Consider the following 72,089-nt stretch of genomic DNA (forward strand, 5'->3'; position numbering starts at 1 on the left):
AAGCAATTATTTTTGCATTGAGAAGCGAAATTCGTTGATTGAAATTTCGTGAAGAAATCTCACCCAAACGAAGAAAGCCACCCCAACTGAGTTACCATAGCAGCAAGCTGCCCTTCTTTGAACTTTTACGATGTTCTTTTTCAGTGCTGGTTGGTTGGTTTGGGGAAGGAGACCAGACAGCGTGGTCATCGGTCTCATCGGATTAGGGAAGGATGGGGAAGGAAGTCGGCCGTGCCCTTTAAGAGGAAACATCCCGGCCTGGAGTGATTTAGGGAAATCACGGAAAACCTAAATCAGGATGGCCGGACGCGGGACTGAACCGTCGTCCTCCCGAATGCGAGTCCAGTGTCTAACCACTGCACCACCCCGCTCGGTTTTTTTCAGTGCTATCTGATAAGGATCCCATATCGCACAGCCACACTCTAGTAGAGGACGAACAAACGCAGAGTAGGTTGTTGCGTGTCTTGCGTACTCGGCCATTAAACCAAAGTTTTTGGTTCGCATTTCCCATAACATCATCTATGTGATAGTTCCAATTTATGTTTTTCGTAATTGTGATCTCTAGGTTTTTCGATGAATTGATAGCCTTTAGATTTGTGTAACTTACCGCTGATTTAGGTGAGTTATTGTCTAACTGAAATTTAACGGATTGGTTTTTCTGCTCATGTGAATGAACTTACACGTCTATTATATACTAACTTGCCATTTTTCGGACCATACAAGTATCATGTGTAACTCATTTTGCAATTGGTTTTGATTTACCGGTAACTTGATCAGACTTTAAACAAAAGCATTATCCGCAAAGAAGGAGGGTGTTCAAATCGTCTCGTCAGTCGTTTATGCAGATTGGCAACAACAGAGGGCTCGTAACACCTCCATGGGGAGCCCCAGGTATAACTATTGTTTTATTCAACGACTTCCATACAATTAATACGAACTGTGTCCTTTCTGACGGGAACTTCCCCTTCTAGTTGCACGATTTGATTATAACCCGCTTATGAGAAAGGGAGGGGGGCAAAACCCTTCTGGAAACAAGGAGAGTGAAATCCCCTGTGGACTGCACTCTTTACTACGTCCTGTGAATTGAGATCTAATTTTGTTCCGTGATGACTATGTGTTAATAGAGCGTTTACTTCGAGGTAATTCATAATGTTCGAACACAGTATACGTTCCAAAATCCTATCGCAAAATGACACCAGTGATGTCGATCAGTAATTTAGTGGTACACCTATTTACTTTGTTTAGTATTGGTGTGATCTGTGCAACTTTCCAGTCTTCAGGTGCGGTATGTATCTTTCGTCGAGCTAGACGCAAAAGAGATTACAGACTCATTTAGAAAAAAAATGTGAATATGAAGAATTTTAAAATTTGGAGATCTTACTTTCCTTTTTATAGGTACTTAATTCATTTATTGCTATAGCTCGACAAGAGGAGGTATATACAGCTCTCGATACCCATAAAATAAAGGGATCGAAAAATTATCTACAAGTTGTACAGAAACCAGACTGCAAGTATGTATCGAAGGACCAAAAGTTAAGTAGTAGCTGAGACCGGTAGTTTGGATATTGTTGCAATCTCCCAGATAACATTTAATCTGCACACTGAGCAAGCTGTGGAAAAAAGCGTGGAGAAATTGGAAGAGGAATTAAAGTTCAGGGAGAAGAAAAAGTTTAATTCGGTCAGAGACAACATAGAGCTTGAAAGAACAGTTGAACGAAATGGACAAGATGTTCAAAAGGGGTTACACGGACATCAACAAAAGTAAAAAAGCGTAAATGTATTAGAATTAAACGAGGCATTTCTGAGGGAATTAGAATAGGAAATGAGACGCTGAAAGTAATAGATGAGTTCTGAGGCTCGAGCAGCAAAGTAAGTGAAGGTGACCAGAGTGGAGAGCATGTAAAAAGTAGACTGTCAATAGCAAGAAAAGCATCTCTCAAAAAGAGTAATTTTGTAACATCGAAAACTAAGGACATTTGCTGTGAAACGTGGACGATGAACAATTCAGAGAAGGAGGGAATAGAAGCTTTTGGTATACGGTGCACTAGGAGAATGCTGAGAATGACATGGAAAGATCTAATAACTTAATTAAATTACAATGAAATCCAGACCATTATCTGCTTACAGGCGTTGATAGATATCAACGGGGACAGCTGAAAATATGTGCCCCGCCCGGGAATCGAACCCGGGATCTCCCGCTTACATGGCAGACGCACTAGCCGATTTTTTTTTTTTTTTAGTGACAAACACCTAGTACATGAAAAAAAGTTGCAGGTAGTGAGAAAACAAAAAAAAACCTCTACTGTATGAAAATAAAAGACTACGTTCTTCATAAAATAACAGGATATTCCTTGAAAACGTAAAACATAAATAAGTATATTTTCGCACTATCCGTCTTTTTTATTTTTTATTTTATTTTATTTATTTATTTATTTTTATTTTTTGTAAACGTAAATAAGTATACTGTCTGACCGTCAGCAGCAACCCAACTTCTTTTTTTTAATTTTACTTTTATGAGGGAGCACAGGAGAAAGAAAACAAATCGGCTGCAGGTAGAGCTATGCGTAAAAAGGATAAACTAGGGAAAAAAGACTTAGAAGAGGAGGAGAAGTGAAAGAAATTTTCCGACCTCCATCTAAAATTAGAGCACTTTTGAGTTCCGTTAAGGATGATCTTGGACTGCGTAAGGCGGGTGTATATCGTGTCCCTTGTAGCTGCGGCATGGCGTATATTGGTCAAACTATCAGGACCGTGGAGGACAGATGTACTGAGCATAAACGGCACACACGATTACAGCAGCCAAATAGATCTGCTATTGCCGAACATTGCTTGGATACTGGTCACTCCATGTTATATAATAACACCGAGATATTGGCATGCACGTCCAGCTATTGGGACAGTGTGATTCGGGAGGCAGTTGAGATTAAATTAGCGAGCAACCTTGTTAACAGGGATGGAGGTTTCTGTTTAAACTCTGTTTGGAATCCGGCTCTCTCCCTTGTCAAGAAACAGAGGGACAGACTCAATGCTACCTCACCTGCGAATTCATAGTCTCACTATCGATAGCTCTGACTTTGGCCATCTTTGGTGGCACTAGTGTTCAGTGTGTGTGTGTTATCTTTCCTGCTTGGGTCCGAGAACCGAGGTATTAAATTTGCATGTACGACGCCTGTCCGTTGCAGTTTGCCTTGAAAATGGCGGGGTGTTCTCCCGCCGAAATATCGGCGGTCGCTGAAAGTGTTACCTGGCTGAATTCCCGGAAGTTATTTGAAAATTAGGAAAACTTTCCGCGATATGCTCCACTTTGGCGCGCCATCAGAACAACGTCCATTCTATCATTGACCATTAGGAGGGGAACGTGGGATCGTCCAGTCTTGGCCGGCACTTTTCGTTGAGAGTCCAGCTCCGAGGCGGGTTGGCAAAAGTATCCCGATAGTGTCGATGCCGACGAAGGGTGTGGTGATGTACTTGGAGGCGTGTTCAAAAGTCAGCCGGATCGACGAAGTCGTTCGGGAAGAAATAGTTGATAGCCAGGCCACTGATCCATGTGATGGCGTGCCACTTAGACGTTGGAAAGCAAGTGTTGTCGGGATATATTATCATATTAGGAGAAATGTGATGTGATAGTACTCGGAGGCAGAAAGCCACAATCTTCTGTACGAGGGTCCAGACAGATCCTGCTGATCCACACTCCCAACGATGCAAATCTGTATCTTCGACATCGCACTTGAGGCACAGGGGTGATTCCACCAGCGCGATCTAATGCAGTTTCTGTCTTGTAGTACACTAGTGGCCACTAAAATTGCTACACCACGAACATGACGTGCTACAGACGCGAAATTTAACCAACGGGAAGAAGATGCTGTGATATGCAAATGATTCCACGATTTGAAGTGGAATGATCATATAAAATTAAATGTTGGTAAGGCGGGTGCCAGGTTGAGATTCATTGGGAGAGTACTTAGAAAATGTAGTTCATCAACAAAGGAGGTGGCTTACAAAACACTCGTTCGGCCTATACTTGAGTATTGCTCATCAGTGTGGGATCCGTACCAGCTCGGTTTGAGAGAGGAGATAGAGAAGATCCAAAGAAGGGCGGCGCGTTTCGTCACAGGGTTATTTGATAAGCTTGATAGCGTTACGGAGATGTTTAGCAAATTCAAGTGGCAGACTCTTCAAGAGAGGCGCTCTGCATGACGGTGTAGCTTGCTGTCCAGGTTTCTAGAGGGTGCGTTTCTGGATGAGGTATCGAATATATTGCTTCCCCCTACTTATACCTCCCGAGGAGCTCACGAATCTAAAATTAGAGAGATTAGAGCGCGCACGGAGGCTTTCCGGCAGTCGTTCTTCCCGCGCACCATACGCGAGTGGAACAGGAAAGGGAGGTAATGACAGTGGCACGTAAAGTGCCCCTCGCCACACACCGTTGGGTGCCTTGCGGAGTATAAATGTAGATGTAGATTATCTTTTCAGAGCATTCAGACAAGCTTGACACCTACAACGTGCTGACATGAAGAAAGTTCCCAACCGATTTCTCATACACAAACAGCAGTTGACCGGCTTTGGCTGGTGAAACGTTGTTGTGATGCCTCGTGTAAGGAGGAGAAATGTGTACCATCATGTTTCCGACTTTGATAAAGGTCGGATTGCAGTTTATCGTATCGAGACATTGCTGCTCGCTTTGGTCGATATCCAATGACTGTTAGCAGAATATGGAATCGGTGGGTTCAGGAGGGTAATACGGAACGCCGTGCTGGATCCCAACGGCCTCGTGTCACTAGCAGTCGAAATGACAGGCATCTTATCCGCATGGCTGTAACGGATCGTGCAACCACGTCTCGATCCTTGAATCAACAGAAGACACGTTTGCAAGACAACAACCATCTGCATGAACAGTTCGACGACGTTTGCAGCAGCGTGGACTATCAGCTCGGAGACCATGGCTGCGGTTATCCTTGACGCTGCAACACAGACAGCAGCGCCTGTGATGGTGTACTCAACGACGAACCTGGGTGCACGAATGGCAAAACGTCATTTTTTTTGGATAAATCTAGGTTCTGTTTACAGGATCATGATGGTCGCATCCGTGTTTGGCGACATCGCGGTGAACGCACATTGGAAGCGTGTATTCGTAATCGCCATACTGGCGTATACCCTGCGTGATGGTATGGGGTGCCATTGGTTACACGTCTCGATCACCTCTTATTCGTTGACGGCACTTTGAACAGTGGACGTTACATTTCAGATGTGTTACGAACTGTGGCTCTACCCTTCATTCGATCCCTGCTAAACCCTAAATTTTGTGCAGAATAATGCACGACCACATATTGCATGTTCTGCACGGGCCTTTCTGGATAAAGAAAATGTTCGACTGCTGCCCTGGCCAGCACAATCTCCAGATCTCTCACAAATTGAAAATGCCTAGCCAATGGTGGCCGAGCAACTGGCTCGTCACAATACGCCAGTCACTACTCTTGATGAATTGTGGTATCGTGTTGAAGCTGCTTGGGCAGCTGTACCTGTACACGCCATCCAAGCTCTGTTTGACTCAATGCCCAGGCGTATCAAGGCCGTTATTACGGCCAGTGGTGGTTGTTCTGGCTACTGATTTCTCAGGATCTATGCACCGAAATTGCGTAAAAATGTAATCCCATGTCAGTTCTAGTATATTATATTTGTCCATTGAATACTTGTTTATCATCTGAATTTCTTCTTGGTGTAGCAATTTTTATGGACAGTATATTCATTTGCCGTTGACGAGAAGATACCACGTCGCGGTGGTGTCAGTGGTGTGGCATGGTTGGTGGACCGTTTTCCATACTGTAGGCCATGATACCTGGGGGAGGAGGGGGGGGGGGTGACGTGCTCCGACGGGGTTTCGGGGTGGGGACTTCCGGAGAAACCGGTAGATGTCGCGGGTGGTCGTCTTCCTGGTCTTGGGGAGCACGATGCATACGTAGCTGTATTCCAAAAAGAAACTCCCGATGTGTGACATTGGAGGTGGGATGTGTGCCAAAGGCGGCAGTAGGCGTCTCAAAACAGGTGCGAACTCGGTGGTCAACATTCCAGTAAAACTAGGTTTTTATCTTTTCCATAACCGGAGCATAGTATTGGTGTAAAGTGCCGTAGTCCTGGCTCTCGCATTAACCACATCGAGGCCGCCATCCTTCTTCGGTAAGGTGAGAGCTTCACACTGGACTTTGAAGATGTGTCCAGAACATATAAAATACTCGAAGCCGCCTGTAGTCTGACCACCATTGTCGCAGTGATGGACAGAATCTGCGCGATATGGGGTATCCGGACTGCTAGATGGGTAATGACGAAAGTGACACTCTGTCTCATATTCAGCAGGCATAGTAGGTGATTTTGTATGCTGGCCAGGATGCGTTGCAGTAGCGCCCGAAAATTGATCGCCGAGGTGAGGCGAATGTATTGCGTGTACACCAACCCGAGACAGCGAAGGATGTCCACCAGTTGAAGGGGACTACGCTGTCTGCGGGAAGGCCGCGGCCGATCTTCATGCCGCATGATTCTGCGACGTTCATAACGCTCCCTGCCCCTGCACTGTAACGGGTAATCCACTGCATCGCAGCTTGCACTTCGGCCGCTGAACGTAGGATGAGGGCCAAGTCTTCCGCATAGGCTCGGCAGTGAAACATGTGATCCCGAAGTGGAATACCTGTCAAACGTCGTCGTACTCCGCAAATGAGTGGTTCCATCACAACGGCATTAAGCACCGTCGACAGTGGGCAACCCTGCCGTGCTGAGAGTTCAATCCGTATAAGTTCTGTATGTCTGCCGTTGACGAGAAGCCTGGACGTTGCCCCACGAAGGAGCCGCATTATCACTTGCGTGAACATCGGGGGAATCGCCATCCGGTCCATCACTGCGTTGAGGAATGCACGATTGACGTGGTAAAACGCTTGTTTGCAGTCGATGGAGATTAAAGCGCCTGGCAATCGTTAGTGTGTTGCCACGGCGATCACATCTCGATATTCACTGAGTGCTGTCTGTATATTACGACAGCCGCCTAAGGATGTTTCTTGGTGGGAAACAATGTCTCGTAAGACATGTTTGAGTTGTACTGCTAGAAGGCGTGTGAAAATGTTTTAGTCGGAATCGAGTAAAGTGGTCGGTCAACAAGTGTCGAGTCGTGGTCCTCCTGCTGTTTGGGGACTCGTAAGACATGTTTGAGTTGTACTGCTAGAAGGCGTGTGAAAATGTTTTAGTCGGAATCGAGTAAAGTGGTCGGTCAACAAGTGTCGAGTCGTGGTCCTCCTGCTGTTTGGGGACTGGTAAGAGTAAGCCTTCCGTGAACATTGCTGGCGGGATTGCCGCGCAGGGCAAAAGTTCCCAGTACATGTCTCTCCATCGTGCCAACATCACATCTTGCAAGGTTCTGTAAAATTCGAGAGGTAAACCATCCGGGCCGGGAGACCGATTCAGTGGTCCTTTGGTCACAGCGCCATGGACATCGTCGGTGGTCACTTCCGCAGTCAGGAGGGTGGCAGCCGCGGCGTTTAGTGTACAGTGTATCTCCAGGGCAACCCCAGCAATGGCCTTTGCACCGGTATGTACTTCTTGATAGAAAATTCTGTAGTGCGTTGTGAGGGCATCCGCAATGGTAACTTGCGAAGTCAGCCGTCGTCAATCAGGCAGGTCTAAAGTTGTCATTAAAGCCTGTCGGCGTCGGCGAACATTTTGAACAATATGATGCATGGAAGGTTCTTCACCGTTAATCTTATCTTGGCTGCGTGCTCGTACAATTGCTCCCTCTAGGCGGCACCTGATCAATGTTAAAATCTTCGCCTTGATGCGTTGAGCTCCTTTTACATGATCCTGGGACAGAGGACGATCCATGAGCTCGCGTAGAGCGCTATAGTAGATATCTGTTGTGTGGTGATTCCACCTGGCTTTCGTTCTGCCATAGTGTGTCCAGGTTCGTCGGGTGGCCGGTTTGGTGAACAGTAACCGCCATTGCAGTGTGGTCTCGTAAAGCATGATGCGTTGAACCAAGTGAGCCACTTGTCGGTGACCCGCTGTCGACATTCAGGGTACCGCAGTAGCGTGACGTTGAGTATCAAAGGTCCTGCACTGCGCCATATAGATTGCCTAAGGAGGTTCATGGCACTGATGTAGATGTCATGATCCGAAAAGGCAGACGGCCAACCTTCCGTGTCGAGGAGAACGCATTTCAGAGCGTGAGCCTGGCGGAATGGCTCGTGATGGGTGTATGCACCGGGCGGTCGCTGTGTATCACTCTCCAAGTGTCTAGGAGACGAATGCGGTGGACGAGGAAGCGAAGTTCCGGACATGTGCTGAAATGATGGTATTGGTCTGTACACTCAGTTGAAATCTCCACCTACGATGAGATGATCATATCTGCCGAGGAATAAGGACGTAATATCTTCTGCGTAGAACAGGGAGCGATCCCTCCATTTCTCAGTGCCTGATAGGGGCGTAGAGATTTATGATTTTGATTCCTTCAACTGTTATGGCCACCCCTTGCGCCGTTGGGAGATATGCGACATCGGAAACTGCAATCCCTTCTAGGAGGAGGATGGTTGCGCCTGTGTGTTCCATAGCTGCCGGGACGGCGTCGGTCTCATAGCCATAACACCGGGACATCTACATCTACATCTACATGGTTACTCTGCAATTCACACTTAAGTACCGGGCAGAGGGTTAATCGTACCATTTTCATACTACTTCTCTACCATTCCACTCTCAAATGGTGCGCGTGAAAAAGGAACACCTAAATCTTTTCGTTCGAGCTCTGATTTCTCTTATTATGATGATCATTTCTCCCTACGTAGGTGGGTGTCAACAAAATATTTTCGCATTCGGAGGAGAAAGTTGGTGATTTAAATTTCGTATATAGATCTCGCCGCAGAGAAAACCGCCTTTGTTTCAGTGACCCCCACCCCAACTCGCGTATCATATCAGTGACACTCTCACCCTATTGCGCGATAACACGAAACGAGCTGCCCTTCTTTGCACTTTTTCGATGTCCTGCGTCAATCCTACCTGGTAAGGATCCCACACTGCGCAGCAATATTCCAGCACAGGACGGACAAGTGTAATATAGGGTGTCTCTTTAGTGGGTTTGTCGCATCTTCTGAGTGTTCTGCCAACAAAGCGCAGTCTTTGTTTCGCCTTCCCCACCAATATTATCTATGTGGTCTTTCCAATTTAAGTTTCTCGTAATTGTAATTCTTAGGTATTTAGTCGAATTGACAGACCTTAGATTTGTTCGATCTATCATATACGCAAAATTTATCGGATTTCTTTTAGTGCCCATGTGGATGACCTCACACTTTTTTTTGTTTAGTGCCAATTGCCACTTTTCGCACCATACAGAAATTCTCTCTAGATTATTTTACAATTAGAATTGATCGTCTGATGATTTTACTAGATGGTAAATTACAGCGTCATCTGCAAAGAATCTAAGGGGGCTGCTCAGATTATCACCTAGATCATTTACGTAAATCAGAAACAACAGAGGCCCTATGACACTACCTTGCGGAACGCCAGGTATCACTTCTGTTCTACTCTATGAATTGCTGTCTATCACTACGAACTGTGACCTCTCTGTAAGGAAATCACGAATCCAGTCACACAACTGAGACGATACTCCATATGCACGCAATTTGATTAAGTCGCTTATGAGGAACGGTATCAAAAGCCTTCTGGAAATCTAAGAATATGGAATTGATTTGAGATCCCTCGTAGACAGCACTCATTACTTCATGGGAGTAAAGAATTAGCTGCGTTGCGCAAGAACGATATTTTGTTAATCTGTGTTGGTTACGTATCGATAAGTCATTTTCTTCAAGCTGATTCATAATGTTAGAGTACAGCATATGCTCCAAAACCCTACTGCAAATTGAGGTCAGTGATACGGGTCTGTAATTCAATGGATTCCTCCTATTTCTTTCTTGAATATTGGTGTGACCTGTGCTACTTTCCAGTCTTTAGGAATAAACCTTTCGTCAAGTGAGCGGTTGTATATGATTGCTAAGAAAGGTGCTATTGTGTCTGCATACTCTGAATGGAACCTGATTGCTATACCATCTGGACCGTATGACTTGCCCTTCTCAAGTGATTTGAGTTGTTTCGCAAGACCTAAGATATCCACTTTTATGTCACTCATGCTAACAGCTGTTCTAGTTTAGAATTCTGGAATATTAAATTCGTCTTCTTTCGTGAAGGAATTACGGAAAACTGTATTTAGTAACTCCGCTTTAGTGGCACCATCATCGGTAACATTTCCATCGCTATCGCGCAGTGGCGGGATTAACCACTTTTTGCCGCTGGTGTACTTTACATACGACCAGAATCTCTTTGGGTTGGTGTCCTCAGTTCTTGTAACTTGGCGATGTCAATGTCCGCTGCTCTTAGCGTGTCACGGAGCAGCTGAAGTTTAACGAGGGAGCTGATATTATTAGTACTGATAGTAGCTATTCGGTATGCCTGATGGGGGATCCGTGCTGTCGATAGATTCGTAGCGGGTGACGATTGTCGTGGTGGATTCTGGAAGTCCGAAGAAGTCGCAGGAGTCGTCGTAGAAACATCACCCATTATAGTGTTGGTCTAACGGAGGAACGGATCTCATTTTCACATCAGGTGTAGGTGGGAAATCCGTGTCATCCGCCAATGAAAAGTGTCCGTCAATTTTAACATCGTTGAGAGGTGGCAGCGCTGGCCGACTCGGCTCAATTGCGTCGGCGACGCAATTCCATGGCTTCTGGACGCGGGGCTTGCTCACGATCTCTATTGGACGGCTCATCGTCTTGTGGATGACGCGTCTCCGTAGCAGAGGAGAAAGAGTTACCGTGTACTCCGTCAGAGTTATGTGCCTTCTCTTCGTCCTGCGAACGGGGCTCAGTGGTAGATCCTGGTGGCTTGCTGCGTTTTTCTCGTCTTTTGGGTGACTTTTGTTTCCATCAATGTGTTTCGGTGTCTGAGGATGGGAGAGATTCACGTCGTTCCGGTACAAAAGCCGCGGGTGCTATGATGCGGTCTTAAGTCGCCATAACACCCTCACTGGTATCCTTGTGATCTTCTAGCCTCCGGGTGTATCGGTCCAGAGAGACGCTCACGAACTGCGTCTTGTGAGGGCTGGACGTGCCGTGTCACCGCATAGATGATTTGAAGGGTGGTTGTGGTTCGGTCGGCGTCCGTATCGTCGTGCCGTAGTTGTGTGATGCGGCGTTGCAGGCTTTCATTACGGACGTGGTTTTCTTTACCACAACCGGAAAATGTTCGAAGTTGTCCGTCGTAAATGACCACTGCACGGCAGCCGCCGATAGAAATCTACGATGGGACGTGCCATTTGAGATATATTCGGACTTGTCTCACACCATTAAGCACCGGATACGTCGTAAACAGTGCCCAAATCTCGGCTACGTGACTCTGGACTTTTCCGTAAGGGGCTTAGCGCCACGATGACTTCATCTTCATTCACCTCTAAAGGCAGTTCGTATACACTGATCGGCCGAAGGCCAACTCCTGCATGGTCGACATCCACAGGCCCGACGGTGCCGTCGAAGTGCCGAAATTTGATCCCATGTCGCATCCGTTGAATAATCTCGTTGCAGGCAGCGTCGGAAGTCAACATAAAAGACGCTGCTAATGATCGATAGGTGTATGCCGATGAGATGGTCACGGGGGATCTTCACATCTTCGAGTAGGAATCGTTCGACGGCCAGTGCTTTGAGTCGCGCTTATTCATTTGAGAAGCTGAATTTAAGTGATCTTCCTGTAAGAGTTGGCCATTATAGCTTGTTCGACTGAGAAGTGCGGTGACGGGGATGAAAACAAACACTCCGCGCGCACAGCGGCGTGGACGCCCGAGCGCGGTGCGCACTGCTGCCCTGCAGAAGGCAGACTGCTCCGACTCAGCCATCGAGGACACAGAGGATAAAGAGACTGCAGGGACTTGCCGTTGACACGTTCCCCGTGAGACACACATTTCTGGCTTAGTGTCCACACACTACATTTGTAGTGCTCCTACCCTCTATGCTCATTACTCGCAGCCGTCAATCTGCCGATTCCCATAAGAGTTTGAGCAATGTGAATGCATCCGCACTGAAGAAGATCATTTGAGCCGTGCGAAAAAATTGTCTTTTGTTACCAACGTCAACACTCTCGCAAATTGTAAGTGTATGACTAGCAGTTTCTCGTGATCCTGTTGCTTTACGTTTAACCTCTTCCTGTTCGTCATGTGGATGTGTTGTGTCTGTTGCCACGGAATGTTTCCCACAGCTCACATGGTTCGTGTTTGCCGGATTCTATGGCGGTCAGCGTATGTAGTACGAAGTTACTCCGAACTTACCATTGTGCGACTGGGAAGGTAAATACCTGATGGTACCTTTTCAGTAATCTATACTGCCTAATATGTTGTTAGATTCGTTCTTGCCTATTTTCGCAAGAAACAGGAAATGCTTGTTATTTCCCAATATTGCAGTTACCAAAGCTAGGTCGAACTCAACAGACTGAAAATAAACGTGAGGACAACGTAAAGGATGTACATGAACTCTTATTGCTATGTGCTTCACTTTAGAGGCGTATATTCTTCACCAACAGTTCTACCGCTTGTCATTTCATCTCATTTCTTTGGGTAAATATTATAATTACTTAGACCTAGTACTGATGGCACACGTCTCCCCTGTATGAGATTTTGATGTGAACAGCGTTAATCTCTGCGCTGTTGCATTTGGAATTGTCTCAGTTATTTGGACTAAAAGTTCATCGAGGGGTCACTTGATGAATTTGAAGTAATCATATTTCTTAGTTTTTCAATAACCCATATATAGAACTAAAATGTTTCTCCCTGGTATTGCTAACGCAGAAAAACTGTGTACAAGTTTGACATAGCGTACGTGACAAACCAAAAGATCTGGATAAATTATTTTACTGTACGGTAAACTATCTGTCGGGAACCCACTGACGATTTACTATGTAAGAATATTTCCTGAAAAATCCAAATAAAAATTCACAATCAGATGACTGAAAACCACTGCATTGATTAACATTGATTCTGGAAATAATCGTATTTTAATCCCAGAGGTGATGACCACCAAGATATTCACTGGAGGTAGTGAGGAGCTTGGAGAAAAGGAGAGAATTATTGTCGAGGTGCAGTTAAGAATTGGGTTCTCACGTCAGTTGCGTCTGGATTCTGCTTCCATATGGGATGCAATGTTGATCTGTCATGTCAGAAGCAACCTAGCAGACGATGTTAACAGCAACTTTAGACATTTTACAGACAAGACAGTTATCTATTTAAAGTACCATCTGGAAAGAGCTGAACAAATATTCAGCCGAATCTCGATAACATTTAAAAATGGTGCTAAAATGGACAACTTGCTTTAAACATTCGTAAATGTGAAATTGTGGATTTTAGAAAGCGAAAAACTGTGGTATCCTGTGACTACATTATCAGTGAGTCACGAGTGAAATTGACCAAACCATGAAAACACCTGAGTGTAACAGTTTCTTGGGATATGAAATCACAAATGCTCTTCTAGTGGTAAAGAAGCGGCAGACTACGGTTCTTTTGTAAGACACTGCTAAAATGCACTCACCATACAAAGGATGTTGTTTACAAAAGAATCATGCAATCTATTCTAGAATACTCTCGAAGTGTTTAGGACCTATAGAAAAGGACTGAACGAGTACAATGAAGAGTGGCACGAATGGGGATAGGCTTTGTAAAATGTGGGAGAGCTCCATGGAAATGTTGAAAAAACCTGAGATTGCTGACCCTTGGACAAAAACCTTAACAGTGAGCCTACTTACAGACTTTCAAAAACAAATATGAAATGAACAGGCAAGGAATATCACAATTAACAAATGTTCCGGATTATTATGCAGTAATAGAATGGATTTCACTTTGAAACCAGACGCTTCGTCCCCCTCTGAAGAGGATATTTTCAAGGGGGATCGTAGCTTTGTCGAATGTCCGATTCACACCTTGGCTCGCTACTGACTACAGCAAACTTCCACCTCCGCGAGCTTCCACGCAGTGGCGTGACGTTACAAGTTCTGAATACGCGAAAATTCGCGGGGGCGGAATGTTGCTGTAGTCAGTAGCGAGCCAGGGTGTGAATCGGACATTCAACAAAACTACGATCCCCCTTGAAAATGTCTTCCACATATGGGGACGAAACGTCGGGTGTTAAAGTGATATCCATTCTACCACGATATAATAGCCCGTAATATTCTATCAATTATGACATTTCCGGCTGTGAATGTTTACATTTCACAATTAAACAAGGAATACGCGAAAAACACTACATATAGCAAATATTATACTAATTACAGCACGGAACGAGAAGCAGTATTTCAGCATTCTTCCCACATTCCATTCGTGATAGCACGGAAGAAGCCTTAAAGTGTGGTACAAGAATTTCACGGTAGGTTACTGAGTATAGATGTAGATATAAGACTTACGATGCACCAAACTTGACCTCTGCGAAACTTTGTTCTATATACGCTCAGCTCCAACGTTTACAGATATGTGATACCGTACATAGAACGCGAAGTTAGCAACGAACTGCCTTCCGCCACAAAGGCTATTACAACAAAACTATGCACCGAGCCACGAAACTAAGGGAAAATGAAGGCATCTAAAGAGGGTGATGAGTTTCCGCTTGCATGCTTACAGTACGTAAAGGGCGTAAGTGATCGTGTAAGCGAAGTTCTTCGCTTAAAGCCGACACATCGCAGCAGCCGTAGGTGTCCCCCCCCCCCCCCCTCCCAACTGGTAGCACCACAAAGGATTCCTCAAATGTTTCTAACGCAGCAGGCTCGAATGAGTTTTGATGTGAACATCACGTGGTGTATATTTGAAAAAGCGGGACGCCTGTGGGCATGGATCTGTTCCATGGCAGCACAAAGGAAGGACAATCTTCAAATGCCACCTTGGAAACCGGCAGCTTTCCTAATTTCGGAAAACACCTACACGAAACGGATACTCTTCGAAGTCGAGGTTGTGAGTCACAGGGGATAAATCATTAAAAGAGCACAATTCCAACCTCCTGACATCTTTGCTACCAATGATTGTAGTTCAATGGGAGTGTGAAATGATTGTAGTTCAATGTTCATGTGAAGTCTATACACACCAACTCAACAACATAGTGGTAAGTGCATGAACTAAAAGCTACAAAAGATTTGCCAGTGTTACGAAGAAAGTCCCTCTGGTAGCAGTAAGTGACTTCTTGTTGATGAGAGTATGCGATTGTAGGACAAGCAGTCCTGATGGAGAGACATTTATATTATACTAGCCTTTTCCCCACAGCTTTGGCATGTATCCTGAACACACCTTCTCCTATCCCTCTCTGTGTCCATCTCTTGCTCTCTCTGTCTCTCGACCTCATCTGCCTCACCATCTACTCCTCCTAACTCTCTCTGCTTCTTCACTTCCTACTTCTCCTTTCTTGGTCCATTTCCTCCACCTCATCTGCCTCACCACATTTTCCTGTTCCCACACTCTGACCAAATCCTCTTTCCATCTCCCCATTCCCCCCCTACCTTTCCCACCTGTACACAACCTGTCTGCGCTTCCCAACTGCATCTCCCACTCCTCCCCTCTGTCTGCCCATTCCCTTGTCTCCCCTTCTTCCCATCCCCTCCTCTATTCATTCAACCTGTCCCAAGTCAAGCTCATCTGTACATGCTCAATAACACAGTTCAATAACACAGGCTGATACTACTCCCACAACACTAATGTCATGCTGGGCAAGCTACGCATCAAGGGCTTGAAAATCATTTAATTGCCACGCCAAGCAGGCCAATAGCACTTCAACACAACATACCTGTCATGCAGGGCAGCCTACAAGTCAGAGACTAGAAAACCATTTCCTGCCCATGACACATAGGCTGCCCTGCCAAGCAGGTTGATTTTACAGGGTACTACACTTCCCACACAACACACCTTTTGTATGGGGCAGCCTATATGCTAAGGGCTGGAAAAACGTGTATTTATCCGTATCCTCACTCCTACTGGAGCTAGGAAGCTATAATGCACTACTTTCCAGTACCAGATTTGGTTGAAATCGATTCATGGTTTTGAGAGATCTCAGACATATATTCTGCTTTCTACACATAACAGGTTGGAGACAAAATCAGTTTAACTACCAGGATATTCCACTGTGTATTATTACAATTAGGAGTGATATTACGTACTTTCATTGCCTTACAATACAACACAGAATATTCTCTATAATACCTTTGTTCCAATGTTATTAAATGATTACACAACTTATGTCAGAGTCTTAGCATCAAGTATGGACAGGTTGTATCTTTTGCGTACTGGCCCTGAGACCACAAGAATTGACCAAAGTAGCAGAATCAAATGAACAGATGTGCTGCATCTGCATACTACTTACCCCAGCAAAATGATACCGTGATTTTTAAACACATAAACCTTAAGAAGTAATGTAAGTGGAGAAAGATACTTCAGAGCAAATCCTTTGCTCTGGCTCCATTCATGCAGAGCAGATGACTAGATTATAGGCAACACACATTGGAAATTCCTAGGCTTTACCTTTTCCCAAGGAATTACTCACAATAAAACTACATCTAGCACTGGGAATCATTATTGAACATTTTATTTCTAAGAAAAGTTGGCATATGATGCAAACACAGTGGCCTGAAACAGGCTGTGTGATTCTGTTGACGTCACTTAAAACTTACAGGTTCCAGCAGCTAACTGATAGATCACAGTTCCAAATCAACGGTGTTTTTTGTGACTTTATGAGTCTATTGGCGTAACTGGCTGTAAAGCGCAAAGCTCTACAACAGACCGTACAGGTATTTATGAGCGAGGAATGGAAGATATATTAGAAAGTAAAATAAAATTAAAAGAAAAATTGGCTGCACTTGAGAAGGAGACTGTTGACGGTCTCTGTGTACACCACGATTTTCTTTTTGTTTCCTTTTTGTACAACGCGTTTTGAAAATGATCCCCATTTTAAATGTCTTTTTCGTGTGCTAATTGATTTAATCAAGATGTCTCCGATGTGTGATGTTCTGCATGTTCTGTTGTCTTTAGTATTTCTACTCATTTCTACATAAGTGGATCATCGAAAAGCAACAGAACAATGCAGTACCTCACAGTTCTAAATCATCGCGAATAAAAGTCATACCATACGAAAAACACATTTGAAAATGAGAATCACTTCCTCAAATGCAGCATACTAAATCTTAATAAGAAGAAAACTGTTACTGGTGGCAGAAAATAATTGTTTTATAAACAAGCTCATTAATTTGAGAAACGTTAGAGTGTACAGAACTGTACGTCTTAACTGCTAAAACGTACCCAAAGCTGAGGTGGGAACATGTCGTCTTCGCACAGCAGCGATACAATGTAATGTAATTAGGTGGAATTTGATTATTAGTGAAATTTGTACGAAACAACCGCAAAACGGAACATAAGAAAATTTAAATCAGCAGGAAATATAGACATATCACAATATGTGACTTTGAATGAAAACTATTCCTGTCTCGTATTGTTCGTGGAAAGAAGGATTGTCGGTATGCTTCTGTGTGGGCTCTAATCTCTCTGATTTTATCCTCATGGTCTCTTCGCGAGATATACGTAGGAGGGAGCAATATACTGCTTGACTCTTCGGTGAAGATATGTTCTCGAAACTTTAACAAAAGCCTGTACCGATCTACTGAGCGTCTCTCCTGCAGAGTCTTCCACTGGAGTTTATCTACCATCTCCGTAACGCTTTCGCGATTACTAAATGATCCTGTAACGAAGCGCGCTGCTCTCCGTTGGATCTTCTCTATCTCTTCTATCAACCCTGTCCGGTCCGGATCCCACACTACTGAGCATTATTCAAGCAGTGGGCGAACAAGCGTACTGTAACCTACTTCCTTTGTTTTCGGATTGCATTTCCTTACGATTCTTCCAATAAATCTCAGCCTGGCATCTGCTTTATCGACGATCAACTTTATATGATCATTCCATTTTAAATCACTCCTAATGCCTACTCCCAGATAATTTATGGAATTAACTGCTTCCAGTTGCTGACCTGCTATTTTGTAGCTAAATGATAAGGGATCTATCTTTCTATGTATTCGCAGTACATTACACTTGTCTACATTGAGATTCAATTGCTACTCCCTGCACCATGCGTCAATTCGCTGCAGATCCTCCTGCATTTCAGTACAATTTCCCATTGTTACAACCTCTCGATACACCACAGCATCATCTGCAAAAAGCCTCAGTGAACTTCCGATGTCATCCACCAGGTCATTTATGTATATTGTGAATAGCAACGGTCCTATGACACTCCCCTGCGGCACACCTGAACTCACTCTTACTTCGGAAGACTTCTCTCCATTGAGATTGACATGCTGCGTTCTGTTATCTAGGAACTCCTCAGTCCAATCACACAATTGATCTGATAGTCCATGTGCTCTTACTTTGTTCATTAAACGACTGTGGGTAACTGTATCGAACGCCTTGCGGAAGTCAAGAAACACGGCATCTCCCTGTGAACCCGTGTCTATGGCTCTCTGAGTCTCGTGGACGAATACCGCGAGCTGGGTTTCACATGACCGACTTTTTCGAAACCAAGGCTGATTCCTACAGAGTAGATTTCTAGTCTCCAGAAAAGTCATTATACTCGAACGTAATACGTGTTCCAAAATTCTACAACTGATCGACGTTAGAGATATAGGTCAATAGTTCTGCACATCTGTTCGACGTCCCTTCTTGAAAACGGGGATGACCTGTGCCCTTTTCCAATCCTTTGGAACGCTACGTTCTTCTAGAGACCTACGGTACACCGCTGCAAGAAGGGGGGCAAGTTTCTTCGCGTACTCTGTGTAAAATCGAACTGGTATCCCATCAGGTCCAGCGACTTTTCCTCTTTTGAGCGATTTGAATTGTTTCTCTATCCATCTGTCGTCTATTTCGATATCTACCATTTTGCCATCTGTGCGACACTCTAGAGAAGGAACAACAGTGCAGTCTTCCTCTGTGAAACAGCTTTGGAAAAAGGCATTTGGTATTTCGGCCTTTAGTCTGTCATCTTCTGTTTCAGTACCATTTTGGTCACAGAGTGTCTGGACATTTTGTTTTGATCCACCTACCGCTTTGACATAAGACCAAAATTTCTTAGGCTTTTCTGCCAAGTCAGTACATAGAACTTTACTTTCGAATTCATTGAACGCCTCTCGCATAGCCCTCTTCACACTATATTTCGCTTCGTGTAATTTTTGTTTGTCTGCAAGGCTTTGGCTATGTTTATATTTGCTGTGAAGTTCCCTTTGCTTCCGCAGCAGTTTCCTAACTCGGTTGTTGTACCACGGTGGCTCTTTCCTATCTCTTACGATCTTGCTTGGCACATACTCATCTAACGCATATTGTACGATGGTTTTGAACTTTGTCCACTGATCCTCAACACTATCTGTACTTGAGACAAAACTTTTGTGTTGAGCCGTCAGGTGCCGGCCGCGGTGGTCTAGTGGTTCTAGGCGCGCAGTCCGGAACCGCGGGACTGCTACGGTCGCAGGTTCGAATCCTGCCTCGGGCATGGATGTGTGTGATGTCCTTAGGTTAGTTAGGTTTAAGTAGTTCTAAGTTCTAGGGGACTGATGACCACAGAAGTTATGTCCCATAGTGCTCAGAGCCATTTGAACCATTTGAGCCGTCAGGTACTCTGTAATCTGCTTTTTGTCACTTTTGTTAAACAGAAAAATCTTCCTACCTTTCTTAATATTTCTATTTACGGCTGAAATCATCGATGCAGTAACCGCTTTATGATCGCTGATTCCCTGTTCTGCATTAACTGTTTCAAATAGTTCTGGTCTGTTTGTCACCAGAAGGTCTAATATGTTATCCCCACGAGTCGGTTCTCTGTTTAACTGCTCAAGGTAGTTTTCAGATAAAGCACTTTAAAAAATTTCACTGGATTCTTTGTCCCTGCCACCCGTTATGAACGTTTGAGTCTCCCTGTCTATATCCGGCAAATTAAAATCTCCACCCAGAACTATAACATGGTGGGGAAATCTACTCTAAATATTTTCCAAATTATCCTTCAGGTGCTCAGCCACAACAGCTGCTGAGCCCGGGGGCCTATAGAGACATCCAATTACCATGTCTGAGCCTGCTTTAACCGTGACCTTAACACAAATCATTTCACATTTCGGATCTCCGTCAATTTCCTTCGATACTATTGCAGTTCTTATCGCTATGAACACGCCACCCCCTTCACTGTCCAGCCTGTCTCTGCGGTATACATTCCAATCTGAGTTTAGGATTTCATTACTGTTTACGTCTGGTTTCAGCCAACTTTCTGTCCCTAGTACTATATGGGCGTTCTGACCGTTTATTAATGAGAGCAGTTCTGGGAACTTTCTATAGACGCTCCTGCAGTTTACTTTTAGCACATTAATATTGTTATTCCCTGTTGCATTTTGCCTACTCCTACCTTGCCGCGTCTCAGGAGGCGTCTTGTCGGGTCTCGCGAGGGAATTCTCTAACCTAAAAAACCCCCATGTGCACTCCACACGTACTCCGCTACCCTTGTAGCCGCTTCCGGCGTGTAGTGCACGCCTGACCTATTCAGGGGGACCCTACACTTCTCCACCCGATAGCGGAGGTCGAGAAATTTGCATCCCAGATCTCCGCAGAATCGTCTGAGCCTCTGGTTTAAGCCTTCCACTCGGCTCCAAACCAGAGGACCGCTATCGGTTCTGGGAACGATACTACAAATAGTTAGCTCTGATTCCACCTCGCGAGCGAGGCTTTCCGCCTTCACCAATTCCGCCAACCGCCTGTACGAACCGAGGATGACCTCTGAACCCAGACGGCAGGAGTCATTGGTGCCGACACGAGCAACAATTTGCAGTCGGGTGCACCCAGTGCTCTCTATCGGCACCGGTAGGGCCTCCTCCACATCTCGGATGAGACCCCCCGGCAAGCAGACAGAGTGAACACTGGCCTTCTTCCCCCACCTTTCCGCTATTTCCCTATGGGGCTCCGTCACCCGCCTAACGTTGGAGCTCCCAATAACTAATATAGCCCTTCCCCCGTGTGCCTGCTCGGACCTTGCTGAAGGAGCAGCCACTTGTCCACTCACAGGCAGAGCGGGCGATGCCACACGGACAGCCTCCACATTTACCCTCCGCCTCGTGCGCCACGAACGCCGCTGAACCCGCCACTCCCTTTGGGGAGGGGGTGGCCCAACCGCGCCCGGTACCCGCGAATATGTCTCGACAGCAGGGACAGTGGGTGAAGCATTAACCTGGGGTGTACCTTGTGACGCAACAGACTCCTCACTGCCGCTACACTCCGAGGCACCAGCCTGAAGACGGTTGACTGCGGCCATCAACATGCTCAGCTGTTCGCGAAGAGTGGCCAGCTCCTCCTGCGTCCGTACACAGCAGTTCAGTAAATATGAGCAAATGTTTATACAAGGCGGGCCAACCTAGAAACCCAAAATCCAGATCTTACTTGATACGCTTTGCTGCTGCGGGTTTATCAACAACAGTAACATTATGGCCCTTCATAGAAATTGTAGAAAATAATTAATCGTCATCAACGCCATATTTAGACTTTATTGATCCCTAGGTTGAATCTGTGCTCTGAACCCCACCGACCACAATTTTGTGATGGTTTTGTTCTCACTTAGCCAAAAAAATTTCAATTTAGAGCAACTTTGGAATGAAAGTCTTATACTGGAGCATTCAAAATTTAATATAAAATTCTGCTACACAATTTGTGATTTAATGAGATGATAAGACCAATAGATCATTAATGTATCCTATAGTTTATTAATATCGCTATAAACAGCTATAGTTTCTTAAAGAAAGAAGTTGATTTGAAATTCATGTACATGCAAACAACTGTATGTTCATTTTGCAAATAACCCGTATCAACTACAAGCACATCGTAAATTTTTGCTATGCAAAAGCCAAATGCCAAACGGAAACGATACAACGAAGTAAATTTTACTCAGTGTAATTCAAATACAGCCAGTGCGTTGAGCCTTTCTTCTAATACAGAAAACTGAAGTCTGTTTTCCATCTACTTCTGTTCAAAAATGGTTCAAATGGCTCTGATCACTATGGGACTTAACTGCTGTGGTCATCAGTCCCCTAGAACTTAGAACTACTTGAACCTAACCAACCTAAGGACATCACACACATCCATGCCCGAGGCAGGATTCGGACCTGCGACCGTAGCGGTCACGCGGCTCCAGACTGTAGCGCCTAGAACCGCACGGCCACTCCGGCCAGCTACTTCTATTCAGAAAATGGTTGCTGTTCGTGGCCCTGAGGAACAGTTTCAATTTTCGAACTACCGTAAGATTAGAAATTACTCCTTTCATTTTCAGTATCATGTTTCTGCAATTCATGGGAAAAAGGCTGAAACTGAAGCCGTGAATATCCTAACTGATCGTGTAACTCATATGCCTAAACTAGGTTCTGAGCTTCTGCAACTATTTCATTAGTCAATTTGTTGAGTAACCCAAAAAAGAATTAACTACTTTTTAAGGATCATGCCTCGGTCGCAATGTAGGTTTAAATGTATCTGTGATAGGAGGGAAAGTCTTTTTGGTGATTTGAGCCAGTCAAGAGGTGACAAACATACAGTGCTGAACAAAGATATGGAAGCACGACGAGAAATGGGTGCCTGAATATAAATGCAGATGCTAGCCCAGCCTACAGACTGCGCTGTGGTATTTGACCACGGACGGCACCTGCGCAGTGTCGCCAACACATCACAAGTCTCAATCGTGGTCAGAATACTGTTCTGAGTATCTGTGAGTGTGTTATGCCGGAGCGAAGTTAATTCGAACGTGGGCAAATTGTCTATGCTCATACGGTGGGTGTTACCGTCTCCAATGTAGCCGAAGTATTTCACGTTTTAAGGTGCACTGTACCGAAGATTTATACTGCACACAAGGAAAACGGGAAAAAAACTATCCACAGACTGTGAGCGAAAGTATGTGTTGCGTGACCGAGGCTGACGTTCACTGAAGAGTATTCTGACGAAAAATAAGAGGACGACAGCTACAAAAATCACTGCAGAACTGAATGTCGCGCTCGCGAACCCCGTCAGCACTAAGGCATCACGAAGGGAACCCATAAGCTCGGATTTTCTCGGGTAGATGAATTCCAAAACCGTTAATGATGCAAATTCCCGTGACAGGAAAACGTGGTACCGAAAGCATGAAACCTGAGCTATGGAACAAGGAAGAAAGTGATTCGGTCGAATGAGTCTTGTTTCATACTATTTCCATATTCTTGGCGAGTTTAGGTGCGACCGTAGCGGTCGTGCGGTTCCAGACTGTATCGCCTAGAACCGCTCGGCCATCCCGGCCGGCGGCGAGTTTAGGTACCAGGAGGGAAACATTGCAGCGATTTGATGTTGACCTGGGGAGACATATCGCATATCGAGGTATTCCATGACCCTGCAGGATCGCATTACTCCCAAGGATTATGTGACCATTTCGGCTGATCAGGTTCATCCGATGGTACAGCGTCAACTCCCCATTGCCGAAGCTGTGTTCCAAGATGACAGGGTCCCTGTGCCCACAGCACACATCGTCCAGTGTCGGTTTTGTAAGCTCGAGGATGAAATGTCGCATCTCCCCTTGCCACCACATTTATCAGTTCTTATTGAGCCTTTTTGGTCTAATTTGAACAGAAGCGTACGTGTTCAGTATCCACCTCCATCGTTATTACCTGACCTTGCCACTATGTTACAGGAGGAATGGTATAAGATTCCGTTCAAAACCTGAACTTGCCACTATGTTACAGGAAGAATGGTATTAAGATTCCGTTCAAAACCTGAACTTGCCACTATGTTACTGGAAGAATGGTATATGATTCCGTTCGATACCATGCAGGGCCTGTATTTATTCATTCCGAGGCGAATGGTACTTGGTTTTGATTGCAGCGGTTTTCCTACACCGTATTACGCACGGTAATGTGTTACGTTTTTGGTGTTCCATATTTTTGTCCACCCTTGTACGTTTATTTAGCGCCTGCGCTGTGTTTCTCTTTCGTTCTTAGTGCAAGGAGCTGACACATCAGACTTCGCCTCATATTGCTCAAAGTCATCCGTTTTAGTCTCCACGAAGGTTTTATGGATATCAAGGCTGATGCAGCTGTCTTCATATGTAATCACTGCTTTGCATTCACTAGGTTTGTTTACTCGTTCCAAGACGCCAAAATACTTCAAGGAGCCCCTGTTTCTCTCTTTGATAATTATGGTCATAGCGTGTGACTTTTTCTGATTCCTGCAATTCCAAAAAGTATCTAGAAACAGGGGTTTTGAGTTATCACCTCTGCACGATTTACTTGTTGTTGTTTTTGCGATGAGAATGGAACAGTTTGTTTCTGCTTTTCAAGAAAGCGGTGAGAACTTTGCGCCTGTTAACTAAGGGTGTAAAAACACCGTGTCAAAAACATTACGACATTCTCTTGCTACTCGCACGATAGTAAATACGCAACGCAGGTTACTCATACCGCTAAACTAATTTCAGCCTTTACCAACAGCTGTAGGCCACTGTACATTCCCCTGATTGGAGAACGACGAATAATCTAAGACACTCCGGGTTGCACTACAATGATGGGTGCACCGTCGTAATTCTGTAATAGGAACGTGGACATACTTTTATAATTGTTTCCAAATTGTAGTAGAACAGATAATATTAAACACACTGAATGACAAAAAGAGGGAACCACATAGAAGACATTGTCGGATGTCGCTATAATTTAGCACACACACAAGCCATCGGCAGGTATGTAAATGATTAGACTTACAGTTCAATGTGATAGATAGTGTTGTTTGTGGTCAGTATTGTTACCAGATTTGATAACAAGTGGTCACCGGAGAACGTGTGAGAGAGCGTTATCTGCACCTGATAGAGTTTCAAAAGAGTGGCTGACGGAATCGTGCCGTATCCATTGTGTGGGGCATTTAGATGTGAAAGTTGTCCGATGTTGGAGTGTGTGGGAACGTGAGGGCAGGCATACTCGCTGTCAAGGTTCCGGTCGACCACGCCTGGCCACCACAAGGGAGAGTCGCCATATTGTGCGCCAAGCGCAACGTAACCCATTCACTTCTGCGCATGCAGACCGAGAACAGACAAAGGTCTACCTGCAGTACCGTCTCATCCGGAGTAAATTATCAGCAACTGCACGTCGACATTACAGTCCCATGCACATGCTGCTGTTAACACTGCACCACAAATGACCGCGTTTGGAGAGGTGCCGTGACCAGCAAGCATGGACTACTGATGAATGGTGTCGCAATGTGTTGAGCGTTCTGCGCTACTCCGGATGATCATCATTGGCGAGTATGTGGGCGCCCTGGGCAGAGGTAACATTCTTCCAATATTTTGGAGGGGCACATTAGTGTTAATCGTGTGAGGAGCCATAGGATATGACTTTATGGTTCAAACGGCTCTGAGAACTATGGGACTTAACATCTGAGGTCATCAGTCCCCTAGAACTTAGAACTACTTCAACCTAACTAACCTAAGGTCATCACACACAACCATGCCCGAGGCAGGATTCGAACCTGCGACCGCGGCGGTAGCGAGGTTCCAGACTGAAGCGCCTAGAACCGCTCGGCCACTCCGGCCGGCTATGACTTTATGTCACGGCTGGTAGTCATTGAGAGAAATCTGATGGCACAGTGGTACATCACAGTCGTCCTGCCTCCTATAATGTTACCTCTCATGCGATAGTATCGCAAAGCCGATTCCCAACAGGACACTGTTCGTTCACACCTGGCACGAATCTCTGCGAGATGTTGCGCTATTCCCATGACTAACAATATGCTAAGATCTATCCCCAATTTAATATGTGTTGGATTAAAGAAGGAAAAGTCCCGCAGTGGTTTAATAGCACAGTTTGGTATATGTTGAGGGAGCAGAGACTGTTGAACTTTCGATTCCAAAAAGAATGTGCAAATGACGAAAGTCAAAAGTTTATATATATTCGTGCCTCTGTAAAAACTTCCACCGTCGTATCTTAGTAGAAGAACCAGAGAAAATTTTGGTCTTCCGCAAGATCGCTACGCGAACTGATAGCTTCTACCCAGTCACTCGTTCACCAGTCTAGTGTGGCAATTAAATACGGCAAAAGGGGAGCTGAAATTTTTAATTTTGGGTTTATAGATCATTCAAGCAGGAGGATAATACAAACAGGCATCGCTGCCGTAGGAAAGCAACTAAAAGAGTTGAAAACAAATAAGTCACTATATTCAGATGAAATCCTAGTTCAGTTTTACAGGGAGCACTCTAAGGCTTTAGCCCCTTATTGAGCTTGCATATATCGCGGATCTCTCACCCAGCGCGAAGTTCCAAGCGAGAAGCAAAAAGCGCAGGTGACTCCTGAATATACGGAGGGTAAAAGACGGGCCCACGAAAGTACAGACCAGTATCGTCAAAACAAGTTCGCTGCAGAATTCTAGAACATATTCTGAGTTCGAATATAACAAATTTCCTTGAAACAAAAAGTTTCTGTCACAAGTCAGCACGGATTTAGAAGGCATCTTTCCTGCGAAACGCTGCTTGCTCTTTTCTCTCACGATATCCTGCAAACGATATATGAAAGGCAACGATAGGAGTCCAGATTCCTAGGTTTATGGAAAGCGTTTCATGCTGTCCCCCACTGCAGACTGTTGACGAGTGTACAGGGAACAGGTTCACAGACATGTGAGTAGCTCGAAAACTTCTTAAATTACAGAACCCAACACGTTGTCTTCCACAGCGAGTGTTCATCAGAGACAAGGGTATCGTCAGGAGGTCGAAGTGTGATAGGACCGCTTTTATTTACTGTCTACATAAACGGTCGGGCAAGGAGAGCAGCAACCTGCAGCTGTCTGCTGATAATGATGAACCTGTGGTGTACGGGAAGGTGTCATTACGAGGGAGGGTACCAGATGATCAGACAAAATTTGCAGTTGGTGTTGTGAACGACAGTTTGCCAGTTTGCTCTGAATGTAGAAAGACATAAGTCATTGCAGATGAGTAGGAAAACCATTCCGGTAATGTTCGATTACAGCATTAGCAGTGTGCTTCTTGGCACAATAACGTCAGTTAAAATATGGGAGTCGTGTTGCAAAGGTATACGGAATGGAACGAGCACGTAAAGATGGTAGTAGGGAAGGAGAATGGTCTGCTGCGGTTTCATAGGAGTTTTACGAAAGTGTAGGTCATCTGTGAAGAAGACTGCGTATGGAGCACTATTGCAACTCATTGCAGAGTACTGTCGAGTGATTAGGATCCCCACAAGGTATCTTTACTGGTATGTTCGATGAACAAACGAGTATTACGGAGATGCTTCGGGAACAAATGGGAATCGTTGGAGGGAAGATGTTCTCTTCGTCAAACACTACTGGCAAAATTTAAAGACCACATTTGAAGCTGATTACAGGACAAAGTACATTTTGCGTAAGGACCACTAAGATAAGAGTCATTAGGGCTATCAAAGCATATAGACAGTCGTTTTTCCCTCGCTCCATTTGCACCAAGAAATACTCGTAAAATGACTAGCAGTGATTCAAGGTAACCTCCCCCGTGCATCACACGGTAGCTTGTACATTATGTATGCAGATGTAAATGTAGACCAGATCAGAAGTCAACTCCGCCTAGGATATCTAGGATATCAAGTAGCACTTACCACATTCGGAGACAAACATGTCTCAAAAGAGAACGGGTTCAAGACACCAGTCTAGCCGAATCACCGCATCCATCTAGGCCAGAGTGGGTGGAACGTCATATCGGTAAGTTGGTCCACACTGACACGTTCTTTCCAAATTTGACTTATATTTGTTATCACTGAAATAACAAGACGTACCATATGAACCGGTGTAGCTTCATTTTGTTTCCTTCTCCTCCCCTTCTGTGTGCTTCAATTTTTCTGTCAGGCAGTGTATTTTTTAATAACATTTGTTTTCAATAAAAATCATTTGTCTGACTTTCGCCTTTCTCTTCAAAGTTATACGAAACCGGTTTTTACACAGATTCAGGAGCTCCAGGAACCGCGTCTGGTGACGGGGAGGAAAAGAGGTTAGTGGGTCCAGATTTGGATGAGGTAATATGTGAAAGAAGCACGCCTTCCGTGATATCGAACTGACTTCAAACTGCCAGAGTACCATTAATCATTCTTTTGTTAAGGGTCCTAACATATCTGCCGAATGACATGCCCAAAGGAACAGACACAATGCTTTCATATAACTGATTCACCTCGATGGGCAATGAATCCACGACCTTCAGTGCGGATGCACGGTTACGTTCGATCTCCTGCGGGAATCTAAAGTTAGCGAGCATGGAGTACATGGACGGGGACTGTGGATGGATGGCGCTAGGTGGGAATGCCGATCAGCCGGGGACTATGCCTATGTAGTCCGTGCATTTGCAATAAACATTGTGTCCGGATGGCGCAATGGTTAACGGAGTTGCCCTGTAAGCAGGCGATCCCATATTCGAGTCCCGATCGCGCACACATTTTCACTCGTCGCTGCCTTTTCCGCATAACGTCCGGATGCAGGTGATATTATCATTTCTGTCCCTTTCCTTTCCTTTCTCATCTCTTTCCCTTCAATTTGACGAAAGAGTAAACATTTAGGCGGTTCAAGTATAGACTAATTCCTTACTCAATTTGCTCAAATTTTCATTATTCACGGAGGCACAGCTGTTAGAAAGTAGCCCACACAGATACAGAATGCGTTGAGCAAAGGAAAACGGTTTCGTACAATACTGAATTTCATAAATTCCATATCCTACTTCAACGCGCTTTCGTATTCTCTAGCCACGCGTAGCTGTCCTGAGGTCATATTGACGATTTTTTTTGTTTTTTAATGGAAGCAGCGCTGTCTATAATCCCAGTCATCAATTCGTCTTTTCTGTTAACAGGTGACACATCATCTAACATTCTCTGGAATATGGATCTGCAGGAATCCGCATTTCTTGGCCACCAAAGCTCCAGGACCTTAGACCTTTAGAAATTTGCCTGCTCGGCTGGTTGAAAAGCGAAGTGTACAATGAAAAAATAAATTGAAGAGACCTACTGTGAGAATTATGACCACTGCTGCCCCATGCAAGAGTGCCAGTACGACCTCAGCAGAGTCGCACGTAATGTGGTCAAGAGAATTCGAAAGTGCATTGAAGTCGGAGGTGCAATTTACGAAAATCAACTTTAAACGTAATCATTTATACCTTTGTTTAAAATCTTCTACGAGTATTCCTTTTCCTTGTGCTCTAACAGCAGTATCTCTGCAAAAAATAAAAATTGGACACATTTTGTATTTGTTATCCCTCCTGATACATACTCTACTGTATGGCAGCAGCAAAATTATCAAAATCCGCCATGAAAGTTAATTACTACATCTGTTATTGGAAATACATTTGTAACAGCTGAGCTACGTTCTATTACACCATTACGTACATCACGAAGATTAATGTTAGTAAATTTCACATCGGATAAAATATGCCTAACTAATTTACTGGCTCACAGATACACGCCAGGTGTCTGAATAACACAATCAACCTCATAAATTCTAGTGACGACGCGAAGCAGTTGCTACGACTTCCTGCACAAACAATTTGAATACCGAGCGAGGTGGCGCAGTGGTTAGCACACAGGACTCGCATTCGTGACGACGACGATTTAAATACGCGTCCAGCCATCCTGATTTAGGTTTTCCGTGATTTCCCTAAATCGCTTCAGGCAAATGCCGGGATGGTTCCTTTGTAAGATCACGGCCGACTTCCTTCCTTAATACGAGGGAACCGATGACCTCGCTGTTTCGTCCTCTCAACCCCAAATCAACCAACTAACAATCTGAGTATACACTGATGATCCAAAACAGTATAACCACCTGATTAATAGCTCGATTGACCGTCCTTGGAACGAAACAATTCACTGATTCTACGTGTCTGGGATCCGACTGTTTGTTTCTAGGCTTGTGCAGGTTTGAAGCATCAGATGTCTACGCACAGTTCGTGTAACTCGCGTCAGCAAGGGGCGCTGATTTACGTACACGGCGATGACGCACGATAGACGCCATTCACCGCGATGAGGCGTTTGTGGAGACGACCATCGACCAAGTGTAGCAGATATGTTGTTCACCCAAAGCTCCGACACGTTTCCGTTGATCGACGGTCGAATGCCTAGTGTCCCATGCCCACTGAAATTGTAAAATCAGTGTCTTTGGGTCAACATGTGAGTACGTAAAGGTGGTCTGCTGTGGAGCTCCATGTTCAACAATATACGATGGCCCGTGTCCTCCGAAACACTTGTGCATGCACCAGCATTGTGCTCTTTCGGCAGAGATGCCACAGGACACCATCTATCCTACTTTACAGAGCAGACAAGCCTCCTAAATCCACGTTGTGTCAAGAATCATGGACTTCCAATCATTTAGCCCATAGTGATAGTTTCACTGTCCTTCTACCTCTTTCCGTAGATGCTCACGACAGTAGCACGTGAACACTCGACCAGCTTAGCTGTTTTCGAGGCTCTGCGTAATAATAATCTGCCTTTCGTCAAAGTCGCTTATCTAAATGGATTTCCCCGTCGCTAGGGCGATCCCCAACCAGTGTCTGTTCCACTTACATACTTTTGTTACAGCGTCACGTGCCGACAAAGCCACCAGCTCGCACCCAACCTCGAAGTGCCTAGTGCTCAGAATATTTCAGCAGACCAGTGGACATATCACTGTAGCAACGCACTGGTTAGTTTGACTCCTGTAGTCGTAATCAGCTAACACAACAGAGGAAAATCACACGGCCTTAACTGCGTAAATGGCTCATCCGAAGAAGAGGTTCTGTCCTGCTCTGTTGCTTTAAGCCCTTACAAAAACACCAAACACGAACGCACACTGATTTAGGATGGAAAAACTATTGAAATTAATAAAAAAGTTAATAAACGAATAGAAATAACAGTGGAAAATGATAAAAGTATCATCCCGCAAAAATACGAGTGTTGATTGGAACAAAACCGGTATAAATGGCTCAATTGAACAAGAGGGGTTCAGTCCGGCAATGTTGCTTTAAGACACTATAGAAAAGCCGATGAATCATGAGAGTCATTGATTTAGCATAGATAAGCTAGTGAATCTCTTAAACAAATTAATGAACGAGTAGGAACAACAGCGAAAGTGCTAAAAATGTTATCCTGTAGTATATGAGTGTAGGATAGAACAACATGCGTTATGTTAACTATCGGTTCATTGAAAACAGACACATTTATCCGGAATGGTGGCCTCACATAAGTCGTTACCTGAACGAAATATAGACAACAGGAATACATGATTGCGACTTCAGTGGGAGCTCATCGGAGGGCAGGGAAAAGTCTGTGATGTTTTCTGATGAAAGCATGTTCTGACACAGTGCCAGCGATGGCTGTATGTTGGTTAGGAGGAGGCTAATCGAGAGCCTGCAGCCAACCTGTCTGTGTGCTAGACACATTGGACCTACACCTGGAGTTACGGTCTGGGGTACGATTTCGTCTGGCAGCTGGAGCACACTCATGGTTACCCCACACACCCTGACTACAAAACTGCACGTCAATCTGGTGATTCTACCTATTGTGCTGCCATTCACGAACAGCTTTCCAGAGGGTGATTTCCAACAGGACAGCAATCACACACATACTGCTTTTGTCACCCAACATGCTCTACAAAGCATGTTGCTTCGCCTGCTTGATCACCAGATGTCGGTCAGTACAGGGATGATTAATGCTGTTTATGGACGACGCTGGTGTTGTCTCCAGTCGAGCACGTATGGGACATCATGGGACGACTACTCCAGCGTCCCAACCAAGAGCAACAGGCATGGAACTCCATACCAGAAACTGACATACGGTAACTGTACAGCACAATGCAAGCACGTTTACATGCTTACGTTCAACAGTCTGGAGGGTTACACCGGTGTTAATGTACCAGCATTTCGCATTTGCAAAGCTTATCTTGTGCTTATATTAATATTTGACATTGCAATGCTATTACTTAAATATGTTACTCTAGAATAATTAACTTTTCGTTTTGCAATTTTTTTCCGTCAGTGCAGCGTTCGTAAACTTAGCGTATGTTTTTGACGATGTTGACCTGAATACAGCCTGTGATATTACGAAGGTAGCGGGACAAAACACAAGGAGCGAAAGGCTATTTACAAACCGTTTGGAAATGAGATGGCAGTTATAAGAGCCGAAAGACATTAAAGGAAAGCAGTAATTGAGTGGGGAGCGATAAGGTGTTGTAGCCTATTACCAATGTTACTCAATCTGTACATTGAGCAAGCAGTAAAGGAAACGAAAGGAAAATTTAGAAAAGGAATCAAAGTTCAGGAGAAGAAAGTTTGAGGTTTCCCAGTGACATTTTAATTCTGCCAGATCCAGTAAAGGATTAGAAGAGCAGTTGATCGGAATGGGCAGTGTCTTGAAAATCGGATATAAGGTGAACAACAACAAAAACAAACAAGTTTAATGGAATGTATTCGTATTAAATCAGGGGATGGTAAGGGAATAAGATTAGGAAATTAGACAATAAAAGCCGTAGTTACGTTTAGTTATATGGGCAGTAAGATGGTTAATGATGGCCGAAGTAAAGAGGATAAAAAATGCAGACTGGCAGGAGCAAGAAAATTATTTCTAAAAGAGAGGGCTTGGTTAGCATCTAATATACATGTATTTATAAATGTTACGAAGTGCTTTTGGATGGTATTTGGAGTGCGGTCTTGTATAGAAGTGAAATGTGGATGGTTATCAGTGCAGATAAGCGGAGGATAGAAGCTTTTGAAATGTGGTGCTACAGAAGAATGCTAATGATAACATGGGTAGATCGCCTAGCTAATGGGGAGGTACAGAATAGAAGCGCGGAAAAAGAAGAAATTTTTCGCACAACTTGATTAAAGAGAAAAGATCAGTTGTTAGGACCGATTCTGAGACTTAAATTAGCTATTAATTTAGTGCTGAAGGGAAGAGTGGGGCGAAAAATTGTAGAGGAAGACAAAGAGATGAATGCAATAACTGGCTTCACGTGGATGGAAGTTACATTAGTTATTCGGAAATAAAGAAGCTTGTATAGAATAAAGAAGCATGGTGAGCTGTATCAAACACGTTTTCAAAGTGAAGACCACAACAACTCCACCAAACAATTATCTTTTTCTGGAACTTTAAACATAATAGACGAAATGGTGAGAAATTAGTCAGGTTCACATCTTTATTCAGATTACAGTACTAATTTACTCGTATGGTCATCTTACAAGCATTAACTTACTAAATTCGCTCAAGTAAACATAACATAAATAGACGGGCATTAAACGAAAATTCACACATGGAGACGCTGCTCTTCGGAGTAGAGCCCACATGTGGAGAAATATTGGCTTTGGCACTGTTTTAGTATTATTTATAACAATATGTGTGTTTCATCAACAATAATATAATCATAATAATTCTTTAACTGACTTCAACACTTAGCTAATTGTTCGTCGTAAGCATTGGTTGAATGTCTTATCATCTTAGCAACAGTTTTGAGTAAAAATATTAATAACTTTTTATTATTTACTTTATGTCCATGATAATAATTTTGACGAGTTCGTCTCTTTACCCTGCCCTGTCTTTAGATTATCTATAGCATGTGTGGAAGTAGTTTTAGTGTCTTTAATGAATATTCTTAACTTCAGGTTTAGTACAAACAGGAGCTGGCATTTTCTTATTTGTCTTATTTCGCCTTCAAAAATGTAACACTATTTGGCCACAGGCAGGTGCAATAACTACGATATACAGCATTTCAGTTAACAGAGACACTTTAGAAAATACACTTCACATGTAATCGATTCTATAGGAAAAATAGTCATTACACCGTTTTTATATATCGTTGGCCAAATTTTCATATGACTTCTTAAAATGAATCTGGCGAGACATAGAAGCATTGCATGAACTTTGCTTATTAGTAGGCTAATAATTATTATAGAGAAAGGAATCCCAAGATGTCCCAGTTCGGAGAGGAATTTTTTCTCTGTGTTGATCATACTTTTGGCAAGCAAAGATCAGACGATTAATGTCTTCCATATCTGAGCCGTTGCAATCACAGATGTCCGAAGTCCTAAGAAGAAGACAGAGTAAATGGGCAAGAAAGTTTCCGTGATTCAGTCTCATTCTCGTAACCGTAGACAGTGCTCTTATGTGTACAGACATTTTGTGAAACCAAGGTAATCTTGGAAAGTGGCGTTGTATCCATTATATTTGCCTTTGTGTTCTTATGCTTGCCATTTCTCTTCCCACTGGGATCTAATTTCCATTTGACTTGGCCATTTTGCTTTGTGTTCATAAGCGTGTACCGGTATAGTTTACCTCAACCGCCACGGAAGTTCAAGTCGTGAGCGCAGAGCTGCCAGCCAAGCAGTTACCCCTCCTCCCCGCCCACTCCCCACCTCTTACCCCAGCACGCTGCAGTGACTCGCAAAGCTACTCCCAAGGGAACCTCCCCATCGCACCCCCGTCAGATTTAGTTATAAGTTGGTACAGTAGATAGGCCTTGAAAAACTGAACACAGATCAGTCGAGAAATCAGGAAGAAGTTGTGTGGAACTTTGAAAATAATAAGCAAAGTACAAAAACTAAGAAGTCCATGTGCAAGACAGGCAACATCTAGGAGAGTCTGCGCTCAGGGGCGCCGTGGTCCCGTGGTTAGCGTGAGCAGCTGCGGAACGAGAAGTTCTTGGTTCAAGGCTTCCCTCGAGTGAAAACTTTAATTTTTTATTTTCAAACAATTATTATCTGTCCGTCCGTCCGTCCGATGCGAGGTAACTGCACACCTAAACAAACACGACGTACATGCCGTCATCAGTGTCGTATAGAATACATCCGACGTGTTTTACTGTGGAGGAATCGGTTGACCTATGACCTTGCGAGCAAATGTTTTCGGTTCCCATTGGAGAGGCACGTCCTTTCGTCTACTAATCGCACGGTTTTGCGGTGCGCTCGCAAAACACAGACACTAAACTTATTACAGTGAACAGAGACGTCAATGAAAGAACGGACAGATCATAGCTTTGGGAAAATAAACTTTTCACTCGAGGGAAGACTTGAATCAAGGACCTCTCGTTTCGCAGCTGCTCACGCTAACTACGATACCACGGCGCTCCTGAGCTCACAATGTCCTTGATGTTGCCTATCTTGCGCATGGACTACTCAGTTTGTATCTTTTGCTTATTTTTTTCATACTTCCACACAACTTCTTCCTGCTTTCTCTATAGATCTGTGTTCAGTTTTTCAAGGCCTATCCACTGTGCCAACTTATAACTAAATCTGAGGGGAGTGCAATGGGGAGGTTCCCTTGTCAGGGCCGGCTCACCTACCTGTCCCAGCCACTACGCGGCATCTCGCCAGCCACATGGCCCTCCGTCAAATACTTCCTTATTTTAATACAGTTGCACAGCGGCCACCCCACTCGTAACGTCAAACAGTTGTGTCCCCACGAGTACATAATGCCATCTTGTGGTACGCTTTACATGTATTCTTTTGTTTCAAAAATTACTGATTTAACGTACCATGCAGTTAATTAGGAGGTCAGACCCTTCGCACGAACAAAGAAAAGCAAATTAATTTCACTGAACGCTGTACGGATTATAGAAGGGGTTACATGCATATGATGAAGCATTTTATCTGTCTATTTGTTCAAATGTGTGTGAAATCTTATGGGACTTAACTGCTAAGGTCATCAGTCCCTAAGCTTACACACTACTTAACTTAAATTGTCCTAAGGACAAACACACACACCCATGCCCAATGGAGGACACGAATCTCCGCCGGGACCAGCCGCACAGTCCATGACTGCAGCGCCTTACACCGCTTTGCTAATCTCGCGCTATTCTGGTTATTTATTTTTTGCTTTTGGCAGCAAGGACCATACAGTCAAAATTACAACCAGGGTTCGAACTGGGCAATTTATAATTGAAAGCTGGATAACGGCGTCGTTTTGAAAGCTGATTCCCTAATACAAAGTAAAAGAACTCAACAGATGTCTCAGTTTTCCAACCTGGTTGATTCGATGGGAGGACTAGATCACACAACTTATGAGTCAAAACTGGATAGATGATTATTCTGGATAGTTCGCGAGCAAATAATATCTACTGTATATACATCGAATCTGTGGAGTAAAGAAATTTTACTTGCAGGAAGGGTTTAGCCCCTCGCAACCTGTTTTTTTTTTGTACAAGACGCCAGTATGACGTGCGTCAGTTCCGCCACCTCTGTTGTGTCCTGTCCACAGTGTCCAGAAGCGATGATTTTCAACCGGTACAGGTGCGCGGGGTAACACCTATGCCTAGCCTCATGCGGCTGAGAAATGTCACATGGCGTCTACTAAGCTTCACCGAGGGAAACCATGGCCGAGAAGAGACTTACGGTTGGATGGCTGTCCGGCGGCCGCCCTTATAGTGCAGGGAGGTGTGCATTTCACAAATCAAGTCGTGACAAGCAGCATTCTTGAGCACCCAGTTCAAATCCGTGTAAGGGATTGGTGCTGGTCGGAAATGTCGTTCCGTAATGCCTAGCGAGACGATCAGTAGTTTCAGTACGGACAATGCATTGGTGACCTGCTGCAGTACAAACATTCGGTAGTTCACGCGTCGTTACAGGGGCTAAAGAAGGCGTATCCGAAACCTGCCATACTTGTAGACTAAAGCATTCTGCGGACAATGTCTGGTAAGGAAGTGCTCCAGGTCGTCATTACTGTTCGTTCTTGTTCTGAAGTCGGATGGCTAATACGACACCAGGTGTGGAGTTAAAAAACTACCAAATGAAGAGCGAAAAAAAGGGAGTTTCGAGATATGTACGACTAGAGATGTCACCATTTCTCATAGCTGCGAATCATTAATGGAGTTCTGTTCGTTCTTTGTCTGTGAGGTGTTGGCATGAGCCTGCAGATCTGAACCACTGCCTTGAAGGAGGCACAGTCAAATATGGAGCACCGATTAAAGGAAAAATTATACGATATCCTCCGACGTATAGCCAGCGGCACTTTTCACGCTTCCACAAAGTCGGTGGACGGTGATATCATCGCTTGAAGAACAAGACGAAGCTCCCTGTAATGGACGGCATCATTTTTACGCGAAGTCGATTTCGTCGCGTTGCCGTAGACGATGATGCCGTAACAGAAGACACAGCGGATCAGGGCCTTATACAAAGAGGACTGTCGGCTCAGCTTCCCATAAAGCTCTAGCAACCATACGCAACATATTCGCAATGTGTTCCATCTTGTCTATGAGGTAAGCGACATAACGTGTGCAAGTCAGTTTTCAGTCAAAGCAGACGCCAAATAGCTTAGCATCTCACTAAACAGGAAATTTCTATCAGCCAAGCTGAAGTTCATATGAGACGTGATTGCGTCGGTTTCTCGTGAATATCACAGTTGCAGAGCTTTCTAGCGACAATGGTGGTCCATTTCCTAACTCCCATTTGGCCTGCTTGACACCTGTGTCAGGAAACCATAATCTTGTTATCCAAAAGGAAGACCAATAGTAGTTGATAAAAACATCATCCTCGTACTGAACAACATTGGCGTCGGGGCTAAATAGTGTGCAGGTGTGTACCAAGGGGGTCAGTACCGCACCCTCTGGAAGGCCATGGGACACTATGCGAGTTCCGTGTAACACGTTGTCCTGGTCACGAACGTAGACATTATGGCAAACCATACATAACTCGTAAAACCGATATCGTAAAGTGTAGCAGCTACAATTTCTTAATAAGGACTTAATGAGCTCGTAACATTATCATAAACCCTAGAAAATTCAAGAAACGAAGCCCTCAGGTACCTGTTAGTCAAGAAGGATTTTTTCAATGTCCATCGGAAAAGATCTGATAATGTCGGCCGTACTTCTGCCTTTGCGATAGTCGTATCGCGTCCGGGGAAGCAACTCCTTGTTTTCTAACCCCACTCTGTGCGGAACTTGAGACTGAAGATGTAATGAGACAGGAATTGGCTATTCCATACTCTCCATAGTATTTAAAGACAGCAAAACAATGAAATAATTTAAATCAGGACGGTAGCTAGGGGTTTCCATTCCACGCTCCCCACTTCCAAATTCCAATGTAGCGCCGCACTCTTACGTATACAGACTTTCTTAGTAGCTTCCAGATGCTGATATCGGCCGGTGTGTTAGCATTTAATATATTAGCTACAAATATCAAGAGTATTAACGCGAAATGGAAGCGCTGGCTGTCCACTGGCGTGTGACACTCCTTCACGAAATGTTTTCTGACATCCTACCCACGAATGATTGTAGTGCCTCGATTAGCTCAAGTTCCGTCTTAAAGGGACGCCAGTTCTTCTGATTGTTAACGCGACTTCCGTTCAAGGTACTTATCGAAAATGTAGCTAGCAGATGACTCACCTTGGCACTGTAGAATCCTTGTACGTACAACTACGGTACAGGGCAGTCTATAAACGTAGAACCTTACGTCTAACATATGAACAACTGCATAAACAGAAATTTACTCAAGAAGTATGCGATACGAGAGGGGAAAGACGTATGAGGCTGCGTTGCGAACAGGCTGGACAGCATGTCGAACACATTCTGTAACCTTGATGTGTTACCGTTTGTTCTTTACAAAATGCGACGTAACTCGAGAATGAATAAAGCTAGTCTCTAATGACAGAAGCTATTGTTTGTCTCACGTAATTCTCTATTTGTGTGTTAGGTCACAGGACTCTCTCTCCATCTGAAAATTGCATTCTGTATTTACCTTCCTAAAAGGCCACCATGCTTGTATCATAGCCTCACAGGTTTCCTCCCTTTCTGTTTCACAATACTGACTTTATTCGCCAGTTTTTCTCTTGGGAGGGGGGGGGGGGGGGAGAAGGGGTTCCAAACTTGTGGAGTAACTGTACGATAATTGCTGATGGCCGTATGGAATCGCGCCGAAATGAAACGGCGCCACTTGTCAGCTGTTAATTACTAGATTACGTTCAAGGAATTCACCACAAAAGAATCTGATTGACCCAACGAAGTGCAGACAATGGCGTCATCGATTAATTGGTATTTGTTTTGCTCTACAGCTGCAGTACCGCTAGAGACTTTTTATTGGACGTCCTCGACATTCATTAATGGAACAAGCGTCTCAATTACATAACAGCTTATCCGCTGGACGATACCAGAATTACAGTCGTATTTCTCCACTTACGAGGACTGGAAAGTACTGAAGCTTCAACTGTTCACATTCTCATGCCGTTAGATACATTGATTTAAACTGCCAGGGATCTGTCAGTGCTGGTTAATCGGTTATACTGCTTTGCAAAAACTTTTACTTGTTTAACAGTAACAGGTACTTGCGTTCTCCAGAGATTTTTTTGGATGTAGCATGGAGAATGTGAAAGTTCAAAGTGACTATATTATGGGTAGGAAAAAGAAACAAAGAAATCGATTCACACAATCGAAATCACTTCATGCAGATGGAACGAAACGTGCAATGATCATGACTTAACAGTACAAACTACAATTACACTTTAAATTGCAAATTCAAAGTAAAATTGAGAGGGTGTAATAGATAAATGAAAAACATTGAGTCAGAGTAACTATAGTTCTGTGAAATAAAGGAAGGAAAATGTGCAGAACAAACAGAACTCGGGCCTGAAATTTGAAAATAATAATTCAAAAAAGTATACAAAGATCTCAAAGAAAAGAAGGTTATTGGTTTTGATAACTTTCCAGGTGAAATTCTTGAAGCATTACATCCTGAACCAAATCAACTTACATATATGTTTTAATCAATGGCCTATAAAAGACGGTAAGAATATTATCATGATAATGATTCCGATGAAGAACAAAGACGCTACATGTGAATACCACACGACATTGAGAATTATAACTCACACTTCTAAAATATTAACAAGAATAATACGCAGACGCATTAAGAATAAAACTGAAGTCAATTTTGGAAAAGACTAGTTTGGCTTCCGAAAAGGCATAGCCACAAGAGAAGACATCCTATGCCTCCGTAGTATAATTTAAGAAGGCTTTAGGGTCAACATGAAAATTTGCACAGGTTTCGCTAACAATAAGGAAAACATTTAACACTGCCAACTGGAACGAAGTAATGGTTCACCTAGACTATAGAGACAGAAGAATAATTAGATAATTTTACGAAGAACAAACAGCAATATTAAAAATTAGACGTCCACATACATAAAGCACAATTCTTAAAGGCGTTAGACAAAGATGCAATCTGCCGCAATCCCTATGTAACACTTACTTTGAATATGCCAATCCTATACAGGTATCGAAGTAAATGGAGAGCGGTTGTAGCTGCTTAGGTTTGTGAATGATATAGCTGCGAATCTCCAAAGAATGTTAGAAATAGTGGATACAGTACAAAGGGTTTATCACAAAACGAAACGGAAGATACAAAGACGGCTTAAAACAAAGAACTAGAGATGTAACATCAATGTTTATAAGTAAAAGAAAAATTGGATTATGCTATTCAGTCTAATTGTATGAAAAGATATCTTATGTAGTATTTGGGTCAAGCAACCAAAAACATAAGTAATAAAGATCAGTGAAAAAGAAAGCAGTTTGATGTCTATTAAAGATTGCGAACATGTAATAACATATACCCAAAGAAAAGACGTATCTTGAAGACGACTGATACATGCTAAATTTTTGGTTCTATGGGGTACATTTACGTCACCGACTGACCTTTAATTTGTAAAGAAGATTTTAAGTTTTCTGTCTCGAGAAAAATAGCATATTCTTACGAGATGTAACTACAGTAGCAGCGCCATTACGGATTTGGGAGACGTTTAAGCAAAAATTTGTCACACTTGCGATGGACAGGTAAAGTAGGGGAGACTTTTGTACCTAGGAACACACGATGTTTGCGGTCTTCAGTCTAGTGACTGATTTTAGAATCACATGTAGAATCACTCTCTAGGGACTGTCATAGTTTCGCCCATTTCCTACAGGTGGTTAGAGATGAGGCTATGTATCGTGAAGTATTTGCGAATATTTCCAGTTCTACGTATTTAAGTGCTGTGTAATATACACTCCTGGAAATGGAAAAAAGAACACATTGACACCGGTGTGTCAGACCCACCATACTTGCTCCGGACACTGCGAGAGGGCTGTACAAGCAATGATCACACGCACGGCACAGCGGACACACCAGGAACCGCGGTGTTGGCCGTCGAATGGCGCTAGCTGCGCAGCATTTGTGCACCGCTGCCGTCAGTGTCAGCCAGTTTGCCGTGGCATACGGAGCTCCATCGCAGTCTTTAACACTGGTAGCATGCCGCGACAGCGTGGACGTGAACCGTATGTGCAGTTGACGGACTTTGAGCGAGGGCGTATAGTGGGCATGCGGGAGGCCGGGTGGACGTACCGCCGAATTGCTCAACACGTGGGGCGTGAGGTCTCCACAGTACATCGATGTTGTCGCCAGTGGTCGGCGGAAGGTGCACGTGCCCGTCGACCTGGGACCGGACCGCAGCGACGCACGGATGCACGCCAAGACCGTAGGATCCTACGCAGTGCCGTAGGGGACCGCACCGCCACTTCCCAGCAAACTAGGGACACTGTTGCTCCTGGGGTATCGGCGAGGACCATTCGCAACCGTCTCCATGAAGCTGGGCTACGGTCCCGCACACCGTTAGGCCGTCTTCCGCTCACGCCCCAACATCGTGCAGCCCGCCTCCAGTGGTGTCGCGACAGGCGTGAATGGAGGGACGCATGGAGACGTGTCGTCTTCAGCTATGAGAGTCGCTTCTGCCTTGGTGCCAATGATGGTCGTATGCGTGTTTGGCGCCGTGCAGGTGAGCGCCACAATCAGGACTGCATACGACCGAGGCACACTGGGCCAACACCCGGCATCATGGTGTGGGGAGCGATCTCCTACACTGGCCGTACACCACTGGTGATCGTCGAGGGGACACTGAATAGTGCAAGGTACATCCAAACCGTCATCGAACCCATCGTTCTACCATTCCTAGACCGGCAAGGGAACTTGCTGTTCCAACAGGACAATGCACGTCCGCATGTATCCCGTGCCACCCAACGTGCTCTAGAAGGTGTAAGTCAACTACCCTGGCCAGCAAGATCTCCGGATCTGTCCCCCATTGAGCATGTTTGGGACTGGATGAAGCGTCGTCTCACGCGGTCTGCACGTCCAGCACGAACGCTGGTCCAACTGAGGCGTCAGGTGGAAATGGCATGGCAAGCCGTTCCACAGGACTACATCCAGCATCTCTACGATCGTCTCCACGGGAGAATAGCAGCCTGCATTGCTACGAAAGGTGGATATACACTGTACTAGTGCCGACATTGTGCATGCTCTGTTGCCTGTGTCTATGTGCCTGTGGTTCTGTCAGTGTGATCATGTGATGTATCTGACCCCAGGAATGTGTCAATAAAGTTTCCCCTTCCTGGGACAATGAATTCACGGTGTTCTTATTTCAATTTCCAGGAGTGTATTAAAGCTATTTCAGACGTATTATTGATTATTCAGTTACAGAATTTTGTGGCAAGTAAAATTCTGTATATTATTAAAGCTAGTTGTATAACGTGCGGACTGTTAATCTATACACTGTCGGTCGTGCACTGTTTTGTACCTTGAAACAGAAGTATTTCTTTTACCACGGAACATATGATATTTACAAATTAACAGATTTTCTTTAATGTCTTAATAATTTTACGAGTTTCTTTGTTTTCTTTATTGTTACTTTTAAACCTGTTTACAGGCAGGCCAGCAGCAGCATACTACGCCGCTCTTGGGCCATTTTGAGAAACACAAAAGAGACAAATGAAGACAATTAGAGAAAAACATAGTGGACATATAAACGGAGACAAACACTTTTTAAAATACATGGAGACGTTCACGGGCATAGAGTCCAAGATAAAATTAGTTCAGACACTTGGACACATACATAGACGAAAACTGTCAACCCGAACGTAGGTGCACAAAACGAATAACACTGAACCACTTACGCACAAACGACGGCACACACAGAAATACGAGGCGTTGATCTCCGGCGCGCGAATGTTCACTAAGCGTGTACGAGTCCGGGGACCTGCCAAGAGAGGAGGACGGGGGGTGGGAGAGGGAGCAGGGAGAGCAGAGATGCCACGGGCAGGGGAGATAGGGGGAGAGAGGAAGGGGGAGGGAACGCACGGGGGAAGAGTGGTGGAGGAAGGGGGATGGAGGGAAAAGGAGAGAGAAGGGAGGGAGGGTGCCCAAAGGAAAAGGCACAGGATGTGGGAGGGGAGGATCAAAGTTGGTAGGAGGGGTAGATGGAGGGGAGGAGGACATCATCAGGGAGGGGGAGTTGGCGGAAGCCACCTTGGGAGAGGGTAAGGAGGGTGGAGAGATGGAGACTGGATGGGACGTGGGAATACAGGCGCGGCAGCGGGTGGGGGTGGAAGAGGATGGGCGAGACAAGTGGGTGAGGAGGATCGAGTTTACGGGAGGTGTACAGAATCCGTATCCTTTCAAGGAAAAGGAGGAGGTGGGGGAACAGAATGAGATCATACAGGATCCACGTGCGGGAGGGGAGACGGATGCGATAGGCGAGGCGGAGAGCATGGCGTTCAAGGATTTGAAGGGATTTATAAAAGGTAGGGGGGGGGGGGGCGGAGATCCAGGCTGGATGGGCGTAACAAAGGGTAGGGCGGATGAGGGATTTATAGGTGTGAAGTATGGGGGAGGGGTCGAGAGACCCCACGTATGGCCGGAAAGGAGCTTGAGGAGGCGGAGGCGAGAGTGTGCCTTTGATTGGATTGTCCAGAGATGGGGGTCCAGGAGAGGCGACGTTCAAGGATGATGCCAAGGTACTTAAGGGTGGGGGTGAGGGCGATAGGACGGCCATAGATGGTGAGATAGAAATCAAGGAGGCGGAAGGAAGGGGTGGTTTTGCCTACAATGATCGCCTGGGTTTTGGAGGGATTGACCTTGAGCAACCGCTGGTTGCACCTAGTGGTGAACCGGTCAAGATGGGATTGGAGAAGTTGTTGGGAGCGCTACAAGGGGGGGGGGGGGGGCAAGGGCAAGGAAGGCGGTGTCATTGGCAAACTGGAGAAGGTGGACGGGGAGGTGACGACAGCAGCATGTCCGCCGTATATAAAAGATACAGAAGGGGGGAGAGGATGGAGCCTTGGGGCACACAGGTGGAGGGAAAAAAGGTATAGGAATCCGTATTATGGATGGTGACGTAGGAAGGACGGTGGGAGAGAAAGGAGCCGATCATACGGACGTAGTTAATGGGAAGGGCGAAGGTTTGGAGCTTGAAGAGGTGACTGGAATGCCGTATGCGGTCATAAGCACGTTCGAGGTCCAGGGAGAGGAAGATTATGGAGCGACGGGAATTAAGCTGTTCGGAAAGGAGATGAGTGAGGTGAAGGAGAAGGTCGTCGGAAGAGAAGGATGTCCAAAAGCCACACTGGGTAACTGGATGGAGGCGGTGCTGGCGGAGATGCTGGTTGATGCGATGGGTGAGGATAGATTCCAGTACCTTGCTGAAGACCGAGGTAAGGCTGATGGGATAGTTGGAGGAGATGGTGGACGGCGGTTTACCAGGTTTAAGAAACATCAGGATACGGGAGGTTTCCCACAGGTCGGGGTAGTAACTGGTGGACAGGACTACATTGTAGAGCCTGGCCAGGGTGGAGCGGAAAGAGTCAGGAGCTTCACGAAGGTGACGGTAGGTGACACGTTCGTGGCCAGGAGCAGAGTTGCATTTCATGTGGAGTATAGCAATGAGATCCTGTGTAGTGATAGGGGCATTGAGTTCCATGTGTGCAATGTTGTCCAAGTACTGGAAACCAGGTGCGAGGGGAGCGACAGAGGTATCAGTTCGATCGCAGACATCCGGGAAGAGGGAGTAATCGAACTGGGGATCATCGGGGATGGAAAAGACATCGAAGAGGTAGGAGGCAAAGTGATTGGCCTTACTAAGCGTGTCAGGGAAGGGGTGATCATCATAGAGAAGAGGATAGTAGAGGGAGGGTTTAGTACCGGTAAGGCGACAAAAGGCTGACCAGAACTTGGACAAACTTATAGGTAGGGTAGCATTTAAACAGGTGCATGTCTGTCGCCAGTCCCGGCGTTTCTTAGCCGCGAGCAAATTTCAAATGTGTCGCTGGAGTTGCTGGTGGTGGCATAGTGTGTCCAGGTTACGGGTGTCGAGGAAGGCACGGTATAGACGGCAGGATTCACGGAGGTGGTGGACGGCCTGTGGGGGTAAGGTAGGATGGTGGGGGTGGATGGCGACAGTAGGGACGTGGGCCTCCACGGCCTCGGACAAGGTATGCTGGGGAAAGGAGGCAGCATGGGTTACATCATCAGGGTGGTGGTAGGTGAAGGGGTGGCTATCGATCTGGGTGGAGAGGGTATCCCGGTAGGCATTCCAGTTGGCACAGGAATAGTCATGGACGTACTTTTGGGGGAGGGTCATTACGAGGGCTGGGGCGGGGGCGACGACCGTCTGAAACGGTGAGGAGGACAGGGAGATGGTTGCTACCAATAGGCTCCAGGACATCCACAGTTATGCAGCAAAGGAGGTTAGGGGAGGAAAGGATAACATCGGGAGTGGAGTTGAATTTGGGACGGGTGTTCTGGGGGATGGGGATGAGGTCGCCTTGAAGGGAGGAGAGGAACCGATGCCACCGCCGTAACTGGGCGGCGGAACGACTATGGATGTTGAGGTCGGCGGCGATCACGTAGGGGGAGAAGGTACGGTCAATGTGGTAAAGGAAGTCGAAAAGAGTAGGGGCGTGAGGGCGGACATAGATGGTGGCGCAGGTGAAGGTAAGGCCGGGGAAGAAGAGACTAAGGATCAGGTGTTTGGTGGGGTCGGGAAGGAGAGGTTGGCGCCGAACTGGGATCCGGCGGTGGTGACCAATGGCAACTCAGCCACGCGCAATCGGGAGGGGATTATCGGAGTGGTGAAGGAGGTAGGGCGACGTGTGGACTGTGTGGTGGGGTTGGAGGAAGGTTTCATTGAGCAGGAAGGCATCCACGTGGTGGGTGGCAACGGTGTGCAGGAAGAGGTTCTTGTTGGCAGGAAGGGAGCGGATGTTGTTGAAAAGGATACGGTGCTGTCGCGCCATGACAAGGATTTAGACTACGAGATTCAGTTTGAAAATCTTTTTAATAATACTTCTACTTAATTCTTAGGTACATGACTATGTTATATTTTAGAACATGTTTCCACATTTCAAAACCCTTAACTTTACAGAGCAATTTTTTTTAAATTCAGAGAAAGGCTGTCGCATGCAAAATGTCACTGTCAACATTTAAAAACGGAATAAGAAAATATATTAAACGTCTACTACTGGGGTAGCTAGAGAAGGAATTCTGGAAACAGTCCGAAGGTAAACCACTCTCGTACCAAAGATCACTTACTGACGCACAATTTCAGAAGATGTACTGTACTGAAACGATATTTTAGCAGCCGAATAACTATTACAAACCAACTATAAGACATTTGGAAAGTATTATTGCAGGAAATAGTCGAAACGCATTACATAGATCAAGTGTTCAATAATGGAGTATTAAAAAGTTAGAAAGTATTATTGTGGGAAGAAATCTGTCAAAAAGCTTTAATGGAAAACAAACTGATTTTGTTTTTATAGGCGGACAATACAATAAATTGTATAGATTACAGTGAATGTAGGTTTTGACAGGGAGATGGACTGCACCACAAGCTGGGATGAGAGCGTGTACCGAATGATACCGGCTGAAATACGGAAGACCAAATACAGATAGTGGATGAATAACAATTAAAGAGTTATGTCCAATTATAAATCCAGATTGTACCTTCGAAGAGACTTTTCTGTCACACTAATGACTAAGCACAGATATATTCCTTTTGCAAATAAATATTTCCTTTCTGTGCTGCAAAGCATTTTATTTCTTCCAGACGCGTTTAGCCCTTTTACTGTAAGGCATCGTGAGTGAAATCTAGAATGATAAAGTCCTGTTTTGATATTCGATATTAATAGATTATAAAACAGTTCATGTCTTGCTTTTTTATGTAATTAAGAGATTACTTGTAGTTCTTCGCGTTTTTGGTTGACATCTACGTTTCCTCTCATCTGCTCATATGCTGGAGGTCGAACTGTAACTTCACTTACGGAACATGAGCATAACTTTCATGTTGTTTGCCTTAATTGTTGTGGAGCACTGTTTGTCTTCTGCCGCTAGTTGTGGAAATTTTTGCGAAAACTGTGCTTTACAGTCGTAACAACTGCGTTCACTTTGTCTCTTCCTGTTAACATACACGTTGTCAATCCAACGAAGTATGTGCTGAAAACTAACATCTATCCATTTCTGTTCTCTCTCTCTCTGTGTGTGTGTGTGTGTGTGTGTGTGTGTGTGTGTGTGTGTGTGTTCAAATGGTTCACATGGCTCTGAGCACTATGGGACTTAACATCTGAGGTCATCCGTCCCCCAGAACTTAGAACTAATTAAACCAAACTAACCTAAGGACATCACACACATCCATGCCCGAGGCAGGATTCGAACCTGCGACCGTAGCGGTCGCACGGTTCCGGACTGAAGCGCCTAGAACCGCTTGGCTGTGTGTGTGTGTGTGTGTGTGTCTGTGTGTGCGCGCGCGCGCGTGTGCGTGTGCGTGTGCGTGTGCGTGAGTGTTGTTATTCAGGGCGAGTTGTACAAACCTGAATATGATTGCAATAGCTGTCAGAGAGTGGTTGAAAATTTTGGTGTCGAACTGATCTGCGTTTCGATTTTGTAGAGGAGTTCGTGGACAAGTGAGTGGAAAGAGGTTGGGTGGGATTTTTATTATGACAATAATACTCTGTTTGAGTGTTACTATATTATTTTGTCTGTTGCCGGCCGAAGTTGCCGTGCGGTTAAAGGCGCTGCAGTCTGGAACCGCAAGATCGCTACGGTCGCAGGTTCGGGTCCTGCCTCGGGCATGGATGTTTGTGATGTCCTTAGGTTAGTTAGGTTTAATTAGTTCTAAGTTCTAGGGGACTAATGACCTCAGCAGTTGAGTCCCATAGTGTTCAGAGCCATTTGAACCATTTTTTGTCTGTTGGTGTAAACAATGAGAGGTCTGTCATGTGTACTTGATTGTTAAACAGGGCTTTCCTTTCTGCTTTGTTTTTCGTATGCGGTATTTTTCATGTAGGGTTAGGAGGTGTTTTTTATTGTTGATTCTAATTATTACTAACAATGACAACCTGCAACTAACGAGTATCTTAATGTAACAGACTTCGTTGACAAGTTGTTTGTAACCCTGTTACCTTCTGCATATGACGTCCAACAAACCATTGATTACACTCTGTCAAAGCGAATATTCAGTGGACTGTAGTGGTAAAAGCGATTGCGACTGACGCTGTCTTTCTCGGTACAATAACCTACAGTACCAGAAGAGTCAACGGATTTACTGCTTTCCTCGGAGTCCAACGGGCACAATCCTTCAGACACTAAACTCGTCGTTACAACATGCGCGGTAACGATGATAGCGACGAGGTTCTTGGCTTAAATATCGTGCTTGCTCGGTACAGAGAACCTGCAGTGTACACAGTACATCAGTGCACTGGTCTCTCAACAAATACTAGTATAATCGTAGAGTGGCATTCGAGTGTTTGAGAATCCGAGCAAGTCCCAAGTGTTTGCCATGAATAAAATGTACCTGTAAATTGACGTAACTGGAAAAGAAGTTACATTTACGTCAGGCAGACATTGGCACATCAAGTAACTTTAGACTGATTTTTTGTTTTAGAATGCAGCATTATTCTTTCATATAGCTCATCTAGGTACGAACTAAAGGAAAGACACTTTACACAACACACGAATACAGCAGTGGCTCTGAAAAGTTTAGGCAGTGACAAGTGGAAAATATTAATATATAATTCGAAGAAGACAAATGTTGATACTGTAAATAAGAAGTCTGAATACAGAGAAAGACTGGATCTTTGCTGTAGAGTCGATAGAGGAAGCTACGAAAAGACTCGTCCGAAGAGCTGTACCGTTCTTGTAACACACGGACAGCTTGAGCAGCCTTGCTACGAGTGCTACGAAGCATGAAAATGGATGACCTACGTCATAAACAAAAACCAGAAATGACAAGTGTAACACGAATACGTGCTGTCCAAGGCAGTATTTAAAATGTAGTCATAGTTATTTAATGATATAGATCCTCACGATCACTATGAAATAATAGTAATTAGTAAAGTTTAACAGCAAATAAAGCCTATTACGTGCATCACAAAGGGCTTAAAACCGTATGCCAGAGTTTCGCTATAGAAACTCGGCTCGGATGTCTGGAGTAACGAACAGTAGTAATTGCGGTTATGCTCCACCGCAGGCTCTGCGCTTAACTAAATTCATTTCTAACTCTAGTAGTTTCTAATTAGTTTAGAACTTACCAAATTAACCACAACGAATCTACTAAATTTAACAAGGTGTACTCCCTGCTATGTGTGTGTGTGTGTGTGTGTGTGTGTGTGTGTGTGTGCTCGCACGCGATTCACAAGAAACCGAGCGTGTCTTACGTGCATGCAGTCACATGACTGAAGAGTGGTGAACATATTTTCGCCCCCGTGTAAGATATTCGTAACTGAGACCTGAGTTTCTCCTGGCGTATACAACTTTCAAATAACTTCCGGGAATTCAGCCAGGTAACACTTTCAGCGACCGCCGATATTTCGGCGGGAGAACACCCCGCCATTTTCAGTTGCCTTGAAAATGGCGGGGTGTTCTCCCGCCGAAATATCGGCGGTCGCTGAAAGTGTTACCTGGCTGAATTCCCGGAAGTTATTTGAAATATTCGTAACTGGGTTGCATCGATATTCCTCTACTTTTCACAAATTTTCTACTCCGTGCACTTTTGAACACTTCTAAACTGATCTCTTTGTTGTGCAAACTAATGAAATTAGACATAAGACGTTAAATAAACTCTAAAGGATACTCAGTAGCTGGAAATATGTGATTTTAATGGTTGTAGTTAGATACTGACGGCCACCTTGGTAGTGGCTGTCTTGTGGCGAGGACAGGTAGTTGTAAGAAATCAGGTTACAGGATGAGGGTATGGGATCACTACAGTATGAGGTGCGAGGTCTTTCTGAGTCAAGGGTGCCGCATCTGACGGTGTGTGTGTGTGTGTGTGTGTGTGTGTGTGTGTGCGTGTGTGTGTATGTGTGTGTGAATTCCTGAGAGACCAAACTGCCGAGGCCATCGGTCCCGAGACTTACACTACTTAAACTAACTTACGCTAAGGATAACACTCACCCGTGCCTGAGGGAGGATCCGAAACTCCGGCGGGAGCGGCCGCGGAATCCGTATCATGGCGCCTCAACCCCCCCCCCCCCCCCCCCCCCCAGGCACTCCGCGCGGCTCCCTGACGATGTCCGCATCTGGCATCCATGCACACAGTTTCGAAGAAAATTCTCGCACTTCCATAACGCGTGACGAAGTCCCTTACGATATCTCTAATAAGCCTGGGAAGAAATCCAATCGGTCTCTATGTGCATATTGGAGGGCGAGGCGTATGCGGAATGGGTCCTTCCGTATACCACAAAGTGGATAGAGTGCAGTCAACTGCAGGAGGTATAGCTCGCCTTAGCACTAACGACGTGTGTCGCTTTGGATCAGAAGAGCTTCTGGTGGCCGGTGGCTACCTGAAGTGCTGAAGACAGCCAGTATTGTTTGCAAGATGAAGACTATCACTATCGGCAGCACCGTTGACAGGATCGTTTTCTGATCGTTGGTACAGAGGTGAGTGATGGGTCTGAATCAGGGCTGAGACCGTTCAGCGACCATCAAGGCTGCAAATTCCTTGACTTGCGCCATTTGGTGGAGACGTGTCGGGATCCGCTTAATATATGTGGAATCCACAGCACAAAGGAGGCGACTACACGGATAGAGAATATACAAGTTTTTGGGTTGGAGAAACACAGAAAAGTATAATGAGAGGTATAGACTCAAAGAGTGAAGGTCAAACATCGGACGAAAGTAGACCTAAGAAGCGGTCATGGGAAAGAACCAGCGCTCTAAGCAATGAAGCAGAAATCGTTATTTGTGCTGAAAGTTGCCTAAGGCAGGAGATAATTTCAGCAGAAGATTTTACCAAGGACCTAACGGTGTTCTTAAAGGACTGATTAAATTGGGTTCATATTGTGTTTTTTACCTGATAGAATTAGTTTATTATGCAGTGGAACTGCACTAGACATTTAGGGTGAGTTATTACCGGTAGAGATAATATTAGACAACCGGAATAAATTAATAACTGGTTCATTTCAGCGACCACTTGACTTGCTGAAAGTACGAGGGTGGAACTTTAATAGTGGCAACTATTTATTTACATCTCGTACAAAATACATACGTATTTCAAAGTTTTACTGACCTTGAAAGTAGTCATCAGTATTGTGTATATATCCTGTTGCCAGCGATGTGGAAGTCGTAGGATACTCTCAGTAGTGCCAGTTGTGTTGACAGTTTGAGCGGCGCGGTCTATTGCCCGACGAATTTGTAGCAGTTCTGCTGCGAATGCCGCGAAGCGTTTCCTTCAGTTTAGAAATCGAGGTGAGCTCACATGGGCTTAAGTTAGGGGAGTGCAGTAGGTGGTACAGCACTTAGCAGCCCAATCAGTCAAACAGATCAGTAACAGCTTGCACTGTACGTGCTTGAGCATTGTCCTGCAAAATGACTGTCAGGTCCTACAGAAAGTGAAGGGCAAGATGTAAGGGAAACCAAAGAAAAATCTAGAGACGAAATTAAAAATAAAAATTTTGATGTTTGTAGATGACATTGTAATACTGTCAATGTCTTGAAAGAGCAGTTGAACTGAACGGATAGTGTCTTGAAAAGAGTTTATGAGATGAACGTTAACAAATGTAAAACAAGGGTAGTGGAATGTAGTCGAATTATATCAAGTGATGCTAAAGTAAATAGATCAGAACTTGAGATTCTACTAGATTAGTTTCGCTTTTGGCAGAAAAATAATTGATAATAGCAGAAGTAGTGAGTGTACAAAATGCAGATTGGCTCTAGCACGAAAAGCAGTCCTAAGAAAGAGGAATTTGCTAACATATAATACAAATTTAATATCAGAAATTCTTTTTTGAAGGTATTTGCATGGAATGTAGCCTGGTGAGGAAGTGAAACGTCGACAGCATGCAGTTGAGACAAGAAGGGAATAGAAACTTCTAAAGTGTGATGGTACAGAAGAACGTTGAAGATTAGGCAGCTATATTGAGTAACTATTGCGGAGGTACTGAATCGAATTGATGAACACACAATTTTAGGCACAAATTGACCAAAAGAAGAGGTCAGTTCATAGACCACAACCAGAATCATGAAGGAATCGTGAAACTGGTAATGGAGAGAAGTATGAGGTGTAGAAAGTTTAGCGATGAATACAGTAAGCAGGTCAAATACATGTAAGTTGCAATTCTTACTCGGACACAAAAAGGTATGCTCAGGGTAGAGAAGCATGCAGAGCTGCATCAGACTAGTCTTCGGACTGAAGACCACAACAAAAGCAACAACAACAACATCGGTACTTGAATACATACAGCATCCACTGGCACTTTTTTATCTCTTACATACACTAAGTACTAAATAACGTGAGTGATATGTTTGCACTAAGCTGTTTTGACTTAATATTCAAAATCAAATAAAATCTCAAGGAATTTCTTGAGTGTGAGGTCGCAAATTCGGCTTTCAGTAAGACTCATTTGAAGGTGTAGTGTTAACAGTGATGACAGGAAAAGATAGCTGCTAACAACTCACCATGTGCATCAGGAGGCGGACAGAAAATGAGTGTCTGGAAGCTACAGAGGACAGCCTTCCATACTATGTATAAATTATGCTTCACAAAATTGACACCGTCGACATTGAAGAAATGTTCAGAACAAACCATTATCTTGTAGACTATCAAATTCGAGGGCGAATTCCTTGGAAGTTACAAACAGTGCTCGCTACGGTCGCAGGTTCGAATCATGCTTCGGGCATGGATGTGTGTGATATGCTTAGGTTAGTTAGGTTTAAGTAGTTCTAAGTTCTAGGGGACTGATGACCTCAGCTGTTAAGTCCCATAGTGCTCAGAGCCATTTGAGCCAAACAGTGCAATGTTCAGTTAGGTCTCCAATCTTAAAGAATGCATTTACAATGGTATTGGTGTAACGAGATGATGAGAACTGATGGAATGTCACGGCATGCAGCCAAATGTGGAACAGTCCGTCGTGGAGCTTACTGTGAAACTGGCTACTCTTAAGGCGTAGCTGCAGATAGTGCGATGAAATATTTCATAGTCATGGGAAAAACAATATTCAGAGGCTGAATTTGTCCATGGAATCTGCCATCCAGATTAACAGTCGACGGAATTGTATATGAACCCGCTAAGGCATTGATTTTAGTTTATCTTGATACAACTCTCTGATTTCCAGGGTTCCTTTCACGTGCAATTCCTCTTCACATTACGATTGGTCGTAGTTGAAAACAAATTACTAACTGAACGATGGGATAAGTTCGTTTATCTCACGTACAAAATTTCGGGCCGGTTCCACAGTTTCCTGCACACGGCCAAGCTGACGCTTTGTTTAATATTTCAACTCTGTAGCTCTGTTAGAAGTTATGCAACCATCCACTGCTTCCCTTGAAATCACTGTAATCTATGTCTTGCGCTTTGATGCGCATAACGTAGTACGCCGTTATCATGCACATCCCGTAAACTTCGTCGACCATCCTGGAATCGCGAAAACATCAATTTTTGTAACAAACTCGCCTTATCCTTCATTGAATATTCGCAGTTTTTCTTATGCACTAGACGGTCGTATTGCTACGGACGTATTCGAAATCGGTTCATAATTTGTTTCTCTACGCTGTGTATGATCTTAATATATGTACATAATTATTTTTAGTTCCCGCTCATTGGACCAGAATTGTTCTTTATTACGTTTCACTGGAGTCCGGGTTTGTGGCTCCCTGTCCGACAATCATGATCAAGTACGTGGCTCGACAGCTGTTTCAGCATCACTTTCACTTGTTAAGCACGTATCGTTATCATTGTACTCCCCATGTACATTATCTGCACGGTCGAGTGTATACGACACAACACGTTCCACTGACTCATCTTGCAAAAATTCTAATATCTCATTTCGAAATACTTCCTCACTCTGCGAAATTCCTTGGGTTCATTTCTTACGAAATGTCGACTTCGACAACTGTTGTAGATATATAACGCAACGTTTGCTTTGTTTATCGTTGCCATTGCTCTGATATTTATCAACACCACTAGCTGTGTTGCACTGCTGTGAGTCACTCATCGACTAATCAGTTCAACTACGCTCCGTAGCCTCATGCTGTGCTCACCATTGGATACCTCCAGTCCCGCCCCTCGTTACCATTAGCAACCAATATTGTGGGTGCCTGGTACACAATATGTCGGGCGTCCACTGCCGTAAACATCACTGGCCTTTTGCAACCTCACACTGAAGTGATTCCTTGTCAGAGGAAAAAAGTATTTTTAAATTTCAATGTGCACTTCAGTATATGCAGAGACATTATTTACTAAAGAGGTATCGACCAAACTGCTGATCAATGGCCGACATATCACGACGAGCGCCATTGACCACGTACACCATTTAAGTGCTAAAAGCTGATACATGAGGAACTGCACTCCTTACAACGTATACAAGTTACGAGTTTAAAAATAAAGCAACAGCTTTACTGAGCACACCGCACTTACTGCTGCTGGAAATACAAGCAGTCAAAACCAAACTTAAAGTTTGGTTTTAACATCTCAGTGCCTTGTTAGGTATGCTTGCCGACCTTTGAATTGATCCAACTGGCCATTTATAGGGAGACCTACATTTTAAAGAGGACTCTAAAAAAGGTGGAAGTCTATTATTTTGTACATTATAGTCATTTCGTCATACACAAGAATGTGATACGTGCTAAAACATTTAGAAATAACTATCGGTTGGAGCCCGGCAACGCACGGTGCTAATATGTTCCAAAAACCCGCCCGAAATTGCTATCTTTCAGGGGATCGTATCTCGGTTTCTGTTGATCACAGAGATAAGGGGTCAAGTGTCTTGTGTAGCCCTTAACAGCGACCATTTGTATACCTATCGGAAGAACAGGCATATTCTAGCTACCATACAGTTCAGGGTCAAAATTTAAATATTTCACGCCGGCCGGGGTGGCCGAGCGGCTCTAGGAGCTACAGTCTGGAGCCGCGCGGCCGCTACGGTTACAGGTTCGAATCCTGCCACGGGCACGGATGTGTGTGATGTCCCTAGGTTAGTTAGGTTTAAGTTGTTCTAAGTTCTAGGGGACTGATGACCTCAGAAGTCAAGTCCCATAGTGCTCAAAGCCATTTGATTTAAACATTTCACATTTCCTCCAACCCAGGCAAATTGAGCAAATCGAATGGTTCTTTAGCATTAGGTCGAGTCGACAGTGGGCCTTAGGTGGCTTGTAAAAGCACTATTTCTTCTTGGGCGATTCCTGAGGCAACAGTGATAAACCACGATGTGTGGGCAACAAACGTACCAGTTTCGGGGATGGAAACTAGAATTTCTGTTCTTGGCAAATCGTCAAACGTTTTACTGTATGTTCTTAAGATGATGATCTTGAGAAACCTTCAAACTTTTTATATACCATTATACATTACCAAGATTCAGAGATTCAAAGTTACAGAACTTATGCTCGTAAAATCCGATCGGATGCGTAAATGCAGTTTTAAGTGACGTAATGAACACGGAGCAACGGTTCTGACGTCATCGCAATGTTTATGAGGTCACAAAACTGTGTAAAGCTTCTTGACACACTGTCTCTGCATAAAGTTCACTTCATGCTTATACAGGCTGTCTTAACCAGTAAATTATCCGATTGTACCAGCTAGGGGCGTAAGCATCTTACAAATAATTATTTTGTCTTATAAAATTCTTTGTACTTGCAAATGAAACATCGCATTTGTTTGGTACATTTTAGATGTAGCCTAAAAATAATGTGCATTTTTATGTAAAGTAGTGTAAAATGAACTTGCGTTGTATGGGAGGAGATTTTGTCTTAACCTTGTATTAGGGGTACTTATTTGTTGTTTATATATATTTCAAAGTACGTAAGAGTGTCGAAGTACATTAATGAACTGTAAAAACTTTACTGGCCTATAGACTTCGTTTTATATAAACAGCGCACCTTGCTGTAACAAGGAAAAGAAGGCAGCCAGCTGAGAAATGCTCCTGTCGGTTTACAAAGAAGGTGAATATGCGCTGTTCTTTAAAACACTGACAGAAAAGAAGAGAGCCAGCTGCCTCAGTCTTCATTCCGACTTCGGCACCAAACATTCGGCATGAGGACATACTCGTGCTTCATTGTGCTGAAAGATGCTTCGTCAATAACACCAAAAAGTGCCTTTTGGATCAGTTTCCCAATTTCAAGATAACTTAAAAGAGAGATGAGAACCAAAGTAACAGGAAAAGCTTACCCTAGCTGAACGTGGGACTGAATTTCTGTGCAGTACCCCGCAGTAGGCGGCAATTTGCTCGTGTTTATTTCCCGCTTGTTTCACAATAACTACACCACGGGCTATCATAGCGATGGTATGCAGTGTACAATATTGCGGTACTTGCAGCCGCAACTGACTGAGTGGACAACGCTAACAGTAATTTCATTTCATCTTTGATATTATTGAAAGGCTTAATAATGCTTTCAAGGTAGATCCTGTGTATATCAACTTGTCTTCTGATGCAACTGTTCATCGTCTCTTACTTAAGTAATAAGGGTCACGTAAATAGGGCAAAATTAGATGGATAAATAAACCTGGAGACTAGACACTTGACTCTTTACATCACTACGGAATAATCTGAAATGTCGAGAACTGGTAAGGCGACGAATTTGGATGAAATGTGATTGATGAAATAACATAAACATTTAGAGATCAAACCTAAATAATTTTTTCCTCTGAGCACACTAATACAGACAGAACAGTTCCACAGGGCTGGTGGGTTCCCATGTGCGCTTTCATTTCTCAGACATACATTGACAAGTGGTTGTACCTTCCTTGGAACCCATTTACAGCCATGTAGTCACGTGTCCATATGCATTTTCTTCCTTTTTTTCTTTCTCGAAGATCGATTCCTGAGGCTTGTCTCTATTTAGCAAAATTTTCCTGAAGGTATGTTGCAATAATCCGTGAGATATGCCGGCTTTGCGGCTATCGATATTTGATCAGAGATGCTAACATTTCGGCGCCGGTGAGTCGGTCGCGAGGTGGCGCGGCTGTGAGCGTATCGACGTGGCGAGTGCGAGTGAGTTTAGTTAGGAGGTAGAGAGAGGGCGGTGCGATTGCCGAAGGAGGGGAGGAACCCGGTCGGTGAAGAGGTGTTTTGAAAAGGGATTGTACAGGTGACAGTTGTAACGGCTGTGTCTTGAAATGGTCTGCGCAGCCAAGCAGTTGGTGGCCGTTAACAGACGACATTTTATTTGGGGATTGTAGTGGCGACCTGCTTCTCTGATACTGTTGGACGACTAATTTGCTGGACTGATAAGGTGACGTCATTCTATTCATGTTTTTCACTTGCCATGCACCTTCTGCCTCCCGTATTGCAAGTGTACCTCACCTGAGACAAACTATTGGCGATTGCCGAATTATGAAAATCTGTCAGTAATCTATGTGTGGTCGAGCCCTACGCAATTTGTCGCACCATTTTGATGGAACTCTTGTTGCTTTGTGTCTAGTAGCGTCGGTAGTCTGCCTTACCATCCCAGCCATGGGGCTTATTGTGTATAATGTTTTAAAACTGAGTGTTCGGTTTGTTCCAGATAATCTCGTGGATCTACATCTACATCTACATTTATACTCCGCAAACCACCCAACGGTGTGTGGCGGAGGGCACTTTACGTGCCACTGTCATTACCTCCCTTTTCTGTTCCAGTCGCCTATGGTTCGCGGGATGAACCACTGTCTGGAAGCCTCCATGCGCTCTCGAATCTCTCTAATTTTACATTCGTGATTTTCTCGGGAGGTATAAGTAGGGGGAAGCAATATATTCGATACCTCATCCAGAAACGCACCCTCTCGAAAACTGGCGATCAAGCTACATCGCGATGCAGAGCGCCTCTCTTGCAGAGTCTGCCACTTGAGTTTGCTAAACATCTCCGTAACGCTATCACGGTTACCAAATAACCCTGTGACGAAACGCGCCGCTCTTCTTTGGATCTTCTCTATCTCCTCCGTCAACCCGACCTGGTACGGATCCCACACTGATGAGCAATACTCAAGTATAGGTCGAACGAGTGTTTTGTAAGCCACCCCCTTCGTTAATGGACTTCATATTCTAAGGACTCTCCCAATGAATCTCAACGTGGCACCGCCTTACCAACAATTAATTTTATATGATCATTCCACTTCAAATCGTGCCGTACGTATACTCCCAGATATTTTACAGAAGTAACTGCTACCAGTGTTTGTTCCGCTATCATATAATCATACAATAAAGGATCCTTCTTTCTATGTATTCGTAATACATTACATTTGTCTATGTTAAGGGTCGGTTACCACTCCTTGCACCAAGTGACTATCCGCTGCAGATCTTCCTGCATTTCACTACAATTTTCTAATGCTGCAACTTCTCTGTGTACTACAGCATCATCCGCGAAAAGCCGCATGGAACTTCCGACACTATCTACTAGGTCATTTATATATATTGTGAAAAGCAATGGTCCCATAACACTCCCCTGTGGCACATTATCCTGACCTGTATGATGAACCAAGGTACGCTAACTGCGTGAGACACTTGTCCGGAGTCTGAATTTCGGCATCAACCAAGTGGATGATTATCGTAAGGATAAAATATCATTTTGTGTTTTATTCTGGCTCATCACGTGTGGAAATGAGCTCGATCGGTTACTTAAAATATCTAAACACTGAGTTTGTTTAGTTGTTACTTGTAAGCTAAATTTAGCTGTCCCAATTTGTTTTGACTCTTGCGATACTGCTGCCGTGCCTTCTTATTTAAAGTTGTTTTAAGTGATTGATTTTTGTTTTATGAACATAACGCAATTTGAGACATTTGATTGCAGCGTGTTGTTGCTGCATCAACACATGCGTTTTGTTGGACTATAATTGTCTTGTTCTACATCTGTGCCTTGGTGGTGGGTCTGGGCTACATCTTCGGGTTCCCGCTTGTTCTTGAATATGACGGAGTTGAACGTTCCGTTAAGACCCATTTGCACCCAATAACAGGCTTCTGAATTAACCATTTGAGGGGGAGAAGTAACCGGGAAGCGAAGTCGGACGCACCTACTGTACTCCGCGCCCTCGGGTCCGAATGGCACAGCCAGGTGTGGCTCGTGTTTGCCGCTCCGCACTTGGCAGATTCCATGAGCTGGGAACTATTTGCGAGAGAAGTGTCTGATATAGATTATTGCCTGCCTAGCTGAGAGTCCGTCTGTAATGTTACTCTTTCTTTTAAATGAATGTATTTGGGCAAGGTTTAACAACTCTCAGTATATGTACTTACGATAGCCCTTTGGACATGCAGTGTTTTCTATTTTCTATAAAAAGGTATAATCTTTCTCATTTGACAAGTTGTTATACATTTGTTAGTGACGAAAGAAAACCTGATTGTCTTTGCGTATAAATGCTCTCTGACTGGGAGTTCGTTGTTATAAATGTTATTTCTTCACTATCTGTTAATACAAAATAGTTATTCACAGTTCATGTGTAAAGTTATCCTTTATTTAATGTACTGTCTTTCTCATTGGAAGAGATGTTATATTGGCTTGGGTACTGAAAGCCAACTGAGAGGTTTCATGTATATATGTTCGCTTGAAGTATATGACAATTATTATTTCTGTTCATTGACTTTAATAAATATTGCGAACTATAAAAGGTGAATGCTCCCTGCCCTAAGGTCCAGTCGTTCCTCTTAGTCCTTTGGGCGTTTTATGATACGCAGAGGTAATACTGGTTTCAACCCGCATGTGTGAACTTAGAAATCTTTCCCTGAGTCAGAAACAATATAGACTCTGGCACACCCCTTAAGACCCACTGTTAATACATTTAACACAATGAAGTACGCTATCTGAAATTTGGTCTTAACATGAAATCCCTGGGATGAAGAGAGCAATACCTATTTTAAAGTTCGACTTGGTATACAAGGAAATCAACAGATTGACAATACGAATCTAACATGATAACAGTTAATCAGCGCATTTATAATGTGCGGGGTAGAGTAAGGGGTTCAAACTGCACATTCCCTCAGTGATGTGAATAAACTCCACGAATCTGAATTTGATTGTCCAAACTAAACTGAAAAGAACTGGTATCCAACGATGATAGGGCATCCATGTACCCTTGTAAAAATAGTAAACTCTTTCCCAATGAAGCAGTGCTCCACAATACACTAGATATAAGTCATCACGAGAAGTGCACCAGCCTGGAATAGGTGGATCGATCTAAGTCGTCGGCACGACGTCCACCACAGAAAGCCAAATTGGTCGCCCCCTCAGCGATCGATCACGTGACGTCACTTCTAAAAGACGACCGATACCATAGTACCTAATGATGCGTGCACGCACCCCTCTCTCTCGTTTGGGACAGCAATGGAGAAAACACCAATCAGACAAAATGTTACATACGTCTCTCCAGTAACATGAAACTGCATTCTTAAATACACTGAAGCATCAAAGATACCGGTATAGGCATGCGTACTCAAGTACAGAGATATGTAAACAGTCAGAATACGGCGTGGCGGTCGGCAACTTCTATATAAAACAAGAAGTATCTGGCGCAGGTATTAGATCGGTAACTGCTGCTACACTGGCAGGTTATCAAGATCAGAAATCTGGTAAAACATCAAATCTCCGACACCGCTGCGGTCGGTAAAAGGTCCTGCAAGAACGGGACCAACGTCATCTGAAGAGAAACGTTCAATGTGGCAGAAGTGCAACCCTTCTGCAAATTGCTGCAAATTTCAATGGTGGGCCATCAACAAGTGTCAGCGTGCGAACCATTCAACGAAACATCATCGATATGGGCTTTCGGAGCCGAAGGCCCACTCGTATACCTCTGATGACTGCACGACTCAAATCTTTACGCCTCGCCTGGGCCCGTCAACACCGACACTGGACTGCTGATGACTGGAAACATGTTGTCTGGTCGGGCGAGTCTAGTTTCAAATTGTATCGAGTGAATGAACGTGCACGGGTTTGGAGGCAACCTCATGAATCCATGGATACTGCATGTCAGCAGGGCAATGTTCAATTTAGTACAGCCTCTGTAAAGGTGTGGGGCGTGTGCAGTTGGAGTGATATGGGGCCCCTAATACGATTAGATACGACTCTGACATGTGACACGTACGTAAGTATCCTGTCTGTTCACCTGCGTCCATTCATGTCCATTGTGCACATTGTGCATTCCGACGGACTTGGGAAATTCCAGCATGACAATGCGACACCCCACGTCCAGAATTACTACAGAGCGGCTCCACGAAAACTTATGAGTTTAAAAACTTCCGCTGGCCACCAGACTCCCGAGACATGAACATTACTGAGCATATCTGGAATGCCTTGGAAAGCGCTGTTCAGAAGAGATCTTCACCCTGTCATACTCTTACGAATTTATGGTCAGCCCTGCAGGATTCATCGTGTCAATTCCCTCTAGTACTACTTCAGACAACAGTCGAGCACTTGGCACGTCGTGTTGCGGCATTGCTGCGTGCTCGCGGGGGCTCTACGCGATATGAGGCAGGTGTACCATCTTCTTTAGCTCTTCAGTGTAAATGTATGGGCACTTCACATTTGAAATTGCTTATCTTGCGCTTACATGAATGTGTGATCTGGCAGTGTTATCATTTAAATATGTTACCTAGACCCATTATTCCGCATTAATTATTTTTTGTTGTGATTTTTTTCTGTCCCCGTGTAAAATGGTAGGCGGGTATGGAAATTTAAATGTGTGTGTGTGGGGGGAGTGACAGCAAGTTATATTTGTGGTGAGGGAACGGATGTATTCAGAATAGTGATCCTCGCCCAGAACCCAGCCCCTGATCAGCACCTGTCCACTCCGCGCTACATCGGGTCCTAGGACGGCCCGGGCCGGTCGCTCCTTGTCCAGCTGGGCGGCCCCCATTCAGTGTCCGGCGCCTTCAATGGGCAGCGACGGCGGTAATTGTGCCGGAGGGGCAGGGTCCTGGCTATGGTAGGGACGGGAAGGGAAGGGCAGGGTGTCTCGCAGCTCCGCGCCGCGGCGCTGGCGAGCCCGCGCCGGGCCGCGGCCCGGCAGTCTGGCCGCGGCGCTCGGCGCGAGCACCCCGTGACGTCACCGCCGCACTGTACGCGCCACGACACGCCACCGCGCGCGTGGCCGAGCCGTCCCGCGTCACCTCGCTCCGGCCACGGGGCTCGTGCAAAGTAGTCGCGCGCTCTGCCAGAAACGCTCTAACCTTTGCGCTGTAAGCACTCTTTGTGAACTTCCATAATTTTGAAGGTGAGATTACCTTCGCAATCTAGAACAAGTGAAACTCGATTGTTTGAAATTTTATCCTCGAAGGAATTCGTAAATAACGTTTCTCATTCCAATAATTTGTCTCGCTATTATAGCATTAAAAATCTATGTTCTCTACTTGACAAACCGTTCAACTGGACAGTTGGTAAGTTGTAGGAAGCACAGAGCTAAAATGTCGCAGTTTGATGCCTATCTGATCCCTAATTTTAAAATAATTCCTCGCGAAGACCTGGCACCGTTCTGTAGCTTGCGAGTAATCATGTGAAATTCTGTTTTATTTGCGGAAATCTTCCCTGGTTACAAATTTCTTGTACCAACTGAAAATAGCAGCTCGTTACAAATACTTTTTCCGTCGCAAAATGCCTTTTTTTAACAGTTTTCTGGACTCTACGAGAAACATTTAGAGAGCTGTGAGTAAGTATTCATGCAAAACATTTGTAAAATGTTTTCCATCTAAAGCAACCGTAAATCCACTGATGTAGCTATATAATCATACCCTCATTTTAATAAAAACTAGATGCCGACATTGTAACTGACGTTCGCTAGCAATAGCGTCAGTTGCAAAATGATATAAAGTTCCACAGAAACCAGCCGTCAAACTTTTATTGTACAATTTTCAAAGTCTTAATACAGTTACTAATATTTTCGTAGATATAAACTCTCAAATATTTCTTTTAAAATTTGAAAAGTCTTAATCCTCTTCCGAAAATTTATTAGGGCTTCTCTGCGTTCTCTAATAGCGGAAATATTTTTCACATTTCTCTCCCCTCCAGCAAAATATTTTACATTTGGAGTCAAGGCAGACTGATTGACAAAAGTCTGTCATTGAGTTCTTTAAACGATCGCCGACGAATGTGGAGTTAAAACAGCTATAGAATACAAGCAGAACGACATCGTAGGTAAAACTGTCAATCAAAAATTGTCTGCCGTTTTCAGGTGTTTGAGATGAACGTAAAGTACTATTTGAATACATTCACTAATGATGCAGTGAAGTAGGAGGCAGACAAAAAAGCTTTGATACCATACAATATAGTAATAGCAAATAAAACTACAGTGAGCTCTCAATTTTTTCCGGGTCTTTAGAAAATTCTGCGAGGAAGGCTTCGGCAGAGGCATTTCGGTCTTCCTGTGCAGAAACTGAGGGATATCACTGATAAATCAAGATGGCTTGACCAGGAGTTGAATCTTGCTCTTTCTGGTAGATACTGTAGCGATGCTTAAATATGTGGCAATCATCACGATCTCTTGTTATTTATGATCTACTACAAGTTGTTATCCTATTTTATAGAGTTATGAAGGCTGTAAGATAATTATGATTATTAAGTAAATAATTCTCAATTTATATAATTTACTCTTGAAAGTAAGCGAACATTCAGAGGAAAATGCTGTGGTGTGTAACAATATTAAAGAACAAACCCATTTATAGAAGTCAGTCCCATGTTGCCTTTAACGAAGGTACAAGAAAGCGAACAGTTCTACTTTATTCCCTAGCTAAGGTTTTATCAAACATAAAACAAAAATGATGTTATCAAGATCAAGATACATTTATTCACATAAAACTTTTTCTATCATGTTCTATGAGAACTCCAATAAATTACATATAATTGGCAGAAGATGGTTCACATGATTGCTTCTTAGTGACTAGGCGACATGAGATACATAACAGAGACAATCGACAGGTGCAAGGTTAACTGCTTGTAGTTCCTTCAAAGTCTTACGTTTATATCACTGTTCATACAGTGAAGCTCTTTTTGACAACTAAGAACAATGAATGTAAATGTTTTGTGCTTCAGAACAGTAATAATTTCATAAAATTAATCTAGGATCAAAGATATTTTCATGTGATCTTCGTATTCAATGATATCGTTACGTGGAATGTAATGTCTGCTTACAGCTGTCATTGCGTGAAGTGACACAAAGAGCTTGTACTTCGTAACATACACACTTACGCCTTTATCGTTGACCTGATGCTTCTAAGTTACATGAGCTGTTGACAGCCTAGTTTCTCAGAGAAAATAAGCCCCATCAGCTCTACTCGTAGGTCGTTTTAAGACTAGAATACAATATTAGAAGGATATACAGCGATCAAGTTCGTTATTTTATAGATTTAAAACGAAATAATACATATGGAGAAGTATTGTAAAGACTCAAATATTTATTCTTATGCCATTTCTGCCAGTGAATTGACTGGCCCAAATTCACTGAACAAACGCTTGATTCCTTGCATGATGATACGGTCGCTCACTAAGTCCATTTTATGTGCTACCTGAGATAAACAATAACACAGTTTAAGCGTGTGATTTATATTTCAGGTGGGAGTGTTGGGAATTTGTTAGGACCGTTGTGGAGAGCCATGTAGCAACATGACCTAGGCCGCCTGGCGCAAGGGCGCTCTGTGGGAATCGAGCCAAGAAACGGCGTTCCGTTTCTTATCGATCTGACAAACGAAAACGTGAAGCGACCATCAGCCGCAGCTGGTGTGCTGCTCGTAAATCAGACTGTACTCATTAGACTTAATGGTCAACAACTGCGGAAAACTCTCAGGCCCTTATACCGAGTCTTACGTAACTTATACATAAAATGAGAGACACCACTTCTGCACGCCGCCTTTTGCTCGAAGTAAGGAAAAGGAAAAATTCCGTTGGTACCGAAATAATTCTAAAAGAAACACTGGTTTATTTGCCCAAGAAATTATTTGCATCAAATGAGCAAGAGAACAGATGAAAAATGATCCAGCTTAACGAATCACTTACTTTCGTAATTCGAGTAGGTGCACTTTCAGGACGTACGTAATATGCGATTCTCTGGTGTTCAAAAATTGGATGATGACAATATATCATAAGCATGTGGACAAAGGTATTAGTTTTATACCAATACTGACAAAGAAATGCGTCTTGCAAATAATAGACGAATTTTGCTCCAAGACTACTGATGTCCTAGAGCATTAGCGAAGAGTAGCATCGCAAGACGTTCATTTAGCCATACTCGCTGCCTGGTGCTGGCCTATCTAGTTGACTCCATTTAAGCAACTTGCGAGCCAAGTGTGTTAATGGCATGGACGTCCGCAGGAACTTTACAAAGAGGGAGCACATTGCCAGTTTTCAAGTAACTGATTCGACGAATTTGAAAATGTAAAACGTCTCAAAAATTAAATTTGACAAGAAACATGCAGAGTTTATTGTACTGTCTTAAAAAAACGCATATTTTGTGTTGTTAATGTGAATATGTATGGCACCTTTTTGATTCAACGATCTGAAATTACATTCTCAAAATTATTGAATCCAGGTTATCCAACGAGTTATGAAATAGAGCTAGAAAATATTCACAAACATTTATTTCCATTCCCATAATGTTAGGTTAAATCTGTAAACACGCAAAAGCGTCAGAATGATTGAGAAAATGCAATACTAATTCTTGAGGTGGAGAAGGAAGAATAAACTTTAATAAGGGATTTTTGAATTAACTTTATTTTCTTATAAAACTTCACATCTTTTCCCGTTGATGTAGGTCTCACATCACTTCCAAGCTTTCAGTATTTTATTGTGAGTGGCGCATTTGCAGTTGAACAAAATGTATTTCGCAGGCAAAAATATTTTTGTTTGTTACGTAAATTGTAGCCCAACGGCAGTATACGACATGATGAAAGCGGGAAACCTACGAAAACAACTCGCAGATGGGCCGCTAGAATCGACTTTCAGCAACCTTGGACTGAACCATTCTGTCTCATTGTTGTCCAGCCGTGTCAATTAGAATACAGATTTCGTAAATCCGTGACTGCACGTGACGCAGGGTTACACCCATAGACTTCGAGAAAATCCCAATCCTAGAAATGGCATGTTTTCGACCTTGAAATTTCACACGTTTCTATCTCTTCCAGAGCAGAAAATGTTCTTTTCTCGGTTGATGTATTTGGAATTAAGTTTAGATGTAAAAACAGGTAGTGTAAATCGGATGCGTTCTTGTACGTGTACTACAGTAGCTCTATCGAGTAAAACTGAATGGAGAATCGGGAAGACATCGTTGGTTTTCCTTGCCTGTAGACAAACGGTAAAGTGCCGCTGTGATCCCATTTCGGAACACGGAGTCGGCGTCGTTATAACAACTGAGGTGGGGTGACTGACACGTATGCTACTTACATGATTATGTTTTGATGGCATTTGGCGATGGAACCCGGGAACTGGGCTGTTGGTCCGTCTCCTTTCTGCAGCTCGGTAAGGGGTGCGCGACGAAGCGACAAGAAAAGATCGAAGACACTATTCCTGCACTTTTATGTACAGCAACGGAACGCAGCCGCGCCAGGGAATCGCCATAATTTCGCCTGAAGAGGGAGACAACTATATTTACTAAAGCTGCAGTATTTGCTGTCGCGTCCGGCAAATATACATCTACTGTTTAGTGGAGTCGCAGATAATGATTAATGTGTTGTTGTTGTGGTCTTCAGTAATGAGACTGGTTTGATGCAGCTCTCCATGCTACACTATCCTGTGCAAGCTTCTTCATCTCCCAGTACCTACTGCAACCTACATCCGTCTGAATCTGCTTAGTGTATTCATCTCTTGGTCTCCCTCTACGATTTTTACCCTCCACGCTGCCCTCCAATACTAAATTGGTGATCCCTTGATGCCTCAGAACATGTCCTACCAACTGATCCATTCTTCTGGTCAAGTTGTGCCGCAAACTTCTCTTCTCCCCAATCCTATTCAATACTTCCTCATTAGTTATGTGATCTACCCATCTAATCTTCAGCATTCCTCTGTAGCACCACATTTCGAAAGCTTCTATTCTCTTCTTGTCCAAACTATTTATCGTCCATGTTTCACTTCCATACATGGCTACACTCCATACAAATACTTTCAGAAATGACTTCCTGACACTTAAATCTATACTCGATGTTAACAAATTTCTCTTCTTCAGAAACGCTTTCCTTGCCATTGCCAGTCTACATTTTATATCCTCTCTACTTCGACCATCATCAGTTATTTTGCTCCCCAAATAGCAAAACTCCTTTACTACTTTAAGTGTCTCATTTCCTAATCTAATTCCCTCAGCATCACCCGACGTAATTCGACTACATTCCATTATCCTCGTTTTGCTTTTGTTGATGTTCATCTTATATCCTCCTTTCAAGACACTGTCCATTCCATTCAACTGCTCTTCCAAGTCCTTTGCTGTCTCTGACAGAATTACAATGTCATCGGCGAACCTCAAAGTTTTTACTTCTTCTCCATGGATTTTAAGACCTACTCCGAATTTTTCTTTTGTTTCCTTTACTGGTTGCTCAATATACAGATTTAATAACATCGGGGAGAGGCTACAACCCTGTCTTACTCCTTTCCTAACCACTGCTTCCCTTTCATGTCCCTCGACTCTTACAACTGCCATCGGGTTTCTGTACAAATTGTAAATAGCCTTTCGCTCCCTGTATTTTGCCCCTGCCACCTTTAGAATTTGAAAGAGAGTATTCCAGCCAACATTGTCAAAAGCTTTCTCTAAGTCTACAAATGCTAGAAACGTAGGTTCGCCTTTCCTTAATCTTTCTTCTAAGATAAGTCGTAAGGTCAGTATTGCCTCACGTGTTCCAGTGTTTCTACGGAATCCAAACTGATCTTCCCCGAGGTCGCCTTCTACTAGTTTTTCCATTAGTCTGTAAGGAATTCGTGTTAGTATTTTGCAGCTGTGGCTTATTAAACTGATTGGTCGGTAATTTTCACATCTGTCAACACCTGCTTTCTTTGGGATTGGAATTATTATATTCTTCTTGAAGTCTGAGGGTATTTCGCCTGCTTCATACATCTTGCTCACCAGATGGTATGATTAATACAAATTCAAAAGAGTTCTGTAGCGACAACAAAGCCTGTAGCCAGATTCCAGGAGGGTGCAAATGCCTCCTCTTGCCCTGCCTTGCAGATTCCAATGGATAAGAATAACTGTTCTTCTATGAACATGTGAGGTATGAGTTTTATCGGACAGTAACGGCGAAAATAATGAGAGAGGTCCAGTATGGTAAACCGGCTGCCACGATATAACCTTTTCCTCTCAGGCGCTGCTACATTGAGTTCGACGGACGGGTCTGACAGACAGGTGTCCCGTGCTCTCACTCAATACAACAGTGCCAAGAGTTTTAAAATTTTACACGGCAATGGCGCACAGTTTGGTGAGAATAAATTTTTCTCTGTTACCCATACTCCTTTTGTAATTGACGAGAATTGCTTCCACAAATGGGATTTGAACCAGTTACATCTGAGGAGGGCGTGATCGCACTTTTGTGTCTGAATTATCTCTACTACATTGGTTGGCAAGCGAGGCATAAGACGAACCGACCATATCCTCCCCATTTCTATTCTGAATTCTGTCCGTGAGGGTTCCACTGTCACGGCATATCTGTAGGTCAGGGGCTCGCAAACATTTCCTCTGACGGAACACTGAGAATCCTGCTACTTGAACGGAACACCTTGTTTATTTATAGGCTCATAAGGTTTTTTTCATTAAGAAAAAGAAATTTTTATTCAGGGATCACTTCTATTTTAAATCGCAACCAAAAATGTGGAAATCCTAATAAAATTGTTAAAAAGAATGTGTATTGTCAAAACGACTTAAGCGATAAGACAGACAAGTTTTGAGATATGGCGCATTGTCACATGATTTTCTTTGACAGAATGAAGTCAGTTGGCGAAAGACATTATGTAAAGTTACCCTATCTTAGTAGCATATATGAACGTATACTGTTATGACACTGGATAAACGGGTGTTTACAGCTTAGATACAGTTCTTTTAATTAATATACTTATTGTAAGACACAGAGACTGAAGTTGCGCGTTTTAGTTATGACAGGAGTTTACGGTGTCAGACATTAGCAAACATTGTCATGGGTTGATACAGTAGGGATCAGATTCTGTAGACACAGCTGTAGCTTCTAAGGGATGTTTGTACCGTATAACAGGTTCATTAGTGGCGGAGAACAAGCTCCAATCGATAAAGGAGTTTTGCTTTCTAATAAAACCATCAAGCACTGACTGTTTGTTCCCCGTCGGGGGTTAAGACTTAAGTCAGACTGTTCGTCTCCATTAATCTGACTCCATTATCATTTACTGTGTCCTCCACAGAACATTGTATTTTGTAGGCCTTTTTTCTAGTAATACGACCATTAAACCCGATTCGCTCTTCTTTTGTAAAATAGGGTCAGCTATATATGTAAAAACTCATCACTTTCTACATATGTTGCCTGCTCTGTTGATGCGATGTACAACAGTTAACAAAATTTTATTGCCACGTAGGTCAAGATCAACTGCTATCGTCCTTTCATTAATAGCGTCCCAATTGCGAATGTTCTTCATGTACTTAGTGCACAGCGTTGTGAACACACCTACGTTTGTTCTTTTATGTTTACTCACTATGCTGAAAAAAAAAAATACAAACTCCATTCCTTGTCATTTCCAATGGCTTTTGTTTCATTTTCAGTATCTAGCTTGTATTGTCATGTAGTCCAAAGACTTCTAGGTGCTATGTACTCGGATCTTGTATATTCCAACAGCCAAAAGTAAGAGTCCTTTCTCTTTCGCTTAGTCGTCGTTGAACACAAACTTATTGTAGGAACGGGGAAGAAGAGGTAAGGTTCTTGACCGAAACTACGTTACACATTTTGCTTAAAATAATTTATAACACAGAAATTCGAGCTTCAATATTAAAAACCTACAAAATCTTGTTTCAACTTCCACGGGGTGAATATCGCATGCTATGTAATTCATATTACAATTAATGACGACATGGTGCTACAAGAAATATCAGTTCAACAGTGACATGGTGGTTCCCATGAAACAATGCTGAAAAAACAAATTTGACACACAGACTACAGCTCAGGAAAAGAAGATTTCGAAACGGATATCAGTTTCATAGAGCTTCTTAGGTAACAACTAAACAAGCTAAATCCGCAAGATTTTGGATATTTTACAGAAGCTCGAAATTTAATGTCGTCTTCAATGTGAGATGCTTAAATCGTTTTCACAAAAAAAAAATCTTTGTGACGAAATCTGGAAGATAATCCTAAGAAACTCTGGTCGTATGTAAAGTATGCTAGCGACAAGACACAATCAATGGTTTCTCTGCGCAATAACAATGGAAATACTTTCGACGACAGTGCGGCTAAAGGAGAGTTACTAAACATAGCCTTCCAAAATTCCTTCACCAAAGAAGACGAAGTAAATATTCCACACAATATGAGCAGCCGTCTTAGGTTGCTTCCAGATGATACTGTCGTTTATCGTTTAGTAACCAGAAGTTCAAAACAAATAGCTAAACGGTTTAGACAAGATATCTGTACTGGGCAAAATTTGGAAATTGGCCTAAATAATGAAAAATGTGAGATCAGCCACATGATTGCTTAATGGAATCCGTTGAACTTCGGTTACACAAAAAATCACTCAAATATAAGGGCTGTAAACCCAGCTAAGTACCTATTAATTACAATTACGAATAGCTTAAATTGGAAAGAACATGTAGAAAATATTGTGGGGAAGGAAAACCAAAGACTGCATTTCATTGGCAGAATACTTAGAAAATACAACAAATCTACTAAAGAGACTGCCCACACTGCGCTTTCCGTCCTCTTTTGGAAAAATGCTGCGCGGTGTGGGACCTTTAGCACATAGGTTTAACGGAGTGCATCAAGAAATTTCAAAGTAGAACAGCACGTTTTGTGTTATCGCGAAATAGGGGATAGAGTCTCACTGACATGATACAGGAATTCGGAGACGACATCATTAAAACACAGGCATTTTTCGTTGCGGCGGAATCTTCTCAGCCGGCTGGAGTGGCCATGCGGTTCTAGGCTCTACAGTCTGGAAACGGGAGACCGCTACGGTCGCAGGTTCGAATCCTGCCTCGGGCATGGATGTGTGTGATGTCCTTAGGTTTGTTGGGTTTAACTAGTTCTACGTTCTAGGGGACTGATGACCTCAGAATTTGAGTCCCATAGTGCTCAGAGCTATTTGAATCATTTTTTTGAATCTTCCCACGTAATATCAGTCACCAACTTGCTCCAAGAAAATGCGAAAATATTTTGTTGACGCCGACCTACATGGGAAGAACTATCATCATAATAAGATAAGAAGAAACAGAGCTCACACTAAATTATTTGGGTGTTTGTTTTTTCCGTGCGCTGTTCAGTAGTGGAATAATAGAGAATTATTGTGAAGTTGGTTCGATGAACCCTTTGACTGGTACTTAAGTGTGATTTGCAGAGTATCCATGTAGGTGACAATGTAGATGTAGATGTAAACTTGAGGCAGAACTTAGCTGCGTTTCCGCGTAATTCAATTCAATGAAGAATGAACTCCCAGTCACCATACAAATTACTAAAACTTGTAAAAGTTGTTATAGCAAAGTTCACTGTAGTGAACAGATTTTAAAAGGATCAACAACAGTTACATAACTTCAGCTAGTGAACACATTAAAATTTAAAAATTAAATACACAACTATCACTTAACATAAATCTTAGGCAAACAGCTTTGTCAACCGGTATCTTCCTATAGGAGTTGATGCACCTCATTAGAAACAGTTGAAGTTCCACAATAGCAATAGCGACCTTCAGAATAAAACAGCGATTTTCTGTAACTAACACCGATTA

Source organism: Schistocerca americana, chromosome 3 (assembly GCF_021461395.2).
Source record: "Schistocerca americana isolate TAMUIC-IGC-003095 chromosome 3, iqSchAmer2.1, whole genome shotgun sequence".
Classification (NCBI taxonomy): domain Eukaryota; kingdom Metazoa; phylum Arthropoda; class Insecta; order Orthoptera; family Acrididae; genus Schistocerca; species Schistocerca americana.